Source organism: Zingiber officinale, chromosome 5B (genome assembly GCF_018446385.1).
Source record: "Zingiber officinale cultivar Zhangliang chromosome 5B, Zo_v1.1, whole genome shotgun sequence".
NCBI lineage: Eukaryota > Viridiplantae > Streptophyta > Magnoliopsida > Zingiberales > Zingiberaceae > Zingiber > Zingiber officinale.
In genome coordinates this window covers 51,308,855-51,380,943 of record NC_055995.1, presented here as the reverse complement: position 1 = coordinate 51,380,943, position 72,089 = coordinate 51,308,855, and the positions used below count along the sequence as shown (strand labels likewise).

At 39.0% G+C, this 72,089-nt stretch overlaps 1 long non-coding RNA gene across 3 annotated transcripts; it reads left to right on the top strand.

The window, feature by feature from the left end:
* Positions 1–13,965: 13,965 nt before the first annotated feature.
* Positions 13,966–63,086, top strand: LOC121984400. Of its 3 annotated transcripts, none has more exons than XR_006112889.1 (3): positions 13,966–14,626; positions 14,703–14,813; positions 62,893–63,086. It is a non-coding gene; the product is annotated as an uncharacterized LOC121984400 (long non-coding RNA). The 3 variants fall into 3 exon arrangements; XR_006112888.1 differs by lacking the exon at positions 62,893–63,086 and adding an exon at positions 37,638–38,646; XR_006112887.1 differs by lacking the exon at positions 62,893–63,086 and adding an exon at positions 15,209–15,482.
* The last annotated feature ends 9,003 nt before the right edge of the window (positions 63,087–72,089 follow it).

Sequence of the window (72,089 nt, the reverse complement as noted above, 5' to 3'; positions counted from 1 at the left end):
AAAATACTGTGAATTTTATATGCCACAATAGTGTGGACGTATACAAATTCAAAGATTTGTAAAAGGGGGGTTTACCTATTAATTTTATTATATTGTCAACCTAACTTTATGACAAATAAAATTAATAGTTGATTTTTTTTTCGGTCACACAAATAATAACAGTGACTCTCATGGGGAGGATACTATTAAATACGCCTAAGTCTATACCATTACTTGATACTTAGCCCATTAAATAGGATTATGCCCCTTCAGATGGAGAAGATCACACAAACCTAAATAATTTCCTATAACGATCCATAAAGGAAGTTTGATCTAGTGATCTGCAAACAAACTCATCCGATGTGGAGGGTGGCACTCAAAGCCAACGCGTAATTTTGAATGCATCACTTACAAACTAGTAATGGAGACTGTGGAATTTAAATAATTTCTCTCCCACTTAGTTATTTTAAGTGAGGAATTTTAACATGCACACACACAGTACATATAAACAGCATAAAAGGAAATAAATATGAAAAATAATTTTCCAACTATTATGGCCTCATCCATAGCTGTCCTCCGTGTGCCACTAACCCTAGCCGCCGCCAACGGGTCATGTCGTCGCGTCTATCTTGCTTCCTTCTCCCGTGTGCCTCTAGTCCTCAAATAGCACCACGTCTCACAAGGATACGATCCGCGACAAAATAAAATTTTACATTTATCGATCCTATATTCCACAAGGGAATGTACATGTAATCTAGATCGAACAGAATGTAAAATCCTATAAACTAATATAGCTTCTGTTGTATTTAATAATTACAATCATACACACACATAAAATGCCCTCGACATATCCGAGGGTCCAATCACACACAAACCCAATAGGGCCATAATAGTTGAAACTAGGATGCCTGCAACTACAAAGTTAATCTACTTGCACATCCTACTATTATCCTACCTAAATTTATGTATGAAAAGTGCATAATTTAACTGAAAACCAAACACAGAGGCAGAAAACTAGCTTTGATACCAATTGTTGGGTGCTACTCGGAGTCCCGTTCTGTTTACCCTATATAAAAATTTGTACAATCATAGAACTTTTCATAGTAACCCATGTGTTCTTAAACTTGGATTGGAAACGAAACTTAATATTTTTACTCCAAGTTCAAACCATGTGTTCTTCATAAGTTAAACTTGGATTGGAAATGAAACTTAACATTTTTACTCTAAGTTTAACTCATGTGTTCTTCAGAAGTTAAAACATATTACAGAAGTTGATTAAATATCTATTTCAAGGATTGGCTTCTAGGTCATTGGCAAGGCATACCGCCTTCTTGGTTATGGGATCATCCACCACTTCCTAGACAAAGCCTTTCAAAGAAATTGAATATTTAAACTCCTCACAGTAAACCCTTGGTTTAACTAAAGAGACCTCAATCGAAGCACAAGATCAAAATACAAAATCGAAACACAAAATCGCTAGCCTCTTGTGTTGGTATTTCAGGATCCATAAAAAGAAAAACTAACCTAGTTCGCAGCGGAATAAAGAACTAGTTATACCTTTCCTTGTAGCTAAAGACCTCTTGATCTTCTGCTGTATTCTTCTCCTCCTCTTGGGCGTCGTGTGGGTGATGATCTACCAAGACAAAGACACCCAACCTTCTCCTTCTTTTCCTAGCTTTCGGCCACCAAAGAATACAAAGTAAAGAGGCCTCCTCCTTCTTCTTCTTCTCCTCCAAGCAACCGGCCACAAGGTGATGGTCCTTCTCCAAGTGTCGCTGACCCTTATGAAGAGGAAAGGGAAAAGAGGGAAGAGCAGGCCACAAGAAATTAGAAGAGGAGTCTTGGTTGTATTTAGAGAGCATCCCCTCCTCCTCTTTTATAATCTTTGCTAGCGGCTAATAAGGAAAGTTTTTAATAAAATTCCTTTTTATTTGCTATTGTAGATGGTTACAAAAAGGAAAGATTTTAACAAAATTAGAATCTCTCTTTTAAATCATTGTAAATAGTTATAAAAGGAAAGATTATAATAAAATTTTATTTTAAACAAAATCTTCCTTTTATTCCTATAATGGTTGGTTATAAAAAAGGAAAGATTTTAACAAAACTAAAATCTCTCTTTTAACCATTGTAGATAACTACAAAAAAAGGAAAGATTTTAACAAAATTAAAATCTCTCTTTTAATCCATTGTAGAAAACTTATAAAAGGAAAGATTTTAACAAAATTTTATTTTTAACAAAACTTCCTTTTCTCTTCTTGTATGGTCGGCCCCATGCTTGGGCACCAAGCATGGCTTGGCCAACCCACATCTTGGGCACCAAGAGGGCTTGGTCGGCCCCTTGCTTGGGTACCAAGCAAGGATGTGTTCGGCCCCTCATTTGGGTAAGAAGGAAAATCAAACAGGTGAACGCGAGGCTTTATAGAGGCTACAGCAGGGACCGAGAGGAGGAATTGGTTTTGGCCTCCCGATGAGCTTGAGTTTCCTGTGTTCGACCCGAACACCCAACTCAAGTTCATCAATAATAACTCATACCACTAAAGAGTTATTATTGAACTACCGCACCAATCCCATATTACATTATGGACTCTTTTTTATCATAAGTGCATTAATCTCTCTGTATTTAAGATATCGAATGTTCATTAATTAAATGAGTTACTGACAACTCACTTAATTAATATCTAGCTCCAAAAGTAGTACCATTCAACTTCATTGTCATGTCGGACTAAGTCTACCTGCAGGGTTTACATGACAATCCTTATGAGCTCCTCAAGGGGACATCATCAACCCAGATAACTAGGACACAGTTTCCTTCTATAATCAACAACACACCATATAAATAATATTATTTCCCAACTTATCGGGTCTATTGATTTAACGAATAAATCTCACCCATTGATAAATCAAAGAAATAAATACTAAGTATATGTGCTTGTTATTATATCGGGATTAAGAGTATGCACATCCATAATAACAGAGGTTATGTTCTTTTATGCAGTCAGTGTAAAAGGAACAACCTCAAATGGTCCTGCTTAATACACACATAGTGTACTAATATAATTTTATAGTCAAGATAAACTAGTACCAAATTACACTACAACCATTCCAATGGTTTGTCCCAATCCATCTTGGTTGTGAGCTACTATTTATAATTTATAAGGAACTGATAACATGATCTTCTGTGTGACACCACACACCATGTTATCTACAATATAAATTAAATGGACAACTACATTTTACTAAATGCAGACATTTGACCAATGTGATTCTCATTTCAAAATAAATGTTCATACAAAAAGCTAGGCTTTTAGTATACATCCTAACACTATCTGTCTCAAGAACTCATGATTTGGAGAAGAACCACCATTGTGGTGCTAGCCACACATGGAGGTTTGACCAAGAGGAAATTCAGCCAAGGAGAAAGAAGGAGGAATAAGGGAAGATCAAGAATCTTATCTCAAATGAAATGCCAAAACCCCTTTTATATTCATCCAATGAATACTAAGGGTTTTTTGCCCTTTGGTCTTCCTCCTTCCGGAGCAAATGTACTTCTTGCACTGGGAGAAAAAGCTGAAGCATCAACCCTGGGAGGGGAATCCATGCCTCCATGAGTTTAGTTCGTATCAACTAAGATGGGGTTGAGCTAAAGATCTAAAATAAGCACTTCTTGGGAGGCAACCCAAGGGTTTTCTTTTTAGTTAGTTTAATTCATTACTTTTGTTTGCTTAGATAGTTTAACTAATAAATTTTTCTTTAAAATCTTTGTTTTCAGGTTGTGTGTGACTTCCTTGAGTTGGCCATGATCATTTCATGGCATGGAGGAATTGAAAGAATCAAAGAGGAGAAAATTTAGCCGCTACGCAAGTTAAGAAGTCGGTCGTGTGAACTCACACGGTCGTGTGATGCTGGTAGAGAAGGGAAAGCCATGGGCCATGTGACTTCACACGGCCATGTGAAGTCACCCGAGCAGAAGGAGACATGGGTTGTGTCAATTAACACGGGCATGTGGCCTAGGCTGAGAGGAAGAAGCATCAAGTTGTGCCAATCGGCATGGCTGTGCGGCAGAACCTTGAACTAGGCTATGTCTTTAAGACACGGCCATGCTAATGCACGTGTGCACTGCTACTTCCCTAAACTTCATTATTCCTACTTTTTTTCTCCTCAATCCTTCTTCTTCCCAACTCCACTTCACCCACCTCAAAAATCTAGATCTAAGACTCATCTTCTCCAAGTTTTAGATCTAGATCTACATCCCAAATCCCAAATCCAAGAAGAAAAGAATCCATCTTTTTCTTCCTCTTCATCTTCTTCTTCCTATTTCTTCAAGATCTACCTATCCCCACAATAACTTTCCCTCACTTTTCCTCCAACAATATCTCATCTATTGAAAAGACTCTGATGAGGAAGTCATGGATCTAGTAGAGGAGATGCACCGGAAGGGGACAAGGGCAAAGGAAAAGCTTCTTCATCCAAAGGCAAAGGCAAGAGGATGGCAAGCAACGAAGGTAATGATAATAAATATTGCATCATCTTTAGAAATCAAAAACAAAAAGCTTGATATGATTTTGTTGTAAGAAAAATTGTGTTCACTAGATATATGGATAAAACTACCATGGAAATTTAGGGTATTAAGGATGATGTAGATTGGATGATTAGTTCTTTTGATTGGAATGACATGATGTACACACACCTATCGACCAATCCCAGCCTAGTCCTTGAATTTTTAAGCTTAATTAATGTCCAGTTTACTTTTAAGGATGCTTATATTAGAAATATAAGTTTTAGACTAATGAACAAGGATATTCAGTGGACATTCAGTAATTTTAACATTTGCTTTGGTTTACCTCCATCTTTTAATTGAATGGGGTTTGAAATTCTATTACTGGATCAAAGAACCCATTATGAGCCCTCTAGTGCTAAGGCTTCATGCATGTAAAATCCTATTTTTAGATATCTACATCGAGTTATGAGTAAAACCATATTTGATAGGGGTGATAGTGATGGGGTAGTTAGAAAGGTAGAACTTTATTCTCTTTGGGGTATGCATAATAAAGCTGATTTTGATTCCGGGTTTCATTTTTTACAAAACCTTTTGAGAGCTGGGAAAGCATCCTCGGGGATGATAGTCTTTGGCTGCTTAATCACCCAAATAGCTATAAATCTAGGTTGTGAATTTGAAGAGATGGAAGTAATTCATGGCAACAACAAGATCGATATTGATTCTTGTCTTACCATGTAGATGATTTGTCAAGATGAGAACGGGTTTACCTTTCCTAGAAAGGATGGTTTTCCATTACCCCTTCCTCATCCTGAGTGCACATCGATTCGTAACCCTACTAATTGGGTTATCACTGATTCAGAACTCGAGTTTGTTTGCCCACAGATAGGAGACTCCGAGATCGTCATCTGGACACCCGCAGCTGTCCGGCCATCCGGAACCTTCTAGGCATTCTTTTGCCTATGGTAGGGGTCCTTTCATATTTGACTTTTCTAACTTCTGTGCCTCTTTGGATTCGCTTCATGAGAAGCACAATACCCAACAATAATTATTAGAGGGTTGCTTCAAGTGTCTGATGACCAGTTCCAAGAGGTATGTGATCATTTTCAGTTCCAAAAGGACTTCCAAGGCCAGGAGATTGGCTTTTTGCAAGATTATAAGGTTGACCAGGAGAGGATGAGAAATTTTATAGATGACATGGATGTGTTAGTTAGATCCCTAGAGCCAATCATTTTTTGATTGTATGGACTCATGTATATCATATTCTTGTATATTAATAAAGATATTTGTTTGGTTATTATACTTATTTGTATTAGTGCCAAATAGACTAAGTATAATAGCGTCCTTGAGTAAAAGGTTCATACCTATATCAATCGATTAGTTGAATCGATAGTGAGATGATATAGGGAACACTACTCTAAATCATTCCTAGTCGAGTATTAACATTCAGGGACAATGTTAATGCAATAAGACTAGCATGTAGGTCAGTTCGATGACTTGATCTCACAAGTCATGGATATAGAGATATCAAGCTGACACATGGGTATACATTGGAGAATGTATACTGAATGACCCGCCATGAGAAAGTATCATGGATCGTTATATGAGTGTCATATACTTTCTCATGTGGCTATTAGTATGACTATTAGTCCTTGGACCTGAAGTCACCATGGATCCCTATATAAGGAGTTATGTATTTTGGTTTCGTCAAACGTCACCCGTAACTGGGTGGACTATAAAGGCGATTACTGGGTATGTAACGAATTATGCAGAGGGATGTGAGTGATGTAGATGGGATCTATCCCTCCCATATGACGGGAGCGACATCGCTATTCTTGATAGAGTGAGACCACTAAGTGCATGGCCATGCCCAAATGAGTCAACATTAGATGTTGAGCTCATTTGATCGAGTGAGTCTACTTGGAGTTCAAGATTTAGATTGATTAGAGGATGACACGGTTTATGCCTCACATTGATCAATCTAGATGTCTAGGATAGAAGGACAATGTCATATATTTTTTGAGGAGTCACAATTGGTAGTCACAAGGTGATGTCGGATCTCGACATTCTTGTAACTTGGGTAGTAATGATGTGTTGCTAGATACCGCTCATTACTTATGCTCCTAAATGGGTTTAGGGCATTGCCAACGTTACAAGAACCTATAGGGTCACACACTAAGGACAATTAGATGGAGATTTGGTTCATATGATGAACCAAGAGGATTAGATTCATTTGATGAATCATATTGGATTAAGAGTAATCCAAATTGGGCTAATTGAGTTGGACTCAAGTTGATTCATGTATTCAATGAGTCTAATTTAGATTATGACTCATTAAATCAACTTAATTTAATGAATTAGATTCATTATATTAAGTTGGCTTGAATTATATGGTTGGATTAGATCAACCATGAGAAGATTTGATCAAGTTTGACTTGATTTGAGAGGAAGAGAAAAAGTCATGTTTGACTTGACTTTTTGCCACATCACTAGTGAGTTGGCAAGATGTGGACCAATAGGATTGCTCCACATCATCAATGTGTGCCACCTCATGGAGGTTACAAGCCTCCATAGCATTTAATGTGGCCGACCCACATTAAATGAGGAGGTTACACTTGTTGCCATGTCATTTAGTGAGGTGGCAAGATGTGGACCAATAGTGTTGATCCACATCATCCTAGAGTGTCACCTCATGGGGGTTACAACTCTTAATGGTCTCCACATTAATTGGAATTAATGTGGGGAGTTACACCTCCAAGATGTGGCCGGCCACTCTAGTGGGGAATGAAAATATTCATTTTTCATTCAAGTGTGATTAAGTCATCTTCTTCCTCTAGAGCTCTCTCTTCTCCCTCTCCTCCTCTCTTGGCCGAACAAGACAAGGTGCTAGCATACCTTTGTTTGGTCTTCTCCATCAAGGATTGTTCGTGTGGATACTTCTAGAGGGCCGTACACTTAACGGTCTAGAGATCCGGCACCTTGGACGAGCGGGAACGCGAAGGGCTTCGCTACAAGGGTAATGATCTTAACTTTAGTGTAGATCTAAAGTTTTTACAAACTCGTACAAGAAAAAGGTTTTTCGAAAAGTTTTGTTTACGAATCTTTGCACGAGATCCATGGCTTTGGGTGACTCGGGGTTTCCGCGACGCGAAAAAGCGGTTTTCGCGGCCCGACGAACCTAACAGGATGTTACTAGACAGCAGGCGGATTCTCTTTTCCAATACCATCAGCATATTAGTCATTTGCCTGGTATGCCCAGCTTCACCTCCGGTACATGACGGGGACCTTCATTTCCCCCACCTTCACCATCATATTGATTTTATCGAGACGATAAAAAGTTTAAGTCTGGGGGGTGTTTATGTTGGTGCGGTTAGCACTGACGGTCTAACTCAAGTTTTGATGAATGATAAAGTAGGTTAAATTAGTTTCACTATGATATAACACTTTGACTAAGTGTGCAGGAGAAACCCAGCTAGGTCAATGGGTCGACTGGATAGTTGGCACGAAGCCCAGATAGGTCGACAGGCTGACCGAATGTCTGGCACAAAGCCCAGCTAGGTCAACGGGCCGACCGGATAACTGGCACGAAGTCTAGACAAGTTGACAGGCTGACCGGATGTCTGGCACAAAGTCTAGCTAGGTTGACGGGCTGACCTGATAGCTAGCATGAAGTCCAGACAGGTTAACGGGTTGACCAGGTGTGGCAGGTAAGTTAATGTAAGTCATTGGAGGGGAGTGACTTGGTGAGGACGCGTTCCCCATTCGAGAGAATAGTATCCGTCGATCCAACTAAGAATCATTTCGGGAATCTAAGTTGAGATTGTGACTAGATTCCGGTCTCGGTGAGACAGAATCTAATTATTACCCTATTTTATTATATTTGTGTTAACTTTTGTTTTGCAAGGTAGTTTAATATTTATTTTGCCTCGGACTAACATTTTCTTATAGGAAAAGGAATTTCTGGAAAATGGTGGTCCGGGCGCCCGGAAGGCAAAAAAACTTATCCCGTCGCAAATATGGAGCATGCTGATTGGCCGGGTCTACGTCACGATCCGGGCGCCAGGAAGGGATCCGGGCGCCCAGAGCACTCCTATATAAGGAGACTACCTCCAGAGCTGAAACACAACAACTGCTTTCTATGACTGCTCTATTGCGCTCTGCTCCTGCGACGCTACGACGCTTCTCCGACAACTTGCGGCTCAAGTCATTTTCAATTATTGTCGGTTTTCTATTTTTTTTTAAATGAGTTCTTGTACTTTCATTTGTAAACACTTTTCAAACTACTAGTGAATTGTCCAACGAAAGCACTCGACGAGTGCGGGTCTTGGAGTAGCAGTCAACGAAGACTCCGGACCAAGTAAAACTGATTTAAGTTAACGTTGTGATTTTTATTTTTCCGCTGTATATTCAACTTCAAATTTTAGATCGCTATTTATTCCCCATTTAGTGACTTTCATGATCCAACAAGTGGTATCAGAGCAGGTACTGCTCTGAATTGGTGTAACCACCAATCGAGTAAGGGCGGTTCTTTTTAAAAAAGAAAAATATATATCATTCATTTTTTGCTTCCAAAATTATTTTAAAAAAATTCATTGTCATCTTTTCACTGTTAGTTAGTATTATCAAAATATCACTTTTACCAAAATTTGAAATAATATTTTTTATTAATATTTTATTATTTTTGAAATTGGTGAAATATTATATTTTTTTCTCCTATACTACTAATCCAAACCAAGTCTTGACACCACTTTTTAGTTTTCTATCTTCAGTGCTTAATGGCTCAAGTCGAAGGACGAAGCATTCACGAACCACCTCCATATGAGATGCACAAGAGACATGAATTCAATCTATGGACGATGCAGATGGAAACTTTTATTCTCATGAACGACTTCAATGGTGGCATGACACTGAGAAGATCAACACAAAACTCGAAAGAAAATCAAAAGGTAATAAAGTTAGTTTTAGATTTATTACCTAACAAAGTTACTTACAGGATAGGAAAGGTCAAGGATGCCCACGAGTTTTGGACCTGCCTGACCAAGCTTCACAAGGAGCCGTTGGAGTTAGACAATCAAGTCAAAACTGAATTCGGACTCAAGTTAGATCCAACGAAGAAGCCTACTGAATTAGGGGATGCGCTCAATGTTAGGATCGATGGACGTGGCTAGAGAGGGGGGGTGTGAATAGCCGCCCCAAATCGTTCGTTTCTTTCTACAAATCAAGGTTAGCGCAGCGGAAATAAACAATAGAAACGACAACGGAGAATAGCAAACCTCAAACTCGTCGATGTAACGAGGTTCGGAGATGAAACTCCTACTCCTCGGCGTGTCCGTAAGGTGGACGAAGCCTATCAATCCGTCGGTGGATGAGTCCCCAGAAAACCGGCTAATAAGAACACTCCTTCTGGGTGGAGAAACCTCGCCACAGAAACTTCTTGCAACAGCAAGAAAGGTGTACAAAAATACAGCACAAAACAGAAGACAATATGAATGTACAAAACAAAGCTTGCCTACTGTTCTTGTCGACTGGAATCCGAAGCAGCAACTTCAGGAAACTCACAGCAGCAGCTGATTAGTCGAGGAAAGCTCACCCGAAGCTTCAAGAAGGAGCTCACACGAAGCTCAGTAAGCTAAGAGCTCAGCAAAGCTCAGCAAAGCTCCTTTTATAACCTGCACTCAACCTACACTGCACCTGCGAAGAACAGAAGACAGAAGACTAGCCGTTGTGAGCCAACGGCTAAGGCTGGACCGATCAGGCTTCCCTGATCGGTCCAGGGAACCTCTGATCGGTCCTGGGGACCGATCAGGACCGATCCGATCTGGTTGCTCGCCCGTCGCCTTCCAAGGAATTGGGGGAATCCAACCTCAAACCCAACACCATCGCCCTCGATCTCACTGCACCGACCGCGACAGAGTATCGATCGATCCATCGATCGACAGAGCTTGGCTTTTGCCCAAACCAAGTCCCAAACATTCCAAACCAACATCCGGTCAACCTTGACCTGTTGGTACATCATGCTTAGCATCCGGTCACTCCTTGACCTGCTAAGACTCCCCAACAAGTGTCCGATCCTTTGAACCACTTGGTCTTTCCAACACCGGATGTCCGATCACCCTCGATCCATCTGGATTTTTCCCTTGCCCGGCTTCACTCACCGTGACTTTCACCTAGCTTCACTCACTAGGACTTTTACCCGGCTTCACTCACTGTGGTTTTCCATTCGCCCGCCCACTCACGAGACTTTCCAACCGCCTCGCTTCACTCACCGTGACTTTCACCGCCCGACTTCACTCACCGGGACTTTCACCTAGCTTCACTCACTAGGGTTTTCACAACCGCCCGGCTTCACTCACGTGACTTTCCCACTGCTCGACTTCACTCACGAGACTTATCCGCCCGGCTTCACTCACCACGACTTTCCACATCGGTCCGGAGAACGAGCCACCGAGCCCTCTCGACCAGGCCGGAGAACGAGCCACCGAGCCCTCTCCGACTTCCATCCGGCCCAGAGAACGAGCTCCCGAGCCCTCTCGACCACAGTCCGGAGGAGCTACCGAGCCCTCTCCGACTCCCATGTGCCAAGCTTCCATACTTGGACTTCTCCCGTACTTGTCACCATGCCAAACTCCCTATTTGGACTTTTCACCATGCCAAACTCCCTGCTTGGACTTTTCCCATGCCAAGCTCCCTGCTTGGACTTTTCCCGTGCCAAGCTCCCTGCTTGGACTTTTTCGAGTCAGGTCAACTCACCTCGGGTCAACCGGGTCAACCGGGTCAACCAGGTCAACCTTGACCACGGGTTGCACCCACAATCTCCCAAGCTTGTATCATTGTAAAACATCAAGATACAACTTTTCTGTTCACGTCAAACATTGTCAAACATAACTCGTCAAACATCAAAACACAACTCGAGTCAAGTCAACTCGAGTCTGGTCAACCTTGACCTAAGGTTGCACCAACACTCAAGGTTAGTAATATTTACTAAAATACCCCTGCTAGTAGTAGTTTAAAAAATATGCATGTTAATTTGGATATTTCTGAAACTGTACTTGAAAATAATATATTTGACAATACATGCAAAAATATCCCTAGGATATTATCTACTAAAATAAATCTAATTAATTTATAAAATTCAAAAAAATCTGAAAATAATTAATAACTCTAATAATTCAAATGATAACCAAATCAATTTGAATGACTCCACCTCTAAGAAAAATTCAACTAATAATATTTAAAATTCAAATTTAAACTTAAACAAATCTGAAAATTCAAATGATAATGATGACAAGGTCAATATTGATGTAGATAAAATTAATAAATTTCTTAATAAATTATTTAATAATAATCTAGACAATATCAATCAAGAAAATCCTATCCAAACTCAAGATAATTTAATTAACAAAAAATTAAATGTTAAAGATAACATATTAAACAAAGATAATCTAGAAAATTCAAAATTAACAATTAAAAAAAGGTTAAAAGATAAACATTTAAAGAAATATAATTTAAACGATTTAGTCAATTCAAATCTAAAAACTAATAAAAACTTAAACAATAATCTATTAAAGAAAGACAATTTAATTAACTTAATAAAGTCAAAATTGAAAGAAAATTTAAATATTAAATTCACTCTTTTAAAGAAGGACAATTTGACAAATTTAATTAATTCAAAATTAAAAACATAAATTTAAATTATAAAATTAAAAATTTTAAAAGGAAAATCAATAATTTAGAGGGAGGCTCCAAGTTATTTGCCACTTCCAAAAATAACCTACCCGGCAAGGTAATTAGGATTAGCTTAAAAAGAGAGTAAGTTTAACTTGACCTACAGTACTGGTGAAGTTTTGGATGATAGTAGGTTAGGGAAGCTCAGTCTATGCATGTCTAGGAAGATATAGCTTCAACCTGATGCATTTGGCTGAGTGGAACTAACTGAAGCTACCCCTTACGAATCCTAATTAGTTAGACCAAGGTTTTATACTAAGTTCAGTGGATAGGAAAACCTCAAAACCATGGCTACTCTAATGATGTCCAGATAACTCACCATAACCCAGAAGTTTATCCAGAAAATATCTATTTGTTGAGCCCAAAGCTAAACTTGAATCTAACATAAAGTTAACCAAAGCCTAAAATTGAACTTAACTTCATCTCACAAAAATTATAGGTTTCCATGATTGAAAACAAATATCGGGTGAGATGACTAAGGATGTCAAAGCAAATTAATTCAAATCAAGTCAAATAGAATCAAATCGAATAGAATCAAATCGAATCGAATCGAATCAAATAAAATTAAAATTAAATTAAATTAAATTACAATCAAATCAAATCAAATTAAAATTAAATCAAATTAAATTAAATTAAAGTAAATTAAATTAAAATTAAATCTAATTAAATTAAAATTAAAATTAATTAAAATTAAAATTAAAATTAAATAAAATAAAATAAAAATTAAATTAAATTTGAATTAAATTTAATTAAAATTAAATTGAAACTAAAATTAAATTAAAATTAAAACTAAGTTAAAATTAAACTAAGTGAAAAATTATCTTTAAAAAAAACTAATTTTCAAATTATTTGAAAATTAACTTAAAAATCTATTTTAAAAATTATTTTAAAATTAGCTTAAAAATATATTCTCAAAATTATTTTATTTTTAACTTAAAAATCTATTTTTTTATTAAAATTAACTTAGAAATCTATTTTAAAAATTATTTTAACGCAAAAATTATTTAAAGTTAAAATTTTCTTAAAAATTATTTTAACTCAAAATTTTCATAAAAACTATTTTAACTTAAATTTTTTAAAAAATTATTTTAACTTAAATTTTTATAAAAAATTATTTTAACTTAAATTTTTTAAAAAATTATTTTAACTTAAATTTTTATAAAAAATTATTTTAACTTAAATTTATTTAAAAAGATTATTTTTATTTATTTTTTTTAAAATTATTTTAACTTAATTTGTTTTTTCAAATTATTTTTACTTAAAAATTTCTTAAAATATATTTTAACTAAAAATATTCTTAAATAATTTTTTAAAAATTTTCTTAAAAAATATTTTAACTTAAAATTTTTTAAAAATTATTTTAACTTAAAATTTATTTTAATTAAAAATTATTTTAATTAAAAATTTTCTTAAAAATTATTTTAACTAAAAATTTTCTTAAAATCTATTTTAAAATTTTTTTCAAAAATTATTTTAAAGATTATTTTTGTAAAATACGACACCTTAATAATAATTAATTGATAAGATTATTAAATAAATAATCGCATTAGATTTTTCAAAAATTTTTAAAATTTTTTCTAGAATTAAACAGAGTCCGTATGACACAATTAAGGGGATAGAGCTATTAGGCTTGGAGAAATTTTGTTTGAAATATCAAAAAATGGGAGTTAATTGAGGAATAAACTTAGGTTTTGATTTGCCTAAACCTAAGTTTGAAATTATAAACCTAATCACGTCGTGCCCAAGCCTCCTTCGCCCGACTCACGCCATCCTCACCGCCGACCTTTTTCCTCCCCCTCCCCTCTTGCGCGAAGCTGACCCCCTTCTCCTCCCCTTATCTCTTCATCTCCCCCAACCTGACAGCACCGCCTCACGATGCCTCATCTCCCACGCGTACAAACCGTCAGCCAAGGAAAACCTCGAACTCTCTCCTTTCCCCAATCTCGTACCGTCGCCTCTGTTCACCGCCGCATTCCCCTTTCCTCTTCGCACTGCCACCGACCACTCTCTTCTCCACCTGACCATCGCCGATGCAGTCCCTCTCAGCCGGCGATGTCCTCGCGACATAGAAGTCGTAGCATCATCTCCTTCTTCTATGCGGTGCCGACCATCGGGTTCTCCCAATCTCGCCGACGCTGAGGTTGTTCAGCTTGATCGTCGTGTCGTCCTCCTCTACTGCGATTTGGCACTACAACAGCCACACTCGAGCCCTAGCTTTGAATCATTGTCGCACCCTTTCTTCTTGGTCTGATTCCGCTCGTCGCCGTCTCCCTTTGCACTGAGCTGGCGCCACCATCTTGACCTAACGCCAGTAGCCGCAGCCACCAAATCTTCTGCTCCGGCCATTCCCTTAACTATAGAGTTATGCTAGACTTCTTTCTTGGATCCAACAGGAAGCATCAACAGTGAATCTCCGGCAGAAATAAGGTAAGATTGAAGGAGTTTGGTTTAAGGATTTTTATTTTGATTATAATTGATATGGGTTAGTTTGGAATGTGTGTAGTTGTTGGATAAACCCTTGTAGCTCCATCCTTGGTTCCAGCAGCAGCTCCACCAGACCATCCTTTCCGGCAGCAAGGTCCAGTGACTCAATCAGGAAGCATCTAAGATTCAGGTTAGGATTGATGCAAATTAACCTAATGTGAGTTTGGAATGCTTTATCTAGTGTGGCTGTGATTCTTTATGGATGGTTGATTGATTGGTGATGAATTATGTGAGTTAGATTCATGATGTGTTGATTAGTGAGTTTGGATTGATTATGCTTGTAGTAAATCCTAATTGGAAGGGAGAATGATTGGGGATGCTTAATCTATTTGGTTATGGATTAAAGATTCATTTATGCGTTGATTTCTCTAGTTAGGTTAATTCACAAGGATATTGGCAATGAAGAGAGTATTGGGTCATTAGGTGGAATTAAACATAGTTACCTAATCAAATTAGGATTGAGTTTTGGATTTAGTTAGTTGTTGTATATATGATTAGCTAAACTATATATCATGTGATTTGCAGGACGTTGATTTGAGATGAGCGTCTCAATGTGGAGATAGTTAGGATGATCTATATAAAGGCGGACACCTTTGACTTATCTCTTTTGATATTGTCATATCGATATGCGTAGTAGGTTATATCTAGTAGTAATGATTATGTTTATATATGCCTTGATATGTCACTACTTGATACCCGTAGTATGCCCTTATTGGTGTATGTTCTACATTATTTCTTATGTCCTCTTGAATCTTGCAATATGTACTTACGTAGTGACATACAATGCATTACCGGATACAGGTTTAGTTACTAGATATATTTGGCATATGTACCTAGTGTTAATACTTGGCATGTGTGCATAGGTTTATAACTTAGCATGTGTACCTAAGTTTATTACTTGGCATGTGTACCTAGATTTATTACTTGACATGTGTACCTAGGTTTATTACTTGGCACGTGTACCTAGGTTTAGTATCTGGCATGTGTACCTAGATCACTGTTATGGACTTGGTTTTCCTTTTGGTACACATTATGAGGAGGTTGTTATTTTTATGAGTTACATGCTTTAGTTGTTAGGATGTATACTAAAAGCCTAGCTTTTTGTAAACATTTATTTTGAAATAAGAATTACATTGGCCAAATGTCTACATTTATGTTAAATGTAGTTGTCCATTTAATTTATATTATAGATAACATGGTGTGTGGTGCCACACAGAAGATCATGTTATCAGTTCCTTATAAATTATAAATAGTAGCTCACAACTAAGATGGAATGGGACAAACCATTGGACTGGTTGTAGTGTAATTTGGTATTATTTTATCTTAATTATAAAATTACACTAGTACACTATGTGTGTATTGAGCAGGACCATTTGAGGGAGTTTGTTTTTATACTGACTACATAAAAGAACAAAATCTCTGTTATTATGGATGTACATACTCTTAATCCTGATATAATAACAAGCACATATACTTAGTATGTATTTCTTTAATTTATCAATGAGTGAGATTTAGTTCGTTAAATCAATAGACCGATAAGTTGGGAAATGATATTATTTATATGGTGTTGTTGATTATAGAAGGAAACTGTGTCCTAGTAATCTAGGTTGATGATGTTCCCTTGAGGAGTTCATAAGGATTGTCATGTAAACCCTACAGGAGGAACTAGTCCGACATGATAAAGAAGTTGAGTGGTACTACTCTTCGAGCTAGATATTAATTAAGTGAGTTGTTAGTAACTCATTTAATTAGTGGGCATTCGATATCTTAAATACAGGGAGATTAATGCACTCATGATAAGAAGGAGCCCATAATGTAATTTGGGATTGGTGCGGTAGTTCAATAATAACTCTTTAATGGTATGAGTTATTATTGATGAACTTGAGTTGGGTGTTTGGGGAGAACACAGGAAGCTCAAGCTCAATGGGAGATCAAAATCAATTTCTCCTCTCGGCCCCTATTGTAGCCTCTATAAAGCCTCTATTGTAGCCTCTATAAAGCCTTGTATCCACTAAGTCTACTTCTTACCCAAGTAATGGGCTGGGCACATCCTTTCTTGGAGCAACGGGCCTGGCCAAGCATTTGCTTGGAGCCCAAGAGGTAGTTGGCCAAGCCATGTTTGGTGTCGAAGCATGGGGTCGGCCACACCATTATAACTAAAGGGAGATTTTATTTTTTGTTAAAATCTTTCCTTTTGTAGCTATTCATGAAGGGATTTAAAAGAGAAAATTTAATTTTAAAATTTCCTTTTATATTCATCCTCATGGTTTTAAAAGAGTGTTTTAAAATTTTAAAATATTTTCTTTTATAGATATCTACAAAAGATTAAAGAGAGATTTTAATTTTGTTAAAATCTTTCCTTATTTGTAGTTATCTATAATGTTTAAAAGAGAGATTTTAATTTTGATAAAACTTTCCTTTTCTGTAACCATGATTTAAAAAGAGAAGTTTTAATTAATCTTTCTTTTTTTGTAGTTGTCTACATGTTTTAAAAGAAAGAGATTAATTTTAAAACTTTCCTTTATTTCATGTACAATAGGAAATTTAGAAAAGAGATATTTTAATTGGTGTTAAAATTTCCTTTTATAAGGGGAGGCCACAAATAAAGAAGTTTTAATTATGTTTAAAGCTTTCCTTTTTTGCCATGACCAAGGATTATAAAAGAGAAGGAGAGGGTGCTTCATGATATACACAACCTAAGTTCCCTCTCTTCCTAATCCCTTGGTGGCTGGCCCTTCCCTCATCTCCTTCCTTAAGGACTTGCTACAATAATCATCTTCCTTCTACAACCGGCGGCACAAAAGGATTCCATCCAAGCTAGGGCCGGCAGGTTTGCTTCCATAACCTAGGGTGGGTGACCTTGCTTGGAGCTCATCTTAGATCCCATTGTGGCCAGAGGTATAGAAGAAAGGAAGAAGAAGTTGGCCGGTTGCTTGGAGGGGAAGAAGAAGAGAAGGAAATTTCCTATTTTGGCATCCCTTGGTGGCTCGAGAGTCTTGGAGGAAAAGAAGTGGTTCGCGTGGAAATCATCTTGGTAGATCGTCGCTCACACGACGTCCAAGAGGAGAAGAGGAATACAACAAAAGATCAAGAGGTCTTTTGTCTACAAAGAAAGGTACAACTAGTCTATTATCTCGCTGCGTACTAGTTTGTTTTCTTTGTGTGGATCCTGAAATACCAACACAAGAGGCTATCATTTTTAGGTTTTCGATTTCGTGTTTCGATATTGTGCTTCTATTGATGTCTCTTTAGTTAAACCTAGGATTACTGTAAGAAGTTAAATATCCAATTTCTTTGAAAAGATTTGTCTAGGATATGGTGGATGATCCCATAACCAAGAAGGCCTAGTGCCTTGCCATGTTTAACCTGGAAGCCTGTCACGCCCCAGAGAGTCCCTGTCCGAGAAAATTTCGGCAGCATCTCCCCTGTACGGTGGACAATCTGAAACTTTTCTACATCTCACAAATACCTCAGCCACAGGCGGCTGGAATAATAACAACAAAATAAAACATCACCACGTAGTTATATATAATCTATTCAGCCTCTGGCTGTCACAACCACGCAGTTAAGATAATTAAACAGTAAAATAATACTCTGACTCGAAATCCACCCTACTCCACTACACTCGTAAAGCTTAAATCCGACGAACTCACCTCTTCTGCCGTCCAGGCAGGCATGTAGTAGAATAAAAACCAAATCCAAATCCATCGATGTAATAAAATCTATACCATGTCCATAAGTAAATAAATCCAGAACATAACATGTTCAAACAGTCTAGAACAGAAAAGGAAACCAAACGAAAAACCAATCACATCCTCGAGGTCTGCAGGGACCAGCAACTGGAACTCTCTCCATCTCCTCTGTCGGAGATTAAGCTCCTTCTGAGTGAAAATGTATTTGAGACTCTTATGATCAGTGAGAATCTCAAACGCGATACAGATAAACGATGTCGCCATATCTTCAAAGCAAAGACGATGGCAATTAACCTGTGTCACGAATCGGTAGTTCTTCTCACGCCCTTCACCGACGAGAAGCATAAGAGACTACTCACGCATCGTAACAACGCCCAAACCTCAAGAGACGACGGTAAAGTACAACCGTCTCTCCGTAAGGTAAAACCAAAACCTGAGCCGACACTAATCTCCGCTCAGCTCCGAAGCTGGTCTCGCAATCCTCGGACCATACGAACTTCACGCCTTTCCGGGTAAGACGGCATAGCAATACGCGAGAAGCCCTCGACAAAACGCCGGTAATATCCGCCAATCCTAAAATCATGGATCTCCGAATCGACTTCACCGCTCCCAACCGGTGACCTCGATCTTCGAGGATCAATCAAATACCGCTAGAAACCATACGTCCCAAAACCAATCGAGGATAACCGAACGACATCACGAACTTCACAGACAAATGTCGTCAAGAATCTCCAAGATCGCTAAGACGCCAGACGCCCTCTCTAACGAGAGTACTAATATGTCATCAATGAAAACGATAACAAACCGATCCATATACTCTAGAAAAATACGGTTCATCAAGTCCATAAACATCGCTGAGCATTGGTAAGCCCAAACGACATTACCAAAACTCATAACGACCGTGATCCGTACGGAAGTCGTCTCAATATCCGAGTCTCGACCTCAGCTGATGATATCCGGATCGCAGATCAATCTTAGAATACACTGATGTACCTTTGAGCTGATCAAACAAATCCTCAATCTGTGGTAATGGATATTTATTTCTGACGGTCACTGCATTCAGCTGCCTGTAGTCAATACATAACCTCATGGTACCATCCTTTTTCTTGACAAACAGAACTGGAGAACCCCATGGTGAAACACTAGGGCGAATAAATCCTCTGTCTAAAAGCTCCTGGAGTTGAACCTTCAGCTCGTTCAACTCTTTTGGTGCCATACGATACGGAGCTTTCGATGTCGGCGCGGTTCTCGGAATCAGCTCAATAGCGAACTCCACTGGCCTTCTGGGAGGCAAACCTGGCAGCTCCTCTGGAAATACATCATAAATGCATCATGCATATGATGCCAATGTCATGGTCACCCCTGACGCCAGTCAGCCGACTCACAACAACCTAACAGTAGGTAATCTACCAATCTTCCGCATAAAGGTACGGGATATAAAAGAATGCGAACTACCAGTATCAATCAAAATATCAGCAGTAAATGCATAAATAGAAATCGTACCGCGGAAAACGGATCCGTCGGCCCGCTGAGCATCCTCTCTGGTAATCGCATGAACACGACCAGTCTCTGGCGGAGGAGGAGGTGGTAACACTGCCAGCGGCCGGGCGTAAGCTCGCCATCGAGGCGCCGACTACGCGCGATAAGACCGAGAGGACGGTGACGACATCGCACCGGCCGACCGAGTCTCGACATCGCCTCGAGTGAGAATAAGCCCGAGCAAAACTGGGTGCTGTACACTAGAGTACTCCCCAAGCACGCCAAATGCCGCCGCGGAGGGAGCGCCTCGCCGACGCCGCGAGGGTGTGAATCTCCGCCTCCTCGCCGAGACACCGATCGACTAGATCGCCCTCTCGCTCGACCTCCGGCCGCCGAGCCTTCACCGACACTCGGCTCGTGCCTGTGCAATAAAACAAACCGATGCTCCAGAGTGTACAAGTGATGTCTCCGGAACCACATCTAAACATCAGATATCGCTGGTGGATTGCTTCCGATCTCGCCGAGGAGACCGGAAACGCCCCGAGGAAGATCGCCCGACTTCGAGGCCTACGAAACCCCAAAAGAACTCGACCGATCGCTCGCGATTACTCACGCTGTCCTGCCGCGGTTCGCTGGACCGCCTCGACCAGATGCTTTTTCCCGTCCGGATACGCCGCTCACCGAGCTAACTCTATCATCAAAGCTTGATTCAACGATCGTAGTAAGACGTAATCCCTAATCCGCAAGTCGTATACGCAGATAACCATCCAATCTCAGATAAATCACGCGAGTTCTGCCTCCGCAACTAACTCGACAAAACCGAGCCAACCGGAGGAATTCAGATATACTCCATCGAGCGATTATTCCGCCTCGACTCATAAAACTCGCTTACGAGCCATCCGACAGATAATGGAAAGAAACGGCCTCAAAGCCTCTCAACTCGTCCATGCGACGTCATACCACCAATAATAACGAGTAACCCACCGTATTAGCTTCATCCCAGAACGATAGGCGTCACCGCTTTCTCCCACCTGAGCAAGCCATATAAGAAAGTCGCCCATAGTCTCTATCCACGACAGAGCCATACCCGGATCGAGATCTCCGCGGAAAATAGTGAAACGAGTCTTCATCGACTCGGCCAATGCTGGAATCCTAGCTCGTGCAATGACAATATCAGTGAGCTGTGTCGGAACACCGGAGCCGATACTACTGTGGTACCGCTGAATAAACCGAGGAGGAACTCCCGACGTCAGATATACCGAGCATAAGCCGCTTGTGGTACCGACTGGGAACAAAACGGTGGCAGAGGTACTAGGTAATGGTACGGATATGCCATCAGAAGTCAATGGGGCACAAAGCATCGTGTAGGGTACACCGTAGTCCACGTGGTATCAATACGAGTCATACTGAGCGTACACCAACGGTACTCACGGTACGGTAAATGTGGTAAAGTGTGGCCAAAGTAGGTATTTCTACAGAGCTATCGATTGAGAGCCCGACGCCTCCGATCCCGAGTCTGCCCCGATCGACAGTTTATCATCAGTGGGCATCTCTCGCATATCCAGAGATCCCGTGGTCCTCGCACGTGGTCCAAGCACCACGCCTCGCAGAATACGAGTAGATCGCCTCATATCTGTTAAATTAAATTACGGATATCAATACCAATATAACAACCATAAAATAACAACATACCTATTTCATTGCTGAGATGTTCCGTCACCGCCCCCCCACTGACCTCAAAATTCAACGATATATCACGGAATCCAAATAACCAAACGGAACCAAACATAACCATATCGAAAATCTGATAATGCCCAACTGACTCGCAAACCCGCTAACCCAAATATCCGAATACCAACAACCCAGATCCGATAAATCTCCGTAACACCGAAAGGTGTATCATAACCCGCCTCGATACCAAATAAATCGTATCGATAAATCTCAAAATCCAAAATACAAAACAAAAGATCGTAAAACTCGCTCGATACCACTAAATTATCACGCCTGAGGAGTCCCCGTCCGAGAAAATTTCGGCAGATCTCCGGTGGACAATCTGAAACTTTTCTACATCTCACAAATACCTCAGCCACAGGCGGCTGGAATAATAACAACAAAATAAAACATCACCACGTAGTTATATATAATCTATTCAGCCTCTGGCTGTCACAACCACGCAGTTAAGATAATTAAACAGTAAAATAATACTCTGACTCGAAATCCACCCTACTCCACTACACTCGTAAAGCTTAAATCCGACGAACTCACCTCTTCTGCCGTCCAGGCAGGCATGTAGTAGAATAAAAACCAAATCCAAATCCATCGATGTAATAAAATCTATACCATGTCCATAAGTAAATAAATCCAGAACATAACATGTTCAAACAGTCTAGAACAGAAAAGGAAACCAAATGAAAAACCAATCACATCCTCGAGGTCTGCAGGGACCAGCAACTGGAACTCTCTCCATCTCCTCTGTCGGAGATTAAGCTCCTTCTGAGTGAAAATGTATTTGAGACTCTTATGATCAGTGAGAATCTCAAATGTGATACCGTATAAATGATGTCGCCATATCTTCAAAGCAAAGATGATGGCAGCTAACTCCAGGTCATGAACTGGGTAGTTCTTCTCATGCTCCTTCAGCTGACGAGAAGCATAAGAGACTACTTTGCCGTGCTGCATCAGAACAGCGCCCAAATACAAATCCGTCCTCTCCAAAAGGTAAAACCAAAACCGAGCCGACACTAATCTCCGCTCCAGCTCCTGCTCGCAATCCTCGGACCATATGAACTTCACGCCTTTCCGGGTAAGTGACATAGCAATACGCGAGAAGCCCTCGACAAAACGCCGGTAATATCCGCCAATCCTAAAATCATGGATCTCTCGAATCGACTTTACCGCTCCCAACCGCGATACCGATCTTCGAGGATCAATCAAATACCGCTAGAAACCATACGTCCTAAAACCAATCGAGGATACCAACGCACATTCACGAACTTCGCAGACAAATGTCGTCAAGAATCTCCAAGATCGCCAAGACGCTGCACGCCTCCTGAACGAGAGTACTCAATATGTCATCAATGAAAACGATAACAAACCGATCCAGATACTCTAGAAAAATACGGTTCATCAAGTCCATAAACACCGCTGGAGCATTGGTAAGCCCAAATGTAATGACCGTATCTGGTACGGAAAGCGTCTTCTGAATATCCGAGTCTCGACCTCACTGATGATATCCGGATCGCATATCAATCTTAGAATACACTGATGTACCTCTGAGCCGATCAAACAAATCCTCAATCCGTGGTAATGGATATTTATTTCGACGGTCATCGCATTCAACAAGGTAGTCAATACATAATCTCACGGTACCATCCTTTTCGACAAATGTAATCGAGAACCCCACGGTGAAACACTAGGCTAATAAATCCTCCGTTAAAAGCTCCCGAGTCGAACCTTCACTGCTCAACTCTTTCGTGCCATACGATACGGAGCTGATGCGCTGCTAATCAGTTCAATAGCGAACTCCACTGGCCTTCTGGGAGGCAAACCTGGCAGCTCCTCTGGAAATACATCATAAATGCATCATGCATATGATGCCAATGTCATGGTCACCCCTGACGCCAGTCAGCCGACTCACAACAACAGTGGGACCGAGTGGGTAGAGCTGCGACAACCGTGCACTCAGCAACACTACTCCTGATGAGTGATCGAGTGGACGGGATGCTGTCGGAGTACATACGTACTCCTACCCCAAATCATAAATGGGGGAGCACAATGCTCTCATCTCCCGGTACGCTATGACGGGGAGGAATCTCTAACGTGCTACACGCTACGAACGAGCAAACTGACGTGCTACCACGCTGTGTCACGCTACCCATGAGCGTCACAACGGAGCACCGAACAGTGATGAAAACTGGTAAAGTGCTCGACAATAAAGGAGCAATCAATCACTCAGCATGCAATCATGCGAATGGTGCATGTCACTAAACATGGTAATATACTAAACTAATCTCTGGACATATCATAATGTGCACCAAAGCGAATGAATCATATCAAGGTATCTGATCATATAAGGTATCAAACCTAGGTCCTGACATGGTAAAATATGGTTATATCACTACCCATGAGCATGTGGAATCAGGTACATATCCATACAAGATGTAAACAAACAATCAATCAACGAGTAGCATGTATTGGGCAGTGATTAACCGAAACAAGTATGAAACACAATTAATGCAACATATTATCTTCATTACTAAGCATATCAAAGACAAATAGTCAAAAGTACCCGCCTCCAATAGGAATGTCCAAATCCGACATCGAGATGCTCGTCTCGCGTCAAAGTCCTGTGGTATCAAACATAATATCTAGTTTAGCTCATTTCTATCATACAACCATTAGCCAAACTAAATTCTAATCCATCGTCCAACTAGGGTTAGCTTCATTAACCCTAATTACACCTTTAGATTTATTTCTAAACTTAAGTTAACAACTTTTGCTAACACTACTAGAAATCATCTACAACAAAGACCACAACCCCAAACCTTACCTCAAGTTCCACATCTTATTCAAGAACAAGAAGATGCTGGAATTAAAGAGTTACTGCCCCATTTAGGTTGATTGCTACTGGAACAAAGGAATGCTGGAATGAGGGCTGCCGTTAAGGGCTGTTGGTTGCTGGAACTCTTCACTGTTCGGATCAAAAAGACCAAGAAATCAACTTCCAAACCACAACCAAATTTCCAAAATAACTTGAGCACTTTACCTCTTCCTTTACTGCCTGAAATGACCAAAAACCGGACAACCAAATTTCCAAAAAGAGGCTATCATTTTTAGGTTTTCGATTTCGTGTTTCGATATTGTGCTTCTATTGATGTCTCTTTAGTTAAACCTAGGATTACTGTAAGAAGTTAAATATCCAATTTCTTTGAAAAGATTTGTCTAGGATGTGGTGGATGATCCCATAACCAAGAAGGCCTAGTGCCTTGCCATGTTTAACCTGGAAGCCAATCTTTGAAATAGATATTTAATTAACTTCTGTAATATGATTTAACTTCTGAAGAGCACATAGGTTAAACTTGGAGTAAAAATGTTAAGTATCGTTTCCAATCTAAGTTTAACTTCTGAAAAGCAACTTGGATTAATAATATTAAGGATCGTTTGCAATCCAAGTCTAACTTCAGTAGAGCACATGAGTAGCTAGGTTAAGTTCTGTGCTTATACAAATTTTTGTATAGGGAAAACAGAACGGTGTTCCGAGTAGCAACCAACAATCGGTATCAGAGCTAGGTTTATGCCTCTATGTGTCTGGTTTTTAGTTAAATTATGCACTTTTCAGACACATATTTAGGCGGGATAATAGTAGGATGTGCAAATAAATTAACTTTATGGTTGCAGTCATCCTACTTCTAACTTTTATGGTCATATTGTGTTTGTGTGTGATTGGACTGTTGGATATGTCGAGGGCATTTTATGTGTGTGCATGATTATAATTATTAAATACAGTAGGAGTTGTATTTGTTATTAGGATTTTACATTCTGTTCGATCTAAATTACATGTACATTCCTTCGTGGAATATAGAATCGATAAATGTAAAATTTTATTTTTTATCGCGGATCGTATCCTTGAAAGGCGTGGTACTAATTGAGCATCGGAGGTGCAGTGGAAAAGGAAGCATGATGGACGCGACGATGTAAACCCTTTGGCGGCGGCTAGGGTTGGTGGCATATGGAGGACAACATTGGATGAGGTCATAATAGTTGGAAAATTATTTTTCTTATTTATTGCCTTTTATGTTGTGTGTGCTTGTGTTTGTGTGCTAGTGTGCATATTAAAATTCCTCGTCTCTAAATAACTAAGTGGGAAAGGAGTTTTATTTAAATTCCACGGTCTCCATTACTAGTTTGTAAGTGATGAATTCAAACTTGCGTGTTGGCTCTGAGTGCCTTCCTCCACAACGGATGAGTTTGTTTGCAGATCACTTGATCAAACTTACTTATTGGATGATTATAGGAAATTATTTAGGAGCGTGTGATCTTCTCCAACTGAAGGGGCACAATCCTATTTAATGGACTAAGTATCAAGTAATGGTATACACTTAGGCATATTTAATAGTATCCTTCCCATCGGAGTTACTACTATTATTTGTGTGACCGAAGAAAAATCAACTATTAATTTGTCATAAAGTTCGGCTGACAAGATAATAAAATTAATGAGTAAAATCCCCTTTTACAAATGTTTAAATTTGTACACGTCCATACTAACGTGACATACAAAATTCACGGTGTTTCAGGTAATTTTATTTGTCATAAAGTTAGGTTGATAAGATAATAAAATTAATGGGTAAACCCCCCTCTTACAAATGTTTGAATTTGTATACGTCCACACTAACGTGACATACAAAATTCATGGTGTTTGAGATAATTTTATTTGTCATAAAGTTAGGTTGACAAAATAATTATTGGGTAAAACTCTCCTCTTACAAATATTTGATTTTGTATACGTCTACACTAACGTGACATACAAAATTCATGGTGTTTGAGGTGTTGGTGAATTTAAATGATATTATTTGAGGAATCAATATTATTTTAAATTTTAAAGTCTTGACCAAATGTTTTGTGATTCTTAGTATGACCTTCAATCCCCTTGCTGTTATATTGAAAGAGAACAAACTTACTGGTCACAATTATATTGATTGGAAGCGAAACTTGGACATTGTCTTAACTGCTGAAGGCTACAAGTTCATACTTTTTGAGATCTGTCCAAGCTTGCCTAATAGTGATTCTAGTGAAGAGGAGATTGAGTGTCATAAAAATTGGATCAGGGCAGATGAGATGATGTGATGTTACATTTTGACTTCTATCTCAAATGTACAGTAACATCAACATCAGGTCATGTCTACCGCTTATGACATGATGCATAATCTCAAAGAACTTTTCAGACACTAGAATCGAGCTGCTAAGCAGGAGGCTATGAGAAACTTGATGACGACCACCATGACTGAGGGAACACCCGTAAGAGATCATATTCTCAAAATGATGGCTCTTTTGAATGAGATGGAAATCCTTGGAGCAGAAATCGATGGGGAAACCCAAGTCGATATCATTCTCCAAACGTTGCCTAAAAGTTTTGAGCAGTTCCGCCTAAACTATAACGTGAACAAAAGGGGTTATTCGTTCGCGGAACTTCTGATAGAACTTCAAGCAACAGAAGGGTTATTTCGTCAAAGTTCTCAAATTCACATTGCTGAAAATGTTTCTATTTATAAACCAAAAGGGAGAAAGAAGAAAAAGAAACAAGTTGGTTCAGCAAATCAATCTCTAGGGACTAGGCCGCAAGCAGGTGTGAAGAAACCGAAAGGCAAGTGCTTCACATGCAAGAAGTCTAGACATTAGAAAGTGGACTGTCCTAGTAAAAATAAGAAGAATAAAGGTATATCTTATTCTCTAGTGGTTGAAACATGTTTAGTGGTGTTATCTACCGGTACCTGGTGTGTAGATACGGGAGCCACTAATCATGTTTGCAATTCATTGCAGGGGTTCCAGGAAACTCGATGACTACATGAAGGGGAGATTACCGTCAACATGAGTAATGCTACAAAAATAGCGGCTATTGTAGTGGAAGATGTTTATTTTTTTGTATAGGAATAAAATATTGATTTTGAGTAATTGTCTTTATGTACCAAGTTTTAGAAAGAACTTGATTTCAGTTTCTAAATTGTTTAAAGTTGGATATTCTATTTCTTTTGATGACAAAGTAGTTGTCAAGAAAAATAGGGAGATTATCTGTTTTGGTACATTAGTTGACAATTTGTATACTCTAAAACCAATAACTCTCACGATACAACAATAAGAAATTTAAAAGAAAGATATTTTAATCTTTTCTTTTAGAATTACCAAAATTCGTTTTGGGGATATATTCTGGAAATGACAGTGTATATTCTGAACATGGTACCTTCTAAGTCAGTACCCTCTACTCCCATAGAATTATGGAATGAGAGTAAGCTTAGTCTGAAACATATTCGGATTTGAGGTAGTCTATCACATGTGCTGAAGGGAGACACTGATAAGTTGGAATCATGAATAGAAGTTTGCTTATTTGTGGGTTATCCTAAAGGAATGAAAGGAGGTTTATTTTATAGTCCTAAAAATCATAAGGTCATTTTTAGCACCAATGCCCGATTTTTAGAAGAGGACTATATATAATGAACCACAATCCCATGAGTAAAATTGTTCTTGAAGAAATAAGAGAAGACACACCTACTTTAGTACCAACAGTACAAGATGATATACCACAAGAAACTACAACATGTGCCACAAAAGATGCACAATTACAAATAATGTCTCATCGTAGTGGGTGGGTTGTTTTTGGAGAGTCTTCAGGACTTGATCCTTGGTTAACATGAACCTGATCCCTGGACATATGATGAAGCAAGAGATCTTGGAACATCCGGTTTAATGAAGTGATCCAGTCTTATGGATTTATTTAGTGACCGGATGGGTCTTGTGTATATAAGAAGAGTGACGGAAACGTGATGGTATTTCTTGTATTATACGTAGATGACATTTTGCTCATTGACAATAATGTCAACGTGTTGTCAGACGTAAGGGTATGGTTGTCCAAGTGTTTTGATATGAAGGACTTGGGAGAATGTTGACATATTCTTAGGGATCAAAGTAATAAGGGGTCGCAAGAAAATGATATTATCCGTATCCCAAGCTTCATACATCAATACTATCCTATCTCGTTTTAGCATGTAAAACTCCAAGAAAGGTTTTCTACCTTTTCGGCATGAGGTACCCTTATCTAAAGAGATGTCTCCTCAGACATCAAAGGAGATAGAGGAGATGACACTACAACAAAAACTTTCATAGACATCGGTTTTCCACCGGTGTCTATTTCATTTTCGACCAATGTCTATGAAGTCGATGTTAAAAGTCTGTCATTTTAGACATCGGGTTAAAACCGGTGTAGTATCACTTAACAACACCGGTCTTCGAATCAGTTATTAACTGGTGTAGTATCACTTAACGACACCGTTTCATCAACGGTGTAAAACCGATGTAATATTGTATCTTAATAACACCAGTTTTGGATGTAATATTAGTTAATAACACCGGTTTTGCAGCGGTGGAAAACCGATGTAATATGTATATTTTTTAACAGCACAAATTTAATTTCCGAAACAATGAAAAACCGACAATAACAAAAAAAAAACACAAATATTCACAAATTATACAAATATTCTTCATTCAATAATATCCATAAAATACACAAATATTCACAAATTATATAAATAATCTTCTTACAACAATATCCATAAAATACCCAAACATTCTTTTTACATCAAAAGCTAGCTAATAGATATTAAAATCAAGGTAGAACATTCTTTTAACACATCAAGGTAGAACCGCACTTCAAATGTAATTTAGCATGCATTCAGCCCACTCGAACCGCACTTCATCAATTTCAACTCTGGAGTACTTGAGATTTGTAAACTGTAAAAACACATAAATCCACCATATGTCAAATAACTAAAACAAATGTGTACATGTATCAAATAAAATAGAATACTGAGTTTTTAAAGGCTGCTGGGGAAGATAACGAATATAACATAGAATCTAAAACTTTCATATATGACACTTAGTATATGCTCCTTAGCATATAACATAGATAATTTGCTCCTTCTAATTCAAGTGTACAGATTGATAAGAACCGACAACATCATACAACAACTTACTAGGCATGATAATGGTTCAAAATGCTAAAATGTATGTTCAGCTCCTATCCTATAATATTCGAAATCTACAGCAGAAAAATTAAGAAAGATATATCAATGCACTAGATATTCATCTGCCAATTTTCACAACCCAATGTATTGCCTTTAGCAATGTTGTAATTCCATGGTTTCTATCAAAGTTCTGGCAGAATAGACAAGTATAAAAAATATTAATTTTCAGCAAATCATGTTGTGCTTACTGTACAGATTATAAAAATTAAATATGTACAGAAAGTGAATAAAAGAATCACTGTGAGAGACATACCACCTAAACTAACTTATGAAGGAAGAGAGCAAATAAAATTTTACAAAGAGTAAGGGAGATGCAATAATTCTACAAATGAGATAAAAGCGTTAGCACAAAGTTGATAAGATTCCAAGAAGGCATAAAGTTAGTTCTCCATAGTAGTTGTCCATTCAAATTGGTCAATTTAGTGACAAACTCATAAGATGGTGATCACTAAAAAGAAATAATTAATCAGGTTAAAGGAAATATATGTATAATTGCCAGTCTTTTTAACTAAGATTCAGAAAGATACAACTTAACTTATCCTAGCTTGACATTTGAATTACTAAATTTTGATTCATTATAACAGATCATTGGCCAAAGAAGGCAGATTTAACAGGAGGTTGGCAACTTCAAACAGTAGAGTAATGAGGAGCTGGAGATGAAAAAGGGGTAGAATGAAGTGGAAGAAGATGACCAACATTTTGCAAAATTTTTTTTGCCTTTGGCACTAGTTATTATGCACACATATCAAGGAATTTCTATTATTGCATCTAATGATTTTCTTAATCAACTTTAACTTACCCAAACAAATACAATGCACAAAATAAGATGAGTAAATAGCGGAAACATTCTCCATGACGAGGCATTCCTTTCAAAGATGAGGGAAAGTGCAGAAGATTGCAGTGCTGCGAAGAAGCACATCACGACGTTCATGGTGAGTTTGGCTGGGTAGATCTCACAGATGGATGCCTGAGAATACTCATGATTAACATAACGTAGTAATTAAAAGGGAAGTGACAACACAAGGGACACCATTGACGCAATACCTGAAGAACAAGCGATACACTGCATGCAAAATAGCCGAATAGCATAAGAGCAGAGCCTTTAAGCTAGGCATCGCCTTTCTCAGGACTTTCGAAATGAAGTTGGATCATAGGTGAAGTAACAAAGGCCCCCAACAAAATGACCTTTCCAAAATGTGAAGATCAGGGCACCAATGATGTAGAAGATGACCCCTGCAAGCTTGGCCCTCCCTCTTACAGTCTTCAAGTTGAGCTTTTCCATCCTGAGCAAAAAAAGACCAAATATAGAATGATATTTGAATGAACTAAATTCACTGTAAAATTACTTGGAATTAATATCTGAATCAACCTCAGTACAATTGCCAATAAGAAAGTAAAAGCAGGAATGACATTGCCCAAGGCACTGGCAACAGTTGGAGAAATGAGATGGAGTCCAACGTAGTATACATTTTGCTGAATTGTTATACCCAACATAGCAAGAATGAATATTTTTAGCATGACACCAAATGAGAAGTTGGGTCTTCGATTCCTACAACCATGAGATGAGTTTAAAAACATTCAATTTGTAGTCATATATCTTATTCTCAACAATTCTAATGAGACATGCTCCTTGAACCTTTCGAGCACATAAGCAAGAGGAGCCAAGATGAGCATGACAATAAGGTGCCTGTACACTACGAAGACAAGTGCACTTAGTCCTTGTCCTAATGCAAGCTTGCCGAGGATGCTGGATCCAGCATACGCGAACTGGGACACAATCATATAGAAGTATGGAGCACATGCTTTCACAGAGGCCATGATCTCCTCACCAAATTGTTTGTGACAATTTTTATTGTCCTTGGTTCTTTATAAAGGAAGAAAGTCATATTGATTCTGTCAAACAAACAAGTCTAAGATAGACAAATGCTTTGAAAGCTAGGAATAGAAAAAAGATGAGAGAAAAGTAGGCAAACAAGTGCCAACAAGCTACATCAGACTCCTCTATCTGTTGTATCATTTTCTCCAGCAAACAGACAAATAAATCATCTCGTCGACAAGATGAAGACGACTAGGGAGAAAAGCAGGCAAACAAGTGCACTTTATTTTCGTCGACTAGGGTTTCTGGAATTGAACAAGAAGAAGAAACCAGGCATACCTTTGCTATCAATCTCGTCGACATGGCTCTCCTGACCTTTGATTTTGATGCTGAACCATTTTTTGATGAAGGCCTTAGACCATGACAGCTGCTCCCAAGAAAGTGAGGAAAGAAAACATGCCCAAATTGAATATGGTTCAAGAAGGAACATGATTTCCAAGGAAACCAAGCTCTGCATTTTAAGAAAGAAGTTCACTTAAAATAGTTGTTTTTAGTTAACTTGTGAACTAAAAAAGTCTGATCATCATCTAATTCTTGTTAGCCATCTCTACTCACTATTGAATATGGATCTGATAGAGAAATTCAAAAAATATGAACAATTGAATGTTTTCGCTTAATAAACATGAGAAGATGTAAATTACCTCTAGGATTGATGGTGCATATGGTGTTCTTTTCAAGACTTTTAGTCACTCTGCAAACATGTCAAGAGTTTGAAGATGGACAAGAAGATTAATTTACCATGAAACAAATAATATAAAGCTGAAATAAATAAATGCTTAGGACATATTTGAAGGAAAACATCAAATAGCAAAAGATGAGATTATACTATGTATAGCCAGTCGTGGTTATATTTCTTCAAATTTATTAACATATAAAGCAGTGGTATTCAAATTGTTCACACATGCTATTAGTCTGCCAAGAACATCATCAAATTTTAGTAATTCTTTTGCAACTTTAACAGAAGCATCAATTGCTTTAGAACTTAGTTGTATTTTTCCTTCTTATGAATACATCAAGTAAATCAGTTGTGTTTTAGAACTGTGGGAAACAACACCCAAGGTGAGACATGCATAAGACTTACAGAAAAGACATACTGTGGTTGCAGAGCAATCATCTAGTAGAAATCAATTCACTAACAATTATTGAATTGAATCAGAGATGTAAACCAGAGACACACAGGTCACTCTAGAATAATCATTAACAGTGGTTGAACTGAAGATAAGATGTAAACCAGAGAGACAGAGAGACAGAGGGGAAAAAAATGCAGGCAATGATTTGAATGGCATCCGGGCATCTGTAAATTTCCAAAAAACCAGATGTATTGATCACAATAGAACAAATTAATGAGCAAACAATGAGCTACCTCAATGTCATCAGCAAGGTCGCTGCCGTGAGAAGGAAAGGATCCCATACTTTGGCCATTTTTATTCCAAAGTGATATCTTTTTATCATCACCAGCACTAGCAATCACTAGGTCTGCACGAACAAAGATTAAACTTTAGTAAGATTTTTCCACCGTAAAAGTCAGCCACCATCCGCTGGATTAACAAAATTAACTAAGTTATACAAGATACAAAATAAACTTGAATGATGAGTCAAGGGAAAATTAAATTCTGACGGCACTAGGCAAAGATGAAACATGTCCTTATACAATTCGAATAGTGTAGATCCAAGGCAAAGCAACAAATTACCAAGAGAAGTAAAAAATGCAGATACGCAGTTTCCTAGTAATTATGCTTCAGAGAGTAACGCATCCCAGACTATCGGGGGGGGGGGAAAGAGAGGCTAAAATCGAGCAAACAAAACCCTCCGACACAAGCATAACAGAAATGCACAGCAAAGAGGAAGCAAACAGATAGTGCGATATAAAACGAGGCGGGAAAGCATTTTTACTGGTGTGGTTCCACTTGACGGAGTTGATTTGAGATCCGGGGGAAGGCGTGTAGGTGAGGGTGCAGGGATCGCCGGCATCCATCGTGACGTCGAAGAGCTTGACGGTGTCGCTGCCGCAAGTGGTGAGAAGCGAAACTGATGAATCCACGAACCGCATCTCTCGATTTCTCCTCGCCAGATCCACACAGCAACGGACAGTCCACTAGGGTTAAAAATTGGGGAGGAAGACGAGAACTGAGAACATACCCCATGGGAGGAGTTGACCCATGCTGCTCCCATGCTGTAGGAAAGAAAAGCCATCATAACCGCAAGCTCGAACAAGACACCGGCTTCTAGACATAGACGAGCTTCCTTACGTACCAATTCGATGGGGGAAATCGAGAAGGGGCTCTTTTCGTAGAAGACCCCGATGGACTAGGAGCCCTCGCTGTCCGGACGGCACCCGACGAGGGCCAGATCGGGGGTGCGTTGAGATGCAGAGACGACGAACCAGTAGAAGACGACGGCGACGAGCTCGGATGCGGTTATATAGCCGAGGAGGAAGGCCACGGGGACGGGGGATCGGCCGAGGAAGCTCCAGCCCCGCGTCAGCCCGATCCGCGGCGACATATAGCCCCAAAAGCCCCTAGAGCGCATCCCTAAAAGGAGGATGCGGAGGATTAGAGTTTCGCGAGGAGAAGCCCAAAAGAGAGCGCGCTAAGAAAGTCCGCCAGAATTTTGGTTCATAGACACCGGGTTTTAAAAATCGCGGTTAAAATCGATGTCTATTAATGAAAAAAAGGCGCTTATAGACATCGGCTAAAAAAATCGATGTCTATGAGCAAAAATCTGCGCTCATAGACATCGATTTTTTGAAAAACTGGTGTAAAATACTCAAAAACATCGATTTTTGCTTAAAACCGTTGTTGTTCCACCGATGTCTATAAAGATTTTTCTTGTAGTGTGAAGGCGGTTCCCTATGCTTCGGCTGTAGGAAGCCTAATGTATGCAATGCTATGTACAATACTGGATATCTGTTTTACCGTGGACATGGTTAGCGGATATCAAAGTCACCCAGGACCGAGACACTGGACTGTCGTAAAGCATATATTAAAGTACCTGAGAAGGACTAGAGATTATATGCTAGTTTACAAGGCAGATGATTTGCTCCCTGTGGGTTACACAGATTCGGACTGATAAGGAAAAATAGTAAGTCGACCTCGGGGTTTTGTGTTTACTTTAGGAGGTGGAGTCATAACAATGGAGGAGTGTTAAGCAGAAATGCGTTTTAGACTCCACCATGGAAGCTGAGTATGTGGCAGCCTCTGAGGTAGCCATATAAGCTGTATGACCCAGAAATTTCATGATGGACTTAGATGTGATTCTTGGTTTGCCCAAAATTATTACAGTTTATTGTAATAATAGTGTTCCAGTAGCAAACTCGAAGGAACCACGAGCCCATAAGGTAAGTAAACACATAGAGCGCAAGTACCACATAATACGAGGAGAGGTTGTTGTCACCAAGTTTACATCAGTAGATAACTGATAACAATGTTTGTCACACTCGTAAATCAAATTAACAATATATTTCCACTGAACCCCTTAATTTCGCAATAATGTTGTAGTAACGAGTCCAGGATCGAACCTCGAGGAATTAACGGTAGGATATAATTTTAGGATCGTATTTTATTCTCATTTTTGGGGTTTTAAATATGGAATTGGGGTAAATCTAACAAAAGTGAAGCACAACAATTAAGAAACTACTCTACTGCTGAAATTAAAGCTAACTAAACTGTAGAAAATTAAATTACTCACTAGTACTGAACCCTAAGCTAAAGCAAGATTAACAACAACTTTAAAATCAATTGAAACTAAATTACTCAAAACACATGAATTAAAACAATTAAGCATAAAATGAACTATGATTACTGAATTCAACAATGGAAACTGAAATCTAAATCAATCAACAATAAAAAGAATATAAAAAGTAAACCCTAAACCATCTCAACTCCAAACCACTACTCACGTCAACTTCTCCTTGACGTCACACAAGGAAGCATCAATGAAACCTCATCTCAGCAATCGGGAAAGACAACCTCAGTAGCTAAACTCTGCTCAGCCTTCACCAGCATCATCAGAGACCTCTCCAAACAATCTGATGAAGATCGGAGCTGCCAACCTCAAGAAATCTGACAATCTGGGAGCTGCGACTACAGATCTGATGTGGAGAAGATGATGGATGGAATGTCGTCGGGAATGATCCAGTAGCAGTGGAGGTACACCGCCAAAGCTCACGGATGGAAAGCGGAACCACCAATCGGAAGAACACCTCCAAATCGGCGGCAACAGAACAGTCAATCGCAAACAGAATTCTCTCCGTAGGACCACCTTGGAGCGAGGTCAGATCGCCGGAAGCTGGCCGAAAGCATCTGAGAGCATCGTCGCCGTTGAAGTCGCCGGAAAATGGATCTGGAAGAAGAGATGGGGTCGGAATCTCGCTGGAGATGAACACCGCAGGACGCGCAGCTGTGTGAGGAGATCGACAAAGCTCGAGCACTGTAGCTTATGTGTTTTAAATCAAATCTCAGATCTGATCGGACGGCTACGAGCGATTCGGGGCTAAATCAACGGTGAAAGTTCACCTAAACTCCGATCCGAAGGTACTGATCTTCATCAAGGGTCTGGATCTACTCTCCCTTAGGTCAGATCGACCAGATCTTCACTGGATGGTTCAGATCTGCCCAATCTTCGATGAACGGTCCAGATTAATTCGGGCTTGATCAATGGCTGTATGAACTCAGATCTGGATCAAAACATCTGGATCTTCATCTATGGCTACGATCTCCTCCTCATTAGGTTGGATGAGCCAGATCTTCAATGGATGACTCAGATATGCTTGATTGTAGATGAACGGTCCAAATAACTCCAAGATTGGATCGTCTCGTTTAAATTCCGATTCGAGCCCAATTTCGGTTCGAATAGATCCAAATCCAAGATCCTTTGATGCCTACAAAATAAGAATCAAATATTAGCATCAAATAACACTAAAAATAAGATAATTTACAATTAAGATCAAAATAAAGACAATGTATGAAATGTGATATAACCATGATTTAAACTTATGAAATCAACATCAAACCATGCATATATAAATCAAAATAATACAGTAAAATCATGGTTATCAAATCCCCCACACTTAGTCTTGAACGTCCCGTGCAAGTAAAGAAAATTAAAAATCATCTCCACAAAAAATTCCCTAGCAATACCTAGAAGATAGTAAAAGGAATTTAACTAAGACCATCTAAAGATCACAAATAATCATGAATACAATCCAAATAATAATCAGTAGGTATGGTAGCTTCAATCCAATTGAAAAATTAAGCAAGATGCAATCTCACAAGGGATTTACCTATTCTAGCTCTCACACTCAAACATGTGTATAAGTGGAGCTCACTCAATGCAACTCACATCATTTCACTACCATAAGCTTGCTTATTTTCTAATTCTCCACCACTATAAACATAGCATACATGAATCAAAAGGAATTTATCATTAAAAATTGAAATGGAATCAAAAAGAACAAGAGAAGTGGATGAAATGGCAAAAGGAAAGACATTAATGAAGAAAATGAAAAGATGAGAGTATTGGAGGAATATACTTGATGAGTTGACCATTTTGATGTGAAAAGGGATGAATATCATTTGTTTTTATCAATTCAAAAGATCAAGCTAACCTCTCCTTCAAATTGATGGAAATCCAAAATTCTTGATACTCTATCTCCACTCTTGATACTTTTGATTTGCCAAAAATTTGTTTTCATTGTTTTTCCACTTAAATTCCATCTCTTAAAGACTCAAATAATTTCAAATCAACTTATGAATAAGAACTTCCTCCCTCACACTTAAACGGTTGTCCGTCTCGGGCAATGAAACACAACATGTAACAACAAACTTGATACAATGTCCCCACTGTTTCCTTGTCCTCATTCTGCAGATTTCTCCTTTCTTCTATTTTTCTACAGATTCTGAAATTCCATAGTAGAATGTGTTGTTATCAAAGATTGCAATAACATATAGTTACAGCTTTTACATTCTAACTCCAACAAATTGAATCAGTTACAGCTTTTCAGACTTTGCTTGAGCATTTCACTGATCTAGAAACAATGTAACAACTTGATACAAGTTAGAGATAAGAGTTTATTTCTGCATTTCTGTATAATTACATATTTAAATCTTTGATTTCAGGGACCAAATTCAGCCCTGCAAGAGCACTGTTTAAAGACAGTTTCAGCATTCATACCTAAACACCAAACAAAATGTTCAATGGCACCATAAGATACACAAACATTTTTTATTCATGCAGCTGCATTTCACTAGTTAAAATAAGAAATGAAGTATCAGATTTCAGAACAGGAACTTTCAGCAAAAAGATTGGCTCAACAACTAAGAACTATACTTTCAAAAATATATCATCTCAATGTTGAGATTTCAGATTACAATTCCAGCCATTAGACCTTTTCAAATTATAATTACCATTAAATTTGCATGCATCCAAACACCTTTTATTCATGACAGATACAAATCAAAACCAAACACAAAATTGATGTTGATTCAGACTTTTTGATTCTGATTCTAGATCACAATATCAAACCTTGGAATTCAAAGTAATCTAGGCTTGAGAATTGAAAAGTTAAGCTTGTCCATGTGTCTCATTTAGCACTGAATAAACAATAGAATAAGTTCTAAACAATCCTGAATAGAATTTCAATTGGCACAAAAATGAGTTCTGCTCTTACTGTTAAAATAATTTTCCCCTTCCAGAAATTTTGATTAATTGGAAGGGCATTTATCAGGTCAATTATGCAATTCCCAGCTTTAGACTGATTCTGAAACTATAAACTCAGTTTCCAGATTCCATGTTTCAAAATTTGAATTCATCCAAATTCCAATCTATAGAACACTTGGACAATTGAAACACCATTTGTTTAGAGCTCCACTTAGTTCTTCAATGATCATAACTCGCAACAAGTTGTTTAAATACAGAAACACTGATATCCAGATTTTTTCCTTGTTGATCAACAAGAAAGCATTTATATGGCTGGAATCTAAAGGGTGGAACTTGATGCCCTAATGCTAAGACCTAGATGCTGGGAAAAGTTCAGCAAAAACAAGATCAGATCTAATGCTGCAAATTCCAGTAGCTAAACACATCTCAGAGTCTTCTCATCCAGTTGTTGAGTTCATAAAATGCAGTCTTCACCATCAGAATTTGTATGACAATGAATTTTTTGTTTGATGCTGAAAATTGAAAGTCTGTAATTTCTTCATAAAAGCTCAATTCTTGCACTGCAGTGCAGCTTCAAAAATATCAAGAATTTCAAAATCTATGAATTCCAATTTTCTGAACATTCAGCAAGTTCTTCATCAGCTATGTTAATGGTCATTATCACTGCTACCCTTCCTTCTTATGAATGACCTCAAGCTTCAGACAGAAACAACCACCAATATAACAGAATTTGAATTCCTGTCATTGCTCCTGCTGCTAACTAAAATTCAACACTGCATCTATTCATTTCTGAATTCCTGTCATTGTTCTAGTCTTTCCAATAGCTCACTAATAACAACCATTCCTCTGCTTTCCAAATTCCAGCAGATATTCTCCAGAATTCAAATTCAAAGTATCTCAAATTCATTTAGTACCGTAATGATTGGAGTTTCAATTTACAACAATGCTAATTAGAAACAACATCAACACTTGGTAAAGAAGTTGAGTCCTGCTCAGCAATTCAGTGGTTGCTTCCAGTTTCCTCAAAGTTTGCATCTTTAGAAAATTTAAGGCATAGAAATACTAAACAGAGAATACCTCTAAATAATTCCCATTAGGTGTAGCACAAGAAATTCAAAACATAATAGCTTCTATACAAACTTGTAAGATTTATGAATTTTGACATACCATTGATACTAAATTCTGCATTTCTGAATTTCCAGCTCTTGTTCACTGAACACGTGACATTTCCTTCAAAACTTCAGCAACCTCCTCATCATTTCTGGTACTGCATTCAAACTCGGCACTTTATTATTCCTGTTTCCTGCTAATTCAATTTCAGAATGCATTGCTGAATTTTGTATTATGTTGTTCTTTTATATTCTACTGTCAAGAAGCTTATTTCACTGAAATGTCAGTATCTGTGATGTCCTATCAAACTTCTTGAGTTACAGCTTCCTTATTGGCTGCAATTAACATTCCTACATCTCTTCCTCCTCAAACATATGCCAAGTTCCATCTATTCTATCATTAGCATTTAACATCAATGTGCAGAGTCGTATAGCTTCTAAAATCCTGCAACTTCCTCTTCTGAACTTGACTTGCAGTAACCTCTTTACTGCAATGGCACAAAACTTCAGCTTAAACTTAACTTTCTGCTGCTTCAATACCAAATAACAGCTTTAATACCAAAACTGCAGATTTAATTCAATCTTCAGTTTTCAGTTTTTGTTTCCTTGTTTGGTATCAAATTTCTTGTCTAAGAATCCTGTATCTCTGGAGAAGCAAGATGTTCATTAATCACCACTCAAATAACAGCTAGATTTCGACTTATTCATGAACTAATTTCCTTGAACTCTATTTATGCAGTAAAATACAGATTTCTGGACTTTGTATCAAAATGTAATTGTTTAGCCACAATAAATTTCAATACTTCTTCATCTTGTCTCTTAATACCCTTTACAATGCATAACCGAGAAGTTTACAAGTTTAAGCAACTCTACATGCTACAATCCATTTCCCAATTTGGCACAAAATTGCGACATTTTTTCCTGCAAAATCTGCACTGCTTGAATTCTGCACTATATTCATCTATGTCATTACAGCCCTTTTGTTTTCATTTGTTCCATTCCCGATCTGTCATTCCATTTCTTGGATTTAGTATCACTTCACAACCAACAACCATCACTGTTTCCTTTTATTTCTTCTTCTTGCATCCAGTATCATCCTTCACTGTTGTAACTGTCATTGCTCTTTAATCTGTGCAGTATTAAAATGAATCTTGTTAGAAGCCATTGACGCCAACATTCCATTTGTTATATCACGTTACAACCTTCATGTAAGCTTCTCCTCTCCTTGATGTCAATTCTGAAATTTTGACACTCCATAGCCCTCAACTTTTACAGCTTCACAGAATTTCACAGTTCTCTGAATTTCCAACTTAATACTTGGTATCCTCACCTGATGTTGTTGCTCTCACTTCAAGCTTCAACAGTTCATTCCCATAGATCTTTACAATCATTTAAGTCAAAAGATAGCTTGATTTCCATCTTGTTTCAGCTTACAAAATCACTTAGAAAGCTTATTGCAAATTCAGAATTTTGCACTTTTGATACCATCCGAATTCTATTCAGCGGGTTTGAAAAGTATAGAAGGAAGATAAACAACAAAGGCTGCTGGAAATTCAAGTGGTTTAATTAATTCCCCAAGGGTTTCAAGGGCTGATAATGAAGAAGTTGCACACACTTGATACCACATATAATCTGAATTTTGTTTCCAGCTTTTAATCTCACTGTTTTGAGTGTCAAGTGCTGTCCTTTTCTCCCTTCATTTAAGATTAAATGATGTTATTTCAAGTGCTTCATTAGTGAACTGATACTCACCAATTGAATTCCGAATTATGGTCTATTGTGATCAGATTTCTATAGTCACAGAAATTCATTATTTCTGCATTTCTGGTGTCCAGATTCTGTTCTGAAATCATGATGTACTGAAATCATCCTTATTTTCAGATGCCATGAAAGACAAGCATACCATTTATCTTCAGCAAATTCTTAAATCCAACTAAGCTTCCACTCATTTGGATTGTAGCATTCTAATTTTTGATACAAAACTGACACAAACTTTTCAGCCCTGCACTTCAATTTCTGCTTCTTCATCCAGCATCAGCCTTCTTTTAATGTCAATGGTCCTCACTACTTCATCTTTTCAGTAATTGGATTTTAAATTTGTAGAGGTGAATGATGCAAGAATACCATTCGTTCCTTCACATTTTCCAAACTCCTTCTCAACACCTCCCCCACACTTCAATCTTTGTTCATCTAGTCAATCCAACTCATCAAGAAATCAACCAAAACTTCTAATGGAATGAAGGCAAGGCAAAGTGATCAAGGGTTAAAATACTAGATAAGAATATTTTAAGAAAATTGTGGAGAAAGGAATTGGAAAGTATAAAGGGGAACAAAATCGATAAAATCCTCAATTTCCATGCACACAAATGTTATTGTGACTTTGAAAAGAAGCTAAGCAAGTTCTAGAGTTTAGTTTGCTATGAGTGCATGCCACACAAAAGAAAAATAAAGTGTAGGCTTATAGTGGTCCTCACTAGGTAATATTCATGCAATCAACTCAATTAAACAAATTGGAATCCACTACCGTTTTAACCAAAATCATGTAAGTAGAGTATCCAATCATGTCCAATGACCTAAAATTGATGATCAAATTTAAGAAACTCTTACCATCTTAAAAATATTACTAGAAAATTCCATGGAGAATTTTATTCAAATGGCATGCTATGTAAACTAAACTAAATGCAAAGTATGAAAGCAAAATGCAAAATGTAAAAACAAAGTGCAAACGCAAAGTATAAAACTAAAGAAATGTATAAAGAATTTATTAACAAGACATGAATTAAAATGCAAAAGAAAGAAAAATTAGAACCAACTCCCCTTTAATTCCCGGTGGTTGAAGAAGGTTTAGAAGAAGTAGCCACCCCGGAAGTGGAGTAATTGTGGTTCTACTCAAATTCTTCTTATTAATATTTTTTCCATTGAAAATTCTCTCTGGAGGTCTGAGGCGGTTCAGTTTAAGCACCCATTCCGGAAGCTTATGTTCTCCTACAACATCCATCAACGAAAACACCTCCCACACGCGTGTGGGATAAAAAGAAAATAGGAGAATATTAGTGTGGGTAGAAAATGTATCAAACAATTAATCACATATAATAAAATCAATAAATGGTACCTCTATGAAATTTTTTGATGTATCACAAACAATACTTACCTTATCGTGTTGAAAGGTACATGGAGTGGTGATTATTACCTCTTCCTCATCAAGTAAATGCTCAGACTCTAGTTCTGGTGAATGTTCAACTTCATGTAGTGATTCTTGGGTGCTTGACTCCATAACACAAGTCCCTACACTTACATCCTCTAATCTTGGTGATTCTTGGGGTAATGCTTCCAGTAAGCATTCCCCTACACTTAAATCATCTTCTACAACAATACCTGCATCATTCACATCATCTAAAGTAACAACATTAGTAGAATCAGAAATTTGAACAACTACATCATCATCACAAATAATACTAGAAAATTCTTGTGAAGAAATAGGAGTAGGGTCAGGCCTGACAAAATCACTACTTTCCATCTCTCCACTGGAGTTCTGTACTTATAACTGATTAATGGATGATGCAATCTTATCCAACTGACTCTGAATATTCTGTATCCTTGCAAATTGTTACTCCTAATGCTCTCTCATTTGTTGCATAACTTCATTACATTTCCACATTGATTCTTCAATTTGTTGTTGTACTTTCTCATATTGATATTCAGGCGCATAAATACTAGTCTGAGGCTGATAATAATAACTCTGACTTCAATCTCCAAAATACTGATGAAATGGATCCATGATCAAATAGATTTCCTGTTCTTACACTGAAACATTTGCAAATAAAATTAGATGACTCAGGAACAATAAAATCAAACACATGGATATATAATCATGAAAGTAATCAAACAACAATCCTAAAAAACACCGCTATAAGTTTCCGACAACGGCGCCAAAATTTGGTGTACAAAGTCTGTCACACTCGTAAATCAAATTAACAATTTATTTCCACTGAACCCCTTAATTTCGCAATAATGTTGCAGTAACGAGCCCATGATCGAACCTCAAGGAACTAACAATAGGATGTAATTTTAGGATCATATTTTATTCTCATTTTTGGGATTTTTAATATGGAATTGGGGATTTAAACTTGAATCTAAATCTAACAAAAGTGAAGCACAGCAATTAAGAAACTACTCTACTGCTGAAATTAAAGCTAACTAAACTGTAGAAAACTAAATTACTCACTAGTACTGAACCCTAAGCTAAAGCAAGATTAACAACTTTAAAATCAATTGAAACTAAATTACTCAAAACACATGAATTAAAACAATTAAGCATAAAATGAACTATGATTACTGAATTCAACAACGGAAACTGAAATCTAAATCAATCAACAATAACAAGAATGCAAAAAGTAAACCCTAAACCATCTCAACTCCAAACCACTTCTCACGGCAAATTCTCCTTGCCGTCACACAAGGAAGCATCAATGAAACCTCATCTCAGCAATCGGGGAAGACAACCTCAGTAGCTAAACTCAGCTCAGCCTTCACCAGCATCATCAGAGACCTCTCCAAACAATCTGATGAAGATCGGAGCTGCTAACTTCAAGAAATCTGACAATCTGTGAGCTGCGACTTCAGATCTGATGTGGAGAAGATGATGGATGGAATGTCGTCGGGAATGGTCCAGTAGCAGTGGAGGAACACCGCCAGAGCTCACGGATGGAAAGCGGAACCACCAATCGGAAGAACACCTCCAAATCGGCGGCAACAGAACAGTCAATCGCAAACAGAATTCTCGCCGTAGGACCACCTTGGAGCGAGGTCAGATCGCCGGAAGCTGGCCGAAATCATCTGAGAGCATCGTCGCCGATGAAGTCGCCGGAAAATGGATCTGGAAGAAGAGATGGGGTCGGAATCTCGCTGGAGATGAATGCCGCGGGACGCGCAGCTGTGTGAGGAGATCGACAAAGCTCGATCACTGTAGCTTCTGTGTTTTAAATCAAATCACAGATCTGATCGGACGCCTGTGAGCGATTCGGGGCTAAATCAACGGTGAAAGTTCACCTAAACTCCGATCCGAAGGTACTGATCTTCATCAAGGGTCTGGATCTACTCTCCCTTAGGTCAGATCGACCAGATCTTCACTGGATGGTTCAGATCTGCCCAATCTTCGATGAACGGTCTAGATTAATTCAGGCTTGATCAATGGCTGTATGAACTCAGATCTGGATCAAAACCTCTGGATCTTCATCTATGGCTGAGATCTCCTCCTCATTAGGTTGGATGGGCTAGATCTTCAATGGATAACTCAGATCTGCTTGATTGTAGATGAATGATCTAAATAACTCCAAGGTTTGATCGTTTCGTTTAAACTCCGATTCGAGTCCAATTTTGGTTCGAATAGATCCAAATCCAAGATCCTTTGATGCCTACAAAATAAGAATCAAATATTAGCATCAAATAACACAAAAAATAAGATAATTTACAATTAAGCCCAAAATAAAGATAATATATGAAATGTGATGTAACCATGATTTAAACCTATGAAATCAATATCAAAGCATATATGAATCAAAATAATACAGTAAAATCATGGTTATCAATAACCTGGCAGATCCTTTCTCTAAGGTCTTTCCAACGAGTGCTTTTAATGGGCATGTTGAGAGGATGAAAATCAGATGTATGACAGTATATATGGCATCATAGTCTTTTAGTATAAGTGGGAGATTGTTAGGATGTATACTAAAAGCCTACCTTTTTGTAAACATTTATTTTGAAATAAGAATCACATTGGTCAAATATCTACATTTATGTTAAATGTAGTTGTTCATTTAATTTATATTGTAGATAACATGGTGTGTGGTGGCACACAGAAGATCATGTTATCAGTTCCTTATAAATTATAAATAGTAGCTCACAACTAAGATGGAATGGAGCAAACCATTGAAATGGTTGTAGTGTAATTTGATATTAGTTTATCTTAACTATAAAATTATACTAGTACACTATGTGTGTATTGAGCAGGACCATTTGAGGAAATTTCTTTTTATACTGACTACATAAAAGAATAAAATCTCTGTTATTATAGATGTGCGTACTCTTAATCCTGATATAATAACAAGCACATATACTTAGTATGTATTTCTTTTATTTATCAATGGGTGAGATTTAGTTCGTTAAATCAATAGGCCCGATAAGTTGAGAAATAATATTATTTATACGGTGTGTTGTTGATTATAGAAGGAAACTGTATCCTAGTAATCAAGGTCGATGATGCCCCCTTGAAGAGCACATAAGGATTGTCATGTAAACCCTGTAGGTGAACCTAGTCCAGCATGATAATGAAGTTGAGTGGTACTACTCTTGGAGCTAGATATTAATTAAGTGAGTTGTCAGTAACTCATTTAATTAGTGGACATTCGATATCTTAAATACAAGGAGATTAATACACTCATGATAAGAAGGAGCCCATAATGTAATTTGGGATTGGTGCGGTAGTTCAATAATAACTCTTTAGTGGTATGAGTTATTATTGATGAACTTGAGTTGGGTGTTCGAAGTAAACATAGGAAGCTCAAGCTCAACGGGAGACCAAAACCAATTTCTCCTCTCGATCTCTGTTGTAGCCTCTATAAAGCCTTGTATCTACCAAGTCCACTTCTTACCCAAGTAATGGGCCGGACACATCCTTGCTTGGAGCAAGGGGGCTGACCAAGCATTTGCTTGGAGCCCAAGAGGTGGCCGACCAAGCCATGCTTGGTGTCCAAGCATGGGGTCGGCCACACCATTAGAACTAAAGGGAGATTTTATTTTTTTGTTAAAATCTTTCATTTTGTAGCTATTCAAGAAGGAATTTAAAAGAGAAATTTTAATTTTAAAATTTTCTTTTATAGTCATCCTCATGGTTTTAAAAGAGAGTTTAAAATTTTAAATTTTTTCCTTTTATAACTATCTATAAAAGATTAAAGTGAGATTTTAATTTTGCTAAAATCCTTCCTTATTTGTTGTTATCTATAATGTTTAAAAGAGAGATTTTAATTTCGATAAAATTTTCCTTTTTTATAACCATAATTTAAAAAGAGAAGTTTTAATTAATCTTTCATTTTTTGTTATTGTCTACATGTTTTAAAAGAAAGAGATTAATTTTAAAACTGTCCTTTATTGCCATGTACAATAGGAAATTTAGAAAAGAGAGATTTTAATTGTTGTTAAAATTCTCTTTTTTACGGGGAGGTCACAAATAAGGAAGTTTTAATTATGTTTAAAACTTTCCTTTTTTGTCATGACCAAGGATTATAAAATAGAAGGAGAGGGTGACTCATGATATACACAACCTAAGTTCCATCTCTTCTAATCCCTTGGTAGTCGACCCTTCCCTCATCTCCTTCCTTAAGGACTGGCTACAATACTTATCTTCCTTCTACAACCAGCGGCACAAAAGGATTCCATCCAAGCTAGGGCCGGTGGGTTTGCTTCCATAACCTAGGGCCGGTGACCTTGCTTGGAGCTCATCTTAGATCCCATTGTGGCCGGAGGTATAGAAGAATGGAAGAAAAAGGTGGTCGGTTGCTTCGAGGGGAAGAAGAAGAGAAGGAAATTTTCTATTTTAGCATCCCTTGGTGGCTCGAGAGTCTTGGAGGAAATGAAGTGGTTCGGTGGAATTTATCTTGGTAGATCATCGCCCACACGACGTCCAAGAGAAGGAGAGGAATCCAACAGAAGATCAAGTGGTCTTTTATCTACAAAGAAATGTACAACTAGTCTATTATCCCACTGCGTACTAGTTTGTTTCCTTTGTGTGGATCCTGAAATACAAACACAAGAGGGTATCATTTTTAGGTTTTCGATTTCTTGTTTCTATTTCGTGTTTCGATCTTGTGCTTCAATTGAGTTCTCTTTAGTTAACCCTAGGGTTACTGTAAGAAGTTAAATATCCAATTTCTTTGACAGGCCTTGTCTAGGAAGTGGTGGATGATCCCATAACCAAGAATGCCTAGTGTCTCGCTATGTTTAACCTAGAAACCAATCTTTGAAATAGATATTTAATTAACTTCTGTAATATGGTTTAACTTCTGAACAAAACATAGGTTAAACTTGGAGTAAAAATGTTAAGTATTGTTTCCAATCCAAGTTTAACTTCTGAAGAGCAACTTAGATTAATAATGTTAAGCATCGTTTACAATCCAAGTTTAACTTCAGTAGAGCACATGGGTAGCTAGGTTAAGTTCTGTGCTTGTATAAATTTTTGTACAGGGGAAACAAAACGGTGTTCCGAGTAGCAACTAACTTTAGTGTCATGCATTATTTTGCATCATTGCATGATGAACGATTGTCGACTCCATTGTTATTGAGCACATCGCCAGTTACGTGATCTGCACACACAACCACTCATGGGTTAGTGGTATATCAGGCAGGGTGTGAGTAGTTTGGCTCTGTTAGGGCTCCGCTGGCTCGCTCATGGGTAGTGTGACTGCAGCGTGGTAGCGGGCAAGGAGCCCTCCTCTTGACTATGAAACAGGGAGATGAGAGGTTAGGCTCCCCCACTATGTTTGAGGTAGTAGGATAGGCGTACTCCGACAACATCTTGTCCACTCGGCCACTCAGGAGTAGTGATGGCAGAGTGCACAGTTGTCATAGCCCTAACCACTTGGTCTCACCATCGCGTGTGAGATGGATGACTGGTGTTAGGGGTGACCAGGCCATTTACATCATATGCATAAATTGCATTTATTATTTGTGATTGATACATTTTGGATGTTTCATTTTGTTGGGTTTTTCGGGCCGCGAAAACTCTTTTTCGCGTCGCGGAAACCACGAATCACCCTAGCCAACGGATCTCGGTCGAAGAAAAATTCGAAAACATACGAGTACGAGTTACAAAACTTCTAGATCTACATGATGAAGATCTTTACACTTGTTGCGTGCCCTTTTGCATATCCTGCTCGTCCTCGGTACGCCGGATCTCGAAGTTATCAATGTAGACAACTCTCTACACGTATCCACACAAACACACTAGGTGGAGGTGACCAAAAACCAAGGTGTGCTAGCACCTATGTGGTTCGGCCAAGGAAGGAGGAGAGGGAGAGCTTGAGAGGAAGAAGATGTAATAATACACTTGAATGAAAAATGAATCCATTTCATTCAAAAATGTGGCCGGCCACTTCTCCATGTGTAACCCCAAATTAATTGCATTAATTGCAATTAATGTGAAGCCATTAAAGAGAATGAATTTGTAACTTCCAAGAGGTGGCACCCATGATGATGTGGAGTAACATCATTAGTCCACATCAATGCCAACTCACCAATGAAGTGGCATAAAGTCAAGTCAAACTTGACTTTCTATCTTCCTCTCAAGTCAAGTCAAACTTGACCAAATCTCTTCCATGGTTGATCTAATCTAACCATTTGATTCAAGCCAACTTAATATAATGAATCTAATTAATTAAATTAAGTTGATTTAATGAGTCATAATCTAAATTAGACTCATTGAATACATGAATCCACTTGAGTCCAACTCAAGTTAGCCCAATTAGGATTACTCTTAATCCAATTTGATTCATCAAATGAATCTAATCCTCTTGGTTCATCATATGAACCTAATCTCCATCTAATTGTCCTTAGTGTGTGACCCTATATGTTCTTGCAACGTTGGCAATGCCCTCTACCCATTTAGGAGTATAAGTAATGAGCGGTATCTAGCAACACATCATTACTACCCAAGTTACAAGAATGTCGAGATCCGACATCACCTTGTGACTACTAATTGTGACTCCTCACAAAATATGACAAGTGTCCTTCTATCCTAGACATCTAGATTGATCAATATGAGGCATAGATCGTGTCATCGTCTAATCAATCTAAATCTTGAACTTCAAGTAGACTCACTCAATCAAATGAGCTCAATATCCTATATTGACTCATTTGGGCATGACCATGCACTTCGTGGTCTCACTCTATCAAGAATATCGATGTCGCTCCCGTCATATAGGAGGGATAGATCCCATCTACATCACTCACATCCCTCTGCATAATTCGTTACATTCCCAGTAATCGCCTTTATAGTCCACCCAGTTACGGGTGACGTTTGACGAAATCAAAGTACATAACTCCTTATGTAGGGATCTATGGTGACTTCAGGTCTAAGGACTAGTAGTCATACTAATAGCCACATGAGAAAGTATATGACACTAATATAACGATCCATGATACTTTCTCATGGCGGGTCATTCAGTATACATTCTCTAATGCATACCCATGTGTCAACTTGATATCTCTATATCCATGACTTGTGAGATCAAGTCATCGAGTTGACCTACATGCTAGTCTTATTGCATTAACATTGTCCCTGAATGCTAATACTCGACTAGGAATGATTAAGAGTAGTGTTCCCTATATCATCTCACTATCGGTTCAACTAACCGATTGATATAGGTGAGAACCGTCTACTCAAGGACATTATTATACTTAGTTTATTTGGCACCAATACAAGTAAGTATAATAACCAAAAATCCAAATGCTTTTATTTATATAGAATATGATACAATAAGTCCAAAATACAATTATCAAATGATTGGCTCTAGGGCTCTAGCTAACACATTTTTGGTGGTTGTATATGATTGACATGCATACAGAAGACATTATATATTTGGTCTGATAACCCTACATCTTTTGGTGAGGTTCACATCCTCATCTCAGGATAGGAGGCCTTGGTGAGTACAGTTCTTCTGTTGTTCAATTTTTCATTACCTTTTATTGTTCAGGAGACTGTAATACATGATTATTACTGGTAGTTATATTTTACTATGCATGTCTGTTCGATACCCGCTGAGTATGTTATACTCACTACCCCCTATTTTTTTTTTTTGTTGTTTTCAAGTTAGTACATAGATATGTCGTGTCACTTGGAACATCCTGCCTACCAGTTCCATGTCACATCCGAGGATAATTTTCGGTTTTAGCTCTTCTTTACTTGTCTTACATTTTGTTGGACTTGGTGATGTATAAATTCGACTTTGTTCCTCTGAGTTTTCTATGTGGAGTTGTATTTGTTTTGTTGTGGTTATGTAAGTCTAGCCGGCTAACAGTCTTCATTTTTAGTCTATATGGGTTTTTTTTTCAATTTCCGCTGTGTTTTAATATAGCTGTGTGGGTTGTTTGATATATATAATTGTGTGGTTGTATATATATTCTAGCCGCGTGGGCTGATGTATTCTTGTGGATGTATATATGATTCAGATTGTCACCGGTACAGGGGAGATGGTGTCGGATTTTCCTCTGGCAATGACTCCTCTGGGTCGTGACAATTTATTGGTATGAGAGCCAAGTTTATGAGGCTTAATTCCTATTTTTTTTATTTCCTGTTTTAGTTTTCTCGATGTGACTTTTTGGATTTTGGGACCAGGCAACAGCAGGACATCTCAAAGTTATAGGAGGTATATTTGTTTACTGTTATCATACACTTCTTTTAGTGCTTATATAGTTGTCTATGATAGTTAGTTATGACATGTGTTAGTACTCTTTTAGTACCTGTCTAGTTGTTGGAAAAATATATTTCATGTGATGGGTCAACTACTGATCATGGTCAACCCTACTGAAGATCAAGGATAACAGTCTCAGGGGATTCAACATATTATACTACCAGTAATACTCATGTTGACTCAATTAATAGAGTACCGATGTACTCCTATTGGTTCGGTCAGTTTAGGATTGATTTACCTGGTTGACTTGTGCAGTTGTGGTTTGACCTATCTTAGTTGGTTTGGTGCTCCTGTTAGTTCGGTCAGTAGAGGATTAATTTATATTCTCTTTGGTTCTGTCTGTTGAGGACCGATATACCCTTGTTGACTTGGGTAGTTGTGTATCGATTTACCTTGGTTAGCTTCATCTGTGGATGATTGATTTACTCTTATTAGATCAGTTAGTTGAGGACCAATTTATTTTGGCAGTTTGATCATTAGGGTACCGACTTACTCTAGTTTTATAGAGATTTTTATTTTTGAGTTACTCGTGCTTAGTCAGATATTTTGAGGCACATTTGGGTACATTACTTGTACCAATGTAGAGAAGACTGAATTAGCCATTTACCATTGACGTATCTTATTCCATAGGGACTTTGACTCTGGACCGTCTGTACCTGGTTGGATGACTTAAAAGGTACATTCGGATAGGATGCCCCTAGTGTTATGGAAAAAGTGTAAATCTACCTTCTTAACATTTATACGATACAACCATTACTTGGTTGTATAACTTGGTGAGTACATTCGGATATATAATTTGTACTGGTGTAAGAAAAGGTGAAGTTAGCTACTTATCTTTACGTGATAAGGCATCACGTGAAGGAAGAAGCAGATGATGATTTTGAGATCAGGGCATCATTTAGTGAGGTGTTTTTGAGAGCGAGAACTTCACTACCTCTTTCAGTAGCATGATGGATTATAAGGTGATGATCAATTGACTCGCCTAACGTTGTTCCATGGGAGATACTAACTCATGGACTGACTGGATATGGTTAGATATCCTTGATGTGCCTAGTGATTTACAACCCATAATGATGTGGAGAAGGTGGAGTTAGTTGATTAATACGTATGAATTCTACTATTACTAAGTGGAAATATAGATGATGATCTTCGAGGAGCAGTGGGTCGATTGACTGTTATTTCGATCAACTATCTAGTGATAGTGCTCCTCTACCCTTGTGTTCATGGCTCGCCACTAGAGGTTACTAAACCTCAAGTGGAGCAATCGTAGTATGATGGGTTACAAGACAATGGTTGGTCGACTCAGCTAGCAGTGTCTCCATTAAGTAGTTCAAGATCTTGACTATATGATCTTCTACCAAGGTCTTGAAGTCTATTTGTCAGCACAGAGTGTTCGATCTCTTGTCGACATTTGTCGAAAGATATTTACGGATATAATTATGAGATTTGTTGTGATATTTTATGATGGGTAGACTTTCAGAAGGAGGTTGAGTGACCCTTTGGACTTTGCATGATCATTCTTTTACTGTGAATATCTGGGTATCTAAAGGATGAGATTTGACATACTCTTTGGATATTTTTGGATAAGATTAGTAAAGTTTTTATACTAATATCCTTTGGATATTATGGTACCCGATACGATGAAAATTGGTCACTAGGGTTACATGTTGTTGAGGATCGTTTGAGGTTGAGGGATATTGTGAGATCAAATATTTTGATATGTTGATTTCTAATGATTTATGGGTGTAAATGTTGAGTTATGGGTTTGCTTGATGATGTATTAATGGATATTTGTTTTGATGATTTATTAGTGGATATTTGTTATGATGATCTATTATTTGGGTTTGTCATTGATGGTGACATAGTGAGTGTCAGGTGTGATATTTATGGATTTGGTGATATGTAGTTGGTGATCGGATTACAGATTCATTGCTAGTAATCTTATGGTTGAGTATGCCTTATATACGGACATTATGAGTTTTTGGTAATGCCATTTGGACTTACCAATGCTCCAGCGGTATTTATGAATTTGACGAACAACGTCTTCCTGGAGTATCTAGATCGGTTTGTTATCGTTTTCATCGATGACATTTTGATCTACTCACATTCCGAGGAGGAACATGCACAGCATCTTCGCATAGTCTTGGAGCCTCTTCGACGATATTGTCTATATGCGAAGTTCAGCAAGTATGCTTTTTGTCTACCCTCGGTCAGTTTTCTAGGACACATCGTTTCTAGCCGAGGTATTTTGGTAGATTCTCAGAAGATCGAGGTTGTCACCAGTTGGGAACAACCAAAATCATTTTAGTAGATCTGCAGATTCTTGGGATTGGCTGAATATTACAGATGGTTCGTTGAGTGTTTCTCTCGCATTACTATGCCACAGACACGCCTGACCAGGAAAAGCGTGAAGTTCATGTGGTCAGAAGCCTACGAGACTAGCTTCCAAGAGTTGAAGCGGAGATTAGTATCGACAGCAGTTCTGGTTTTACCCTTGGGAGAGGACGGATTCTACTCTACACCGACGCTTCTCGACAAGATTTGGGCGTTGTTTTGATGCAGCACAGCAAGGTAGTCTTTTATGCTTCTCGTCAATTGAAGGAGCATGAGAAGAACAACCCAGTACATGATTTGAAGCTAGCTGCCATTATATTTTCCTTAAAGATTTGGCCACATCATCAGTATAATATTATATTTGAGATTCTTACTGATCATAAGAGTCTCAAATACCTTATCACTCATAAGAAACTCATTCTCTGACAAAAGAGATGGATAGAGTTCTTGAAAGATTTTGATTGTACCATTAGCTACCATATAGGGAAAGCTAATGTGGTTGCCAATGCACTTAGCCGGAAGTCCAGAGGGACTTTAACATAACACCGAGTTTTGGTCACGAACTTGATTCAGGATTTCTCGGAGTTGTGCCTTGAGGTGCAAGGACAGACAGAGCAAGGTATTCTTGTTACCATGGTTGCTTAGTTATTGATCAGGATGAGGATCCGAGAGGCCCTAGGCCGGTGATCAGTGCTTATAGTCCATTGGCAGCCAGTTAGCTTCTAGGCAGCAGACATAGTTCACCCAAGATGACGAGGGTATTATTTAATTCTGAGGTAGATTATGTGTACCACAGTCTCATCCGGTTTTGGAAGAGTTACTGCAGGAGGCTTATCGCTCTTGTTTTGCTATCCACCTAGGTGGAACCCGCATGTATTGAGATTTGAGACGTTCCTATTGGTGGAATGACATGAAGAAAGACATCGTGGAGTTTGTAGCTAGATGTCTAGTCTGTCAGCAAGTGAAGGCTGAGCACCAGAGACCTGCCGGGTTACTTCCGAGAATTCCTATTCCGGAGTGGAAATGGGAATACATCACTATGGATTTTGTGGTGGTATTGCCAAGGACACGATGAGGTCGTGACGCGATTTGGGTAATCGTTGATAGATTAACCAAATCCACACACTTCTTAGCGATTCGGAAAACCAATAGTCTAGGTCGATTGGCAGAGTTGTATTATCGGAAGATCATCAGATGCAGGGTACCGATCCTTATACCTCGCGCCGGATGTTCCTTTGAGCATTATATCGAACAGAGACCCACCGTTCACGCCCCGACCCTGGTAGGGTCTGCTGTTGGCCTTAGCCACACAACTCCGATTCAGTACAACATTCCATCCGTAGACAGATGGACAGTCAGAGCGGACCATCCAGACTTTATAAGACTTGTTGAGCTCTTGTATTATGGATTTCGGAGGCAGCGGGGAGGACCACCTTGTTGGGTCTTTCGGGCCACAAAAACCGCTTTTCGCGTCGCGGAAACCCCGAATCACCCAAGGCCAACAGATCCGTGCAAGGAAAAACCGAACGAAAATACGAATATGAGTTTCAAAATCTTTAGATCTACTCCTAGATCTATGTGTTGAGAACTTTACCCTTGTTGCGTGCCCTTTCGCGTTCCCGCTCTTCCAAGGAGTTGCCGGATCTCAAGACCGTCAAGCGTCGGTCCTCTAGAAGTATCCACACGGACACGTAGGTGGAGAAACCTCACACAAAAGGTGTGCTAGCACCTTGGTGAGATTCGGCCAAGGAAGGAGGAGAGGGAGAGGGAGAGCTTGAGAGGAAGGAGGAAGAAGATACCCACTTGAATGGAAAAATGAATTCACCATTCAAACCAAAGTGGCCGGCCACTCTTCTTGTGTAACTCCCCATTAAATGCAATTAATGTGAAGTTATTAAGAAAATAACTTTGTAACTTCCATGAGGTGGCACCCATGATGATGTGGAGTAACATCATTGGTCCACTTCAATGCCAACTCACCAATGAGGTGACATAAAGTCAAGTCAAACTTGACTTTTAATCTTCCTCTCAAGTCAAGTCAAACTTGACCAAATCTCTTCCATGGTTGATTGAATCCAACCATTTGATTCAAGTCAACTTAATATAATGAATCTAATTCATTTAATTAAATTGATTCAATGAGTCAAAATCTAAATTAGACTCATTGAACACATGAATCAACTTGAGTCGAACTCAAGTAGCCCAATTTGGATTACTCTTAATCCAATTTGATTCATCAAATGAATCTAATCCTCTTGGTTCATCATATGAACCAAATCTCCATCTAAATGTCCTAAGTGTGTGACCCTATAGGTTCTTGTAACGTTGGCAATGCCCTAAACACATTTAGGAGCATAAGTAATGAGCGGTATGTCACGCCCCAGAGGAGTCTCTGTCCGAAGAAAATTTCGGCAGCATCTCCCCTGTACGGCGGACAATCTGAAACTTTTCTACAAGCACTATATACCTCAGCCACATGCGGCTGGAATAATAACAAATAAAGAAAACAAACACCACGCAGTTAATATCAAATTCAGCCTCTGGCTGACACAACCACGCAGTTAAAAATAAAGCAGCCCACTCAGCTGTACCAAAACCAAAAACACAATACTGCTAGCCGGCTAGGCTTACACAACCAATAACAAATACAAAATACCGCATAACAACATCAACACTCCAAAAATAAAACCGGAGTACAGAGCTAACAAACTGATACATAAAACAAACAAAACATACGTGAAACCGATAAGTCTTTTGATGTGACGTGGGGACCAGCAGACAGGATGCTCCAAGCGACACCATAAATAACCTGGTACCTGAAAAAGATAGTGTCAATGGGGGTGAGTTCAACAACTCAGCGAATACCAATGGATATGAGTAGTAAGATATATCTAACAGCAACAAACATGGAATACAGCTTCCTAATCATATATATAGGAATACGAAACCGAAAGGTAATCAAGAAGTCAGACTCACCAGAACTCCTATCCGCATAAAAGGGTCACAAACCGAAGTGTCAATAATCCAGATGCAGTCAAGTATGATCCAACAAAACGCAAGAACCAAACGCAAGAAATACAATCATAAGAATATAAATGCATCAATGCATATGATGCTAATGATGTGTCCTGGTCACGACGCAGTCACCATCTCACACACAAATGGTGAGACCGAGTGGGTAGGCTATGACAACCGTGCACTCTGTCGTCACTGCTCCCGATGAGTGACCGAGTGGACGGATCTGTCGGAGTACTCCGTCCCGTGACCCCAAATCATAAATGGGGAGCTCAATGCTCTCAACTCCCAGACACGACGACGGGAGGATATCTCACGGCCACTACCGAGTCTCCTAACCAACGGAGCCAACAGAGTCCACCGTGCCGGCTACTACTGCTACACTACATGCCACGAGCCAAACAGAAGGAACTGTCACGGCTACCACCGAGTCCTCGGACCAACGGAGCTAAACAGAGCAAACACACACCGGTCTGATATACCACTAACCCATGAGTGGTGGTGTGTGCAGTACATGTAACTGGCGATGTGCTCAACCATAGTGGAGCCGACAATCGCACAACATGCAATCATGATGCATGTCACTATGCATAACAAAAAACTGATCAACATAACCATATCCATATATAGAAAATGGGTACTGTAAAAGCGATGGTCAATCCACGGATCTAGGGCATACAGGTCCTCTATGGTATAACAACCTAGATCCTAAACATATCTCCTTCCATAACATATGTACCAACAATATGCACACATCAAGAATCAAGGTCTAGGTACACGAATCATATATGATATACAAATAGAGGTACACAAGCCAGTCATGGCATAAAACCTAAGTATCAGACAGTCTCGATACACATGACTGAAACCAAAAGTCCAGAACCTAGTCCTAACCTCAGTGAAACATGGTATGTCACTTATTCTAGAAACTAAGATACTCATGGTAGTACAGTACTCATGGCAATAAATCACATGATATAAGCGCAGATACGTCACAGGCGATAAACCTAACATGCTATGGATATCAAACAGTGACATACCAAAGACAAACATGTTCATTGCTTGTAGTTATAAAATACTATGCATATCCAAAGACAATATCATAAAAGATAAGTCAAGAGGTACCCGCCTAAAAAAGAAGGTCCAATCAGTCAAATCCAACATCGAAATGCTCATCTCGTATCAAAGTCCTGTGATACATGGTACCCAGATTTAGCTAATTACAAATAAATAAATTAGCTAAATCAAATCCTCAAGAAGCTAACATAAATCCAGATCCAATTATAAACCCTAATTGGATCATCTAGCTCCTCAATCATTCCTTAACTACTAATTCCTTCCAATTAGGTTTTGAAATAAACATAATTAACCACAACAACTAAATCCAAACCAATACTAAAGGTGACAAATCCATAGCACAACTTACCCCAATCTCAGATACTTGAATTTTGTCGATGCTAGGACACCGAAGACACCAACACGCAGTGATCTAGTGCTAGATCAGAAAGAGTCGACCCGACGACAACTCTATGGCACTATCAAAAGCATGGCTGCCGAGAGCCCCTTTGGTACCTGTGGTCAAAAGTGGAAATCCAACAATGGCAACAAGCAGATCAAAGTGAGGATGCGCAAGAAAGGGAAAAATCTAGGGCACGGGAGGAAATCGATAACCCTACCTCAACCGGCGGTGACTCAACCGGAGCAGGCGGCGGTGGAGACGACTAGGGCCCCAGTGCTAGGCAGAGGGGAGGTGGCGCCCAGCGACAAGGTGGCGATCGGCGCCGGGTCGGGGAGAAGAGGAGCGTCGGCGTTGAAGAGGAGTGAGGGGGAAGGAGATCTGCCCAATTTCCTGCTTTTGCCGAGGCTTTGGTCGCGTGGGAGAGGAAGTGCGAAGCGGCGCCGGTTGGGGGAGATGATCGGATGTGGGGGAAGAAGGAAGGGATCGGCGCAAAGAGGGAAAAGGATCGAGTGGAGAAGGAAGTTAAGGCACGACATGGTTTCGGTGAAAACAAAGAAAGAAAAAGAAATGAATAAATAAATTCAACTTTTTCTCGCTTAAATTGGGTAACCTAAACAGGCTTTCCCGGGCCCCATTTTTATCCCCGTTAACTCGTCCATACGAGTTCCGAAAAATTCCTGAAAATTTTTTAAAAATTCCAGAAAATTCCCTTATCATTATTCGCCATTTTTTTTCGGTATTTTACACGGTATCTAGCAACACATCATTACTACCCAAGTTACAAGAATGTCGAGATCCGACATCACCTTATGACTACCAATTGTGACTCCTCACAAAATAATGACAGGTGTCCTTCTATCCTAGACATCTAGATTGATCAATATGAGGCATAGACCGTGTCATCCTCTAATCAATCTAAATCTTGAACTCCAAGTAGACTCACTCGATCAAATGAGCTCAACATCTAATGTTGACTCATTTGGGCATGGCCATGCACTTCGTGGTCTAACTCTATCAAGAATATTGATGTCGCTCCCGTTATATGGGAGGGATAGATCCCATCTACATCACTCACATCCATCTGCATAATTTGTTACATACCCAGTAATCGCCTTTATAGTACACCCTGTTACGGGTGACGTTTGACGAAACCAAAGTACATAACTCCTTATGTAGGGATCCATGGTGACTTCAGGTCAAAGGACTAATAGTCATACTAATAGCCACATGAGAAAGTATATGACACTCATATAACGATCCATGATACTTTCTCATGGCGGGTCTTTCAGTATACATTCTCTAATGCATACCCATGTGTCAGCTTGATATCTCTATATCCATGACTTATGAGATCAAGTCATCGAGCTGACCTACATGCTAGTCTTATTGTATTAACATTGTCCCTGAATTTTAATACTCGACTAGGAATGATTTAGAGTAGTGTTCCCTATATCATCTCACTATCGATTCAACCAATCGATTGATATAGGTAAGAACCTTCTACTCAAGGGCGTTACTATACTTATTTTATCTGGCACTAATACAAATAAGCATAATAACCAAAATCCAAATGCCTTTATTAATATACAAGAATATGATATACATGAGTCCATACAATCATCAAATGATTGGCTCTAGGGCTCTAACTAACACACCTGCCATTAGTAGAGTTCGCCTACAACAATAACTATCATTCGGTTATCCAGATGACACCGTTTGAAGCATTGTATGCTAGTCCTTGTCGGACACCCACCCTCTGGGAGGAGCTTAGGGAGACCCAGCTGCTAGGACCTCAGAGAGCTCAATAGCAGGCCGAGTTGGTCCGCACTATCAAACGGTGGATGTCCAAGGCGTGGGACCGTCAGAAGAGTTATGCTGATCGGAAATGGAGAACCTTGGAGTTCTCTACAGGTGACCATGTATTTTTTGAGAGTCTCACCCACAAAAGGAGTGAAGATATTTGGTCTCTGAGGTAAACTAGCTCCACGATACATTGGGCCTTTCCAAATCTTGGAGAGGATTGGAGCAGTAGCTCACCGTCTGGCGCTACCACCGTCTCTGGCAAGCATTCACGATGTATTCCATGTGTCCATGCTGAGGAGATACATATCCGACCCAACACATGTTCTGTCAGATATATCAGTTCTCATTCAGCCTGACGTTATCTACGAGGAGGTTCCGGTATGGATTCTAGACCACAGCGAGCGTCAACTACGGAATAAGACTATCCTGCTGGTTAAAGTTGGATGGGAGTATCATTCTGATGAGGAGGCTACCTGGGAGCTAGAGGATATGATCCGAGCTCGATACCCCCATCATTTTACTTGAGGTATGTGGGTTAGATTTTCCATTCAGCATCTATACTGATTATCGATTGCTAGTACTTGTTGATGGTAAATAACGTAAATTTGGAGACTAAATTTTTATTTGTGGGTGAGAATGTGAAATACGACACCTAAATAATAATTAAATGATAATATTATTTAATAAATAATCTTATTAAATTTTTAAAGAATTTTTAGAAATTTTTCTAGAATTAAACAGAGTCTGTATGACACAATTAATGGGATAGAGCTATTAGGCTTGGAGAAAGTCAATTTGGAATACCTAAAAATGGGAGTTGATTTTGAAATAAACTTAGGATTTGATTTGCCTAAACCTAAGTTCGAAATTATAAACCTAATCACGTCGTACCCTAGCCTCCTTCGCCCGACTCACGCCAATCCTCACCGCCGACCTTTTTCCCCTCCCTCCCCTCTTGCGCGACACCGACCCCCTTCACCTCCCCCGATCTCTTCGTCTCCCCCAACCAGACGACACCGCCTCGCGATGCCTCGTCTCCCACGTGTACAAACCGTCGGCCAAGGAAAACCTTGAACCCTCTCCTCTATCTGATCTCCTACCATCGCCTCTCTCCACCTCCGCTTTCCCCTTTCCTCTTCGCACAGCCGCCGACCACTATCTTCTCCACCCGACCATCACTGGTGCAGCTCCTCTCAGCCGGCGATGTCCTCGCGACCTCGAAGCCGCAGCATCGTCTCCTTCTTCCTTGCGGCGCCGACCATCGGGCTCTCCCAATCTCGCCGATGCTGAGGTTTTTCTGCTTGATCGTCATGTCATCCTCCTCTACTGCGATTTGGCACTACAACAGCCACACTCGAGCTGTAGCTTTGATTCATTGTCGCACCATTTCTTCTTGGTCTGATTTTGCTTGTCGTGTCATCCTCCTCTACCGCGATTTGGCACTACAACAGCCACACTCGAGCCGTAGCTTTGATTCATTGCCGCACCCTTTCTTCTTGGTCTGTTTTGCTCGTCGTCGTCTCCCTTTGTGCTGAGCCAGCGCCACCATCTTGACCTAGCGCTAGTAGCCGCAACCACCAAATCTTCTGCTCCGGCCATTCCCTTATCTATGGAGTTATGCTAGACTTCTTTCTTGGATCCAACAGGAAGCATCAACAGTGAATCTCTGGCAGAAATAAGGTAATGATTGGAGGAGTTTGGTTTGGGGATTTTTATTTTGATTATAATTGATATGGGTTACTTTGCAATATGTGTAGTTGTTGGATCAACCCTTGTAGCTCCATCCTTGGTTCCAACAGCAGCTCCACCAGGCCATCCTTTTCGACAGTAAGGTACAATGACTAATCAGGAAGCATCTAAGATTCAGGTGAGTTGGGATTGATGCAAATTAGCTTAACCTAATGTGAGTTCGGAATGCTTTATCTAGTGTGGTTGTGATTCATTATGGATGGTTGATTAATTGATGATGATTTATGTGAGTTGGATTCATGATATGTTGATTAGTGAGTTTTGGATTAATTATGCTTGTAGTAAATCCTAATTGGAAGGGGGAATGATTGGTGATGCTTAATCTATTTGGTTATGGATTAGAGATTCATTTATATGTTGATTTCTCTAGTTAGGTTAATTCACAAGGATATTGGCAATGAAGAGAGTATTGGATCATTAGGTGGGATTAGACATGGTTACCTAATCAAATTAGGATTGGGTTTTGGGTTTAGTTAGTTGTTGTATATATGATTAGCTAAACTGTATATCATGTGATTTGTAGGGCGTTGATTTAAGATGAGTGTCTCAACGTGGGGATTGTCAGGATGATCTATATAAAGGCGGGTAGTTTTGACTTTTCTCTTTTGATATTGTCATATTGATATGCGTAGTAGGTTATATCTAGTAGTAATGATTATGTTTATATATGCCTTACTATGTCACTACTTGATACCCGTAGTATGCCCTTATTAGTGCCTATTCTGCATTATTTCTTATGTCCTCTTGATTCTTGCATTGTGTACTTACGTAGTGACATACAATGCATGACCGGATATAGGTCTAGTTACTAGATATACTTGGCATATGTACCTAGTGTTAATACTTGGCATGTGTACCTAGTTTATTACTTAGCATGTGTACCTAAGTTTATTTCTTGGCATGTGTACCTAGGTTTATTACTTGGCACATGTACCTAGATTTACTATCTGGCATGTGTACCTAGATCACTGTTGTGGACTCGGTTTTCCTTTTGGTACACATTATGAGGAGGTTGTTATTTTCAGGAGTTACATGATTTAATGTCATGCACCATTTTGCATTATTGCATACTGAATGATTATCGGCTCCATTTTTGTTGAGCACATCGCCAGTTACATGATCTGCACACACAACCACTCATGGATTAGTGGTATATCAGGTAGGGTGTGTGTTGTTTTGCTCTGTTAGGGCTCCGCTGGTCCGCTCATGGGTAGTGTGAATGTAGCATGGTAGCGTGTAGAGATCTCTCCTCTTGACTATGACACAGGGAGATGAGAGCTTAGGCTCCCCCACTATATTTGGGGTAGTACGATAGGTGTACTCCGACAGCGGCCTGTCCACTCGGTCACTCAGAAGTAGTGATGGCAGAGTGCACAATTGTCATAGTCCTACCCTCTCGGTCTCTCCATCGCGTGTGAGATGACTGACTGATGTTAGGGGTGACTAGGTCATTTACATCATATGCATGGATTACATTTATTGTTTGTGATTGTTGCATTTTGGATGCTGCATTGTTGGTGGTTGTTTGACATGCATACAGGAGACATTATATATTTGGTCTGATGACCCTGTATCTTTTGGTGAGGTTCACATCCTCATCTCAGGATAGGAGGCCTTGGTGAGTACAGTTCTTCTGTTCTTCAGTTTTGCATTATCTTTTATTATTCAGGAGACTGTACTACATGATTATTACTGGCAGTTATATTTTACTATGCATGTCTGCTTGATACCCGCTGAGTATGTTATACTCACTACCCCCTATTTCTTTTCTTATTGTTTTTAGGTTAGTACATAAATATGTCGTGTCACTTGGAGTATCCTGTCTGCCGGTTCCATATCACATCTGAGGACTATTTTCGATTTTAGCTCTTCTTTAGTTGTCTTACATTTTGTTGGACTTGGTGTTGTATAAATTTGACTTTGTTCCTTTAAGTTTGCTTTGTGGAGTTGTATTTGTTTTGTTGTGGTTATGTAAGCCTAGCAATCTTCATTTTTAGTCTATATGGGTTTACTTTCGATTTTCGCTGTGTGTTAGTATAGCCGTGTGGGCTGTTTGATATATATAATTGTGTGGGTGTATAAATATTCCAGCCGTGTGGGCTGATGTATTCTTGTGGATGTATATATGATTTAGATTGTCACCAGTACAAGGGGATGGTGCTAGATTTTCCTTTGGCAGGGACTCCTTTGGGTCGTGATAATTTATTGGTATCAGAGCCCAATTTACAAGGTTTAATTCCTGTTTTTTTATTTCCTATTTTGATTTTCTCGATATGACTTTTTGGATTTTGGGACCAGGTAGTAGCAGAACATCTCCAAGTTATAGAAGGTATGTTTGTTTACTGTTATCATGCACTTCTTTTAGTACTTATATAGTTGTCTATGATAGTTAGTTATGACATGTGTTAGTGCTCTTTTAGTATATGTATAGTTGTTAGTAGAATATATTTCATATGATGGGTCAACCACTGATCACGGTCGACCCTACTGAAGATCAAGGATAATAGTCTCAAGGGATTCATCATATCATACTACCAGTAATACTCATGTTGACTCAGTTAGTAGAGTACCGATGTACTCCTATTGGTTTAGTCAGTTTAGGATTGATTTACCTGGTTTATTTGTGCAGTTGTGGTTTGACCTATCTTAGTTGGTTTCGTGCTCCTGTTAGTTCGGTCAGTAGAGGATTAATTTATATTCTCTTTAGTTCTGTCTGTTGAGGACCGATATACCCTTGTTGACTTGGGTAGTTGTGTATCGATTTACCTTGGTTAGCTTCATCTGTGGATGATTGATTTACTCTTATTAGATCAGTTAGTTGAGGATCGATTTATTTTGGCAGTTTGATCATTAGGGTACCGACTTACTCTACTTTTATAGAGATTTTGATTTTTGAGTTACTCGTGCTTAGTCAGATATTTTGAGGCACATTTGGGTACATTACTTGTACCAATGTAGAGAAGACTGAATTAGCCGTTTACCATTGGCGTATCCTATTCCATGGAGACTTTGACTCGGGACCGTCTATACCTAGTTGGATGACTTAAAAGGTACATTCGGATATGATACCCCCAGTGTTGTAGAAAAAGTGTAAAGCTACCTACTTAACATTTATGAGATACAACCATTACTTGGTTGTATAACTTGGTGAGTACATTCGGATATATAATTTGTACTAGTGTAAGAAAAGGTGAAGTTAGCTGCTTATCTTTACGTGACAAGGCATCACGTGAAGGAAAAAGCAGATGATTATTTTGAGATCAAAGCATCATTTGGTGAGGTGTTTTTGAGAGAGAGAACTTCACTACCTCTTTCAGTAGCATGATGGATTATAAGGTGATGATCAATTGACTCGTCTAACGTTGTTCCATGGGAGATACTGACTCATGGACTGATTGGATATGGTTAGATATCCTTAATGTGCCTAGTGATTTACAACCCATAATGATGCGGAGAAGGTGGAGTTAGTTGATTAATACATATGAATTCTACTATTACTAAGTGGAAATAAAGATGATGATCTTCGAGGAGCAGTGGGACGATTGACAATTATTTTGATCAGCTATCTAGTGATAGTGCTCCTCTACCCTTGGGTACATGGCTTGTCACTAGAGGTTACTGAACCTCAAGTGGAGCAATCGTAGTATGATGGGTTACAAGACAATGGTTGGTCGACTCAGCTAGCAGTGTCTCCATTAAGTAGTTCAAGACCTTGACTATATGATCTTCTACCAAGGTCTTGAAGTCTATTTGTCAGCTCAGAGTGTTCGATCTCTTGTCGACATTTGTCGAAAGATATTTACAGATATAATTATGAGATTTGTGGTGATATTTTATGATGGGTAGACTTTCAGAAGGAGGTTGAGTGACCCTTTGGACTTTGCATGGTCATTCCTTTACTGTGAATATCTGGGTATCTATAGGATGAGATTTGACATACTCTTTGGATATTTTTGGATTAAATTAGTAAAGTTTTTATACTCATATCCTTTAGATATTAAAGTACCCGATACGATGAAAATTGGTCACTAGGGTTATCATGTTGTTGAGGATCGTTTGAGGTTGAGGGATATTGTGAGATCAAATATTGTGATATGATGATTTCTAATGATTTATGGATGTAAATGTTGAGTTATGGGGTTGTCTGATGATGTATTAGTGGATATTTGTTTCGATGATTTATTAGTGGATATTTGTTATGATGATCTATTATTTGGGTTTGTCATTGATGGTGACATAGTGAGTGTTAGGTGTGATATTTATGGATTTGGTGATATGTAGTTGGTGATCGGATTACAGAGGCATTGCTAGTAATCTTATGGTTGAGTATGCCTTATATACGGACATTATGAGTTTTTGGTAATGCCATTTGGGCTTACCAATACTCCAGCGGTATTTATGAATTTGACGAACCACGTCTTCCTAGAGTATCTAGATCGGTTTGTTATCGTCTTCATCGACGACAATTTGATCTACTCACGTTCTGAGGAGGAACATGCACAGCACCTTCTAGTCTTGGAGCCTCTTCGACGACATTGTCTATATACGAAGTTCAGTAAGTATACTTTTTTGCTACCCTCAATCAGTTTTCTAGGACACGTGGTTTCTAGCCAAGGTATTTTGGTAGATCCTCAGAAGATCGAGGTTGTCACCAGTTGGGAACAACTGAAATCATTTTAGGAGATCCGCAGATTCTTGGGATTGGCCGGATATTTCAAATGGTTCGTTGAGGATTTCTCTCACATTGCTATACCGCTGACACGCCTGGCCAGGAATGGTGTGATGTTCACGTGGTTAGAAGCCCGCGAGACTAGCTTCCTAGAGCTGAAGCGGAGATTAGTGTCGACACCAATTCTGGTTTTACCCTCGGGAGAGGACAGATTCCTACTCTACACCGACGCTTCTCTACAGGATTTGGGTGTTGTTTTGATGTAGCACGACAAGGTAGTCTCATATGCTTCTCGTTAGTTGAAGGAGCATGAGAAGAACTATCCAGTACATGATCTGGAGCTAGCTGCCATTATATTTGCTTTAAAGATTTGGCGGTATCATCAGTATAGTATTATATTTGATATTCTTACTGATCATAAGAGTCTCAAATACCTTTTCACTCATAAGGAACTCAATCTCCGACAGAAGAGATGGATAGAGTTCCTAAAGGATTTTGAATGCACCATTAGCTACCATACATGGAAAGCTAATGTGGTTGCCAATGCACTTAGCCGGAAGTCCAGAGGGACTTTAGCATGCCACCGAGTTTTAGTCACGAACTTGATTCAGGGTTTCACCGAGTTGGGCCTTGAGGTGCAGGGACAGATAGAGCAGGGTATTCTTGTTACCATAGTTGCTCAGTCATTGATCAGGATGAGGATCTAGGAGCCCCCAGGCCGGTCATCAGTGCTTACAGTCCATTAGCAACCAGTTAGCTTCTAGGCAACAGACAAAGTTCACCCAAGATGACGAGGGTATTATTTAATTTTGAGGTAGATTATGTGTACCGCAATCTCATCTGGTTTTGGAGGAGTTACTGTAGGAGGCTTATCACTCTTGTTTTTCTATCCACCCAGGTGGAACATGCATGTATCGAGATTTGAGATGTTCCTATTAGTGGAACGACATGAAGAAAGACATCGCGGAGTTTATAGCTAGATGTCTAGTCTGTCAACAGGTGAAGGTTGAGCACCAGAGACCTGCCGAGTTACTTCTGTGGATTCCTATTCCGGAGTGGAAATGGGAATACATCACTATGAATTTTGTGGTGGGGTTTCCTAGGACAGGATGAGGTCGTGACGCGATTTGGGTAATCGTTGATCGATTAACCAAATCCACACACTTATTAGCGATTCGGAAGACCAATACTCTGGGTCGATTGGAAGAGCTGTATCGTTGGGAGATCATCAAATGCAGGGTATCGATCCTTGTACCTCGCGCTGGATGTTCCTTTGAGCATTATATCGAATAGAGACCCACGGTTCACATCCCGATCCTGGTAGGGTCTACATCAGGCCTTGGGCACACAACTCCGATTCAGTACAGCATTTCATCCGCAAACAGATGGACAGTCAGAGCGAACCATCCAGACTTTATAAGACTTGCTGAGCTCTTGTGTTATGGATTTCGGAGGTAGCGGGGTGGACTACCTGCTATTAGTCGAGTTCGCCTACAACAATAACTATCATTCGGTTATCTAGATGACACTGTCTGAAGCATTGTATGATAGTCCTTGTAGTACACCCACCCTCTAGGAGAAGGTTGGGGAGACTCGGCTGCTAGGACCTCAGAGAGCTCAGCAACAGGCAGAGTTGGTCTTCACTATCAGACGGAGGATGCCCGAGGCGTAGGACCGTCAGAAGAGTTATGCTGATCAGAAATGGAGAACCTTGGAGTTCTCTACAGGCGACCATGTATTTTTTGAGAGTCTCACCCACGAAAGGAGTGAAGAGATTTGGTCTCCGAGGTAAACTATCTCCACGATACATTGGGTTTTTCCAGATCTTGGAGAGGATTGGAGCGGTAGCTCACCGTCTGGCGCTACCACTGTCTCTGGCAGACATTCACGATGTATTCCATGTATCCATGCTGAGGAGATACATATCCGACCCATCACATGTTCTGTCAGATATATCAGTTCTCATTCAGCTTGACGTTACCTACGAGGAGGTTCCGGTACCGATTATGGACCACAGAGAGCGTCAAGTACAGAACAAGACTATCCTGCTAGTTAAAGTTGGATGGCAGTATCATTCTGAAGAGGAGGCTACCTGGGAGCTCGGGATACTATCCAAGCTCGATACCCCCATCATTTTACTTGAGGTATGTGAGTTAGATTTTTCGTTCAGCATCTATACTGATTATCGATTGCTAGTACATGCTGATGGTAAATAACGTAAATTTAGGGACCAAATTTTTATTTGTGGGTGAGAATATGAAATATGGCACCCAAATAATAATTAAATGATAAGATTATTTAATAAATAATCTTATTGGATTTTTCAAGAATTTTTAGAAATTTTTCTGGAATTAAACAGAGTTTGTATGACACAATTAAGGGGATAGAGCTATTAGGCTTGAAGAAAGTCTGTTTGGAATACCTAAAAATAGGAGTTGATTGAGAAATAAACTTAGGTTTTGATTTGCCTAAACCTAAGTTTGAAATTATAAACCAAATCACTTCGTGCCCTAGCCTCCTTCGTCCGACTCACGCCAATCCTCATCGCCGACCTTTTTCCTCTCCCTCTCCTCTTGTGCGACACAGACCCCCTTCTCCTCCCCCGATCTCTTCGTCTCCCCCAACCTGACGGCACCGCCTCGCGACGCCTCGTCTCCCAGTCGTACAAATCGTCGGCCAAGGAAAACCTCGAACCCTCTCCTTTCTCCGATCTCCTATCATCGCCTCTCTCCACCGCCGCTTTCCCCTTTCCTCTTCGCACTGTCGCCGACCACTCTCTTCTCCACCCGACCATCACCGGTGCAGTCCCTCTCAGTCGGCAATGTCCTCGCGACCTTGAAGCCATAGCATCGTCTCCTTCTTCCATGCGGTGCCGACCATCGGGCTCTCCTAATCTCGCCGAGCAATCCAAGTGAAGAAGAAGAAGAGCAATCCAAGGAAGAGGAGATCTTGGAGGCTCAACCCTCCACCTCAAATACCAAGAAGAGTGCAAAGGATCACATCAAATGCTTTGAGTGTGGTAAGATGGGTCACTACAAGAGTAGGTATCCTTCGCTCAAGAAGGTAAAGGAGGTAATCCCAAAACCTAGTAAAGTTGCTTTAAGAACTAATGTGGGTTGTAGGGATGGAGTCAAAGAGAAGAAGCATATTCGATGCTTCACATGTGGTGAGTGGGGTCACTACCACACAAAGTGCCCAAGAAGAGGAGAGCTCAAGAAATTAGCGCACTTAAAGAAGTGGGAGAAGAAGAGAGCTTCAAGGGTAAGGGAGGTAAAGCCTAACTTGAATTCAAGTTCAAATTCAAATTCCTCCATGTATGTTAGAAATAATATGAATTATTTGCCCATGCATATATGATTTTAGATATAATGATAGGAATAGGGATAATGTAGGTGATAACTCTAGGAAATCATTTCAAATGATAGACCTAAAAGGAAACAACCTATCTTGCCTAAGGAGAAGAAGGTGGTTGAAAACCTAGGCATTAATCCCAAGAAGGGGAGATACATACCTAGGAAGGGTAGGTTTAGGAATGTCCATGATGGACATGTTGATTCTAGGGTTAGAACACTAGAATTAGAAAATCAAAACTTGAAGGCAAAGCTTGAGGAAATGGAGAAAGTCCTAGAGAGGTTCATTATTGACCTAAAGGACTTGACATGTATTTGGGTGGTCAAAGATCTAAAAATATCAAATTGAGTCCCTCCAAGATCAAAAGGAGGTCAAGTGCTAAGGTGGCACATGACATTGGTAAGGGAGGAGTGACCAAGGATAAGAGAAAGTCATCCAAGGCCAATAAGAAAGAATATGCTAGGGTGGTATATAATTATGGAAAGGATGAGGTGTCCAAGGTTAAGGAAAAGAAGAAATTAACCAAAGAAAAGGTTTCTAATGTTAAGAAGGTGAGTTTTGTAGGTCATGTGTCACCTGAGGTGCACCGAAGTGGTCTAATCATAGTGGATGAGTCACCTAGAGAGGTGACTAAGACTAAGAGATCTAGGGGAGCTCAAAGAGTCTTTGGGATATATGGTAAATGAATCTCAAGCGGACTATGCTTGGGACTCAAAATGGGCCATCAAATGTGACAAAGTGGTTTAGAGACAGACTTAAGTCTCAAATCCAAGAAATTGACACAATTGGGTTGAGTATCATGCATGAAAATATGAAAAAGATTTCATATTGCATGAAAATTAGTTTTGGATGTATATATGCCATATAAAACAATGCTAGGGATGCATTGTGGTTTAGTATGGGAAAATACATCAAAAGGAAGCCAAAACTAGGACTTTAGGTCAAGGTTCAATTGAACCATTTAGATAGTTTTGAATTTTGTGTCATTTTGGGTTCTGTGATAAATATATTTTTATATATATTTTTCCAAGTAGACAAGGGTAAAATAGACCTCTCCACAAAATTTGAGAATTATTGGAGATCTGTGAAATTTCTAGTGCATTTCTAAATTTGGGTCAAAAATATTGATTGTTGCATAAATAGGGTACCAATCGACTGGTGCAGATACCAGTCGACTGGTAACAGTGTTTTTTAGCATAAAATATCTCTGTAAACTCATTTTGATGAGGACAGTCGATTAGTGTCGATACCAGTCGACTAGTAATAATGTATTTCGAACACAAAGGGCTCTGTGAGTGGAAATCGAAGGGGGCAGTCGACTGATACTAGTCTGAAAGTGTTTTTCAGCACTGTTCTTGACCGTGTCAACTTATTTAGATGTATAAGATCCATGGGGGATAAATACATAAGTTTGGGTTAGTTTGGATGATAAGTTTTCAACAATTGGGATATTGTTGAAGCTCTTTTTGATGTATGGCAAAGGGAGAGAAGTTTAGATTTAAGAGGGGAACTTACACACCTTTGCAAGAAATCATAGCTAAGGGGAGCTTAGGTGAAGGGGGAGCGATTGTTCAGGCAAAGGAGGAGAAGTTTACCTTTCCGGGAAATCCTAGCTCAAGGGGGAGCTTAGGTGAAGGGGGAGCCTAGGGTTAGGTTTCATGACTTATGCATGTGTAGATTTTATGTTTATTCGCATTGTTATTGCATTTATGTTTCCCTAACTTAAACAAGTTGTCAAACATCAAAAAGGGAGAGATTTTTGGAGCAATCTAGGTGCCCTAGGTTTTGATGTTTGTGTTAGAATGTATACTAAAAGCCTAATTTTTTGTATAAATATTTATTTTGAAATGAGAATCACATTGGTCAAATGTCTACATTTAGTTAAATGCAGTTGTCCATTTAATTTATATTATAGATAATATAGTGTGTAATGTCACACAGAAGATCATGTTATCATTTCCTTATAGATTATAAATAGAAGCTCACAACCAAGATGGATTGGGACAAACCATTGGAATGGTTGTAGTATAATTTGGTACTAGTTTATCTTGACTATAAAATTACACTAGTACACTATGTGTGTATAGAGCAGGACTATTTGAGGTTGTTCTTTTTATACTGACTGCATAAAATAACAGAACCTCTATTATTATGGATGTGCATACCCTTAATCCCGATATAATAACAAGCACATGTACTTAGTATCTATTTCTTTAATTTATCAAAGGGTGAGATTTATTCGTTAAATCAATAGGCCCGATAAGTTGAGAAATAATATTATTTATATGGTGTGTTGTTGATTATAGAAGGAAACTATGTCTTATTTATTAGGATGATGATGTCCTCTTGAGGAGCTCATAAAAATTGTCATGTAAACTTTGTAGGTGGACTTAGATCTGACATGACAATGAAGTTGAGTGGTACTACTCTTGGAGCTAGATGTTAATTAAATGAGTTGTTAGTAACTCATTTAATTAATGGGCATTCAATATCTTAAATACAAAGAGATTAACATACTCATGATAAGAAGGAGCTCATAATGTAATATGAAATTGGTGCGATAGTTCAATAATAACTCTTTAGTGGTATGAGTTATTATTGATGAACTTGAGTTGGGTGTTCGGGTCGAACATAGAAAGCTCAAGCCCATCAAAAGGCCAAAATCAATTCCTCCTCTAGGTCCCTGTTGTAACCTCTATGTATAAAGCCTCGCATCCACCCAAGTCATCCTTATGGCTGGCCACATCCTTGCTTGGTGCCCAAGCAAGGGGTTGGCCACCCCTTGCTTGGTGCCCAAACAAGGGGCCGGCTAAGATGGGCTTAAAAGTGGATTTTTAATTTTTTAAATCTTTCTTTTTGTAGCCATCTACAATGTTTTAAAAGATATATTTTAAATTTTAAAAACTTTCCTTTTTTGAAGCCATCCACATGGTTTTAAAAGAAAGTTTTAAATTTAAAAA